Source organism: Tenrec ecaudatus, chromosome 6 (assembly GCF_050624435.1).
Source record: "Tenrec ecaudatus isolate mTenEca1 chromosome 6, mTenEca1.hap1, whole genome shotgun sequence".
NCBI classification, from domain to species: Eukaryota; Metazoa; Chordata; class Mammalia; order Afrosoricida; family Tenrecidae; genus Tenrec; species Tenrec ecaudatus.
In genome coordinates, this window is record NC_134535.1 from 61066941 (window position 1) to 61127888 (window position 60948).

Below are 60948 nucleotides of genomic sequence, written 5' to 3' on the forward strand. Positions count from 1 at the left end.
GCATGTTGTTATGATGCTGGAAGCTGTGCCAACGGTGTTTCAAACAGCAGTGTGGTCATTCATGGTGAACAGGTTTCAGTGGAGCTTCCAGACCAAGAACATTCTAGAAAGAAGGAATAGGCTGTCCACTTTTGATTGGTAAGCCACTGAAAAGCTGTGAATTGCAGTGGACTATTGTCAGATATGATGCCAGAAGCTGAGCTCCTCAGGTTGGAAAACATGCAAGGTATGAGTGGGGGAGAGCTGCTTCCTCAAATGAGTATCGGCCTTAGTGACCTGGATGGAGTAAAGCTTTGGGGGCCTTCGTTTACTCATGGGGCACAATTCAAAATGAGAAGAAAGAGCTGCAAATATAAATTAATAATCAGAATGTGAAATATATATTTTTCATATTCAAAATGGGCAATATCAGTCCATCTCAGGTCATTAATGCCTAAGACATTGATCTTTATGGGTTCCATTTCACTGTTGAAAACTTGCAATTTTCCTAGATTCATACTTCTTCCATATCAAGTTCCAATCATTAATCGATGCCTGCAGCTGTTTCTTCTCATGTCGAGCTGTGCGCCATCAGCCAGTGAAGGTCTCGAAGGCGTTACTCGCGCAGGCTTTACTCCTCCCACTGAGGAAACTCATCCTCAGTCATGTTTGAGTGCCTCCCAAGACGAGGGGCTCATCTTCTGGCACCATAGCTGACCATGCTCTGCTCCTATGCATGAAGTGTTCAGTAACTGATTCTGTTGCTATTGAGTTGATGCTGACTCATGGTGACCCCAGGGGTTAGAGAATAGAGAAATACTTCATAAGTTTTACAGAAGCAGATCACTGGGCCTTGTTCCCTGCTTCTGTGGAACCACTGGATGAGTTTGAATCCTCAACCTTTAGGTTAGCAGCCAAGAGCAAAGAATTTGTGACACCTAGGACCTTCTAGACTTTTCTAGCATGCACTTATAATGACCCACTATATGGTTTCTGAGACTGGACACCTTTATAGGAGCAGCCACGCTCATCTTTCTCCTGTCGAGCGGCGGGAGGGTTTGAACTGTTGACCTTGTATTTAGTAGCCCAATGCTTATCCAACAGCATCACCAGGGATCCTTTGTTGTTAAGTGCCGTCAAATCAGTTCTGACTCATAGCCACCCTATGTACAGCAGAATAAAACACTGCCATGCCCTACGCCATCCTCACGATAGTTGGTGTTTGAGCTCATTGCTGCAGTCCCTGTGTTAATCCATTTATTGATGGTCTTCCTCTTGTTCACGGGCCCTCCATTGTACTAAGATGATGCTTCCTTCCAGGGACTGGTTTCTTCTTACAACATGTCCAAAGTAAGCAAGATGAAGCCTTGCCATTTTCACTTTCAAGGAGCATTCTGCTGTTCTACTTCCAAATAAACAAAATAGATTTGCTTATTCTTCTGGCAGCCCAAGCTATTTTCTAGATTCTTTACCAAGACCATAATTCAAAGGCATCAATGTGCCTTTTGTCTGCCCCTTTCATTGTCCAGCTTCCCCAGGCATAGGAGGTGATGAAAAATACCATCGCTTGTGGTAGGTGCCCTTCAGTCCCCAAAGCGGCATTTTTGTTCTCTAACACTTTACAGAGGTCTCGTGCTGCAGATTTTCTATTGAGCTACATCATTTGATTTCTTAATTGCTGCTTCTAAGAGTGTTGATTGTGGATCTAAGTAAAATGAAATCCTTGGCAACTTCAGTATTTTCTATATTTATCATGATACTGCTTATTGATACAGTTTCGAGGGCTTCTGCTTTCAGTTATGTTGAGGTGTAAACCACATGAAGGGTATAGTCTTTGCCCTTCATCACCAAGTGTTTCAGGCCCTATTTGCTTACAGCAAACAAAGTTGTGTCATCTGTGTATTGCTAGTTGCGAATGAGTCTCCACCAGTCTTCATGCCATATTATTCATATGGTCTAGCTTCTCAGTTTATTTGCTCAGCATGCAAATGATATAAGGATGGTGAAAGAATACAATCCTGATTCACACCATTCCTGATTTTAAATCTTGCAATATCTTCGTCTTTCTTAATGGCTGCCTCTTAGGCTATGTACAAGATCTTCATAAAAACAGTTGAGTGTTCTAAAATTCCCATTCTTCAGTATTTTATCTTTAATCTATTATTATCTACACAATTGAATGCCTTTGCATAGTCAACAGAACACAATGAAATATCTTTATGGTATTCTCTGTGTGGCTGTTGCATACTCTCCTGTCAACTTGAGCAAAGGGGTGGAGTCTGGCCTGTCAATCAGGTCACAAGGTAACACCCACCATGAGGATTCTGGGAACTTATTATTCCTCCCTGGAGGTGGGACATACTCTTCCTCTGCTTCATCTTCCTGTTGACAAGCCACGTGGAGCCTCGCTGATAGCAGCCAGAGCCCTGGAGATGTTTCCACTGCCACTGGATCTACAAGACTTTCCATCCACAGGCCTATGATCTTCCTGCATTCAGCATCATTGCATGTGTTGCATGAATCTAAAGAGGAATTTATAGATTGGTATTGGACATACGGGCTAATATTGGACTTATGGGCTTGATCTGGACTAGACTGGGATGTTTTCTTAATATACAATTGCTCTTGTATATAAATCTCTCTCTTACACACATATGAGTGTCTCTGGATTTCTCTAGTCAACCCAATCTATCACACTCTGTTTTCAGCCAAGATCCATCTTACTTAACAATGATATGCTGGTTCCATTAATGTGTCTTGGATGTTTATATACTGCTACAACTTTTTTTTTTTAACCAGAAACCTGAGGATTTTTTAAAACTTAAAAAAAAAGTTTTATTGACATATCTTACACAATCCAATATATCCATTCATGTACAATTCTGTTGTTTAACTCTATCCAGTAGAGTTATACAATCATCAATGCTATCAGCTACTCATTCTCCTGCCTCTCTTCCCATACCTTCAGGGAACTGTTACTCCTGTTACTGTTTCTGAAGAGTTATCTATCTTGATTTTCATGTTCTGAACAATCTTAAATATGCAAATGAAGAGATCCATCTAATACAATTAATGAGGTAAAACAAATTAAAAACCTTAATAATGAGGGGAGAAATTATTAAAGAACTAGAGGTTATTTATGTGGTTTATCACATGCCAATCCAGGCATTTCAAGGCATTCTGTAGATCAGGGTTTCCCCATCTCAGCAAGTGCCACTTGGGCTAGATAATTCTTGTTTGTGGGGGCAGGTAGGGTATTTAGCCAAAGAAGTGGTTTCTACCTACTAGGTGACATAAGCAACAGCCCTAACCAAAAATGCCTTGAGTCTTTATTTATTTTTTAAATCATGGAATTTTATTTTAAAATTTTAATAAATCACTGTATTGGGGGGCTCCTACAACTTGTTTTGTTTTTTAAATGTAGAATCTTATTGATGTCATCCTTCATTCATCTGAGCTTCAGTCATCAGTGCTTACTTCATTAAATTTACGATTGGGATTGTCTCTGAATTCAGGTTGGATATGCTCGAGGTCAGACTTTGGCTCTCGTGGCCTTGTTTCCATTCTCTTCAGCTTCAACTTGAATGTTCACATGAGCAATTGGTGGTCTGTTTCACAACTGGCCCCTGGCCTGGTCTTAGAGGTGATTTTCAGTTTCTCCCTCATGTCTTCCCGCAGATGTAGTAAATTTAATTCCTGTACACGCAATCCTACGAGATCCGCATGGATAGTCGCCACTGTTGTTATTGACAAAAAGCCTATGTAATGAATGACTAGTTGGTTGGACTTGCAAAATTCTATCATGCAATCTCCACTATATTTCAGCAATTCCAACTACTGATTCCTGTTTTTAACTCTCACATTCTGATCACCAGTAATTATTAATTCATCTTGATTGAATACTTAATCAATTTCAGACGTTGATAAAAAACAATTCATCTCTTCATCTTTGGCATTAGCTGTTGGTGTGTAATTTTTAATAATGTCACATTAACTGTCTTCCTTGTGCGTGTATGGATACCATCCTACCACTGATAGCTTTACACTTCAGGCTAGATTTTTAATGTTATTTTGATGCTATTTTGCTTTGATTTGTGTTTGTTTGCCCAGTTCAAAATGGCTGATGCCAGTCGATTTCAGCTAATGCTTGAGATATTGGTCTTCCAGTGTTTTGTTTCACTTTTAATGTCTATTTTATATTTCATGTATTACAAGTTCTGATCATGAATGGAGGTTTTGGCTCTCTGTTCCCATCTGTTTCATGCCACATCACAAGCGAAGGTCCCGAAATTTACTCTAGCTGTGTCATTAGTGTGGACTACCCTTCCCTGGAATCTTTTGAATGCCTTTCAGCCTAAGAGGCTCATCTCCTGGAACTAACTCAGACAACGTTCTGCCATTATTCATAAGGCTTTCCATGTGCATGTTTGTAGAAGTAGATTGCCAGGTCTCTCTCTGTTGGTCTCCAGGCTCTCCCTACTGTGGGTGATCTTGCTGGCATGCTAGCTTCCAGCCTCCAGCAGCACACAAACCACCATGTACAACAAACTGACAGAAGAGTAGTGGAGCATACTCTATACAATTTAATTATTTCTTATGTTGTTGCTACTTGTCTATCACCAACACTGGAATAGAAGATCCACAAGGTCATGAATTTTCATTTTGCTGACTAATGTATTCCAAGATTCCAAGTTCACAGGATAGTGCCTATCATATAGCAGGAACTCAAGAAATATTTATTGAGTGAATGAGCGGTTAGGAAAATTGGTAAGTATACTTCTCTCTAAAAAGCATTTGTCTCCTTTTTGGGGTGCAAATTCTAAAGGACTAATCTATGAAGTTTCCAGTGAGTGGTTTGGCAATTGTATCAACTACCAGCAGGTCCTCTTAGGTCGATGGACACCTGAGGCTATTTATTTTATTGGTGAAAACTTGGCGTGAGAGCATTTTGGTCGAGTTCACGAAAACAGCAGTGTTCTAACCAGCAGATCCAATAAATCTTACACATTCTTGAACCCATAAGTCCTGGCCTCTTGCCTCTCTACACAGCCATTCATCCAACTAAGAAGGACCTCTTGTTGGAGTACACAGGGCCATTTGACTAGCAGAGCAATGGGAAGGACCATAATCTTCTCCCCTTCTGCCCAGGGGGCAGAGCTTCCGACAGCAGCCTGTGCTTTGCTCAGGACAGAGAATGCAACTAGAAAGACTCCCAAACACACTCTAAAAGACTTGCTCCCTGTCCACCCATAGATAATGCCACACCCTGGGCTAGGGGCTGATATGTTCTCATTACAAGGCAAGTTGTGCTTCTTCTGGGAGTATTAGCTCCTGTAGAACAATCAGCATCTGGCTCTCCCCTATTGCCTCCATCGTAAACTATAGCCCAGCTTTTGAGCATACACTTACATGTGCCCTCCTCAGAAAATCTTCCAAGATGTTTCCTTTTTTTGTTTTTGTGTGTTTGTTTTTCAACAGTGCCCCCATTTATACTTCTTTTCTAGCATTTACAGCCCTGTCCTAAGTATCTGTCTTTTCATCTTGACTGGAAATCCTCAGGGCATAGTGCTCAGAATGCAGAAGCCATTAAAAAGTGTTAATTGCGTGGAAAGCCAATGTAGATGTGTCTTTATCAACTTCAAAGAAATCCCCATTTGTTTAAAGGGTCCCTTGTTGAAGGCTGCTCCTTCAACAGTCTCTTGCTTCTTTTGTCCTCAGCAGATGCCCACAACTTCGTCCAAGAGTTCATAAATGACATTAAATTCAAGCCTGACTCTTATCTCTTTGTTCCTTTCATCTGACAGAAAAGGATGCTTTTTCTCACCTAGGATCTCATGCCTGCCTTGCCCCAGAAGCTTCCATCTTCTCTTTGATACTTGTGCGCAGGATGGTCTTCTCCCCAACGCTGAAGTACCCTTGGGACTAGTTATTCTGGCACTGCCTCACATAATGAAAGAGTAGTCTCTTCATTCCTCCTCTCATGTCATCCACGCCTCTGAACCAAGCCCTTAGAGCAGAATTTGCTAGAATTAGTGGCTCAAAATAACATAGGCTAATGGTGTTTTATCCACAGAGCATTTTAAATTGTGAAATCTCACTAAAAAATAAATATTTTAATCTTCTCCTTTCAGATCAGTGGCTGAGGGCACAGCTGCTCCCTTGGATGGGCCATGTGGTCACCAGCTGGTTCCTTGGGCCTCTATACACTTCTATTACCTGGCACATCCTTGTAAGCACCCAAATTTAGCCATCTGCTCAAGCTTGGGTTTTGTCCATCTTTTGACTAGAAATGCTTGCATCACTGGTGATTTTGAGATGCACAAACCACTGTAAAGAAATGTCTTGAGAACCCACAGAGGCGGTTCTATTCTGTCCTGTAGGCTCTCTATGAGTCAGCATTAGCTCGGTGGCAGGGAGTGTGGTTGGAACACTGAACTGGCTTACAAAGATGAATGAGGCACAGCCTCTGCCTTTAGGGAGTTCTCATTTGAACCAGAGAGAATAACACATAAGCACATGATTGCAAAGCAGGACGAACACAGCAGTCATATATAATAAGTGTCAGGAGGATTGATTAGTGAAGGGTGACTGAAAAGGAGAAAGGATGCCTCAGAGGGGTGAGTTTGAATCTGGCATCAAAGGAAGAATGGCTCGAGTGGTAGGTGGAAGTAATTAGAGTGAAACTTATTGACAACTATGATGACATTAAGAGAGCAAGATTAAAGAATCAACCTACATGTATTTTGGATGACGTAGGTTATTATTTTGTATAAAACCGATAGAAGTTTATCTCACACAGATGGCTTCTACCAAGGCAAGTATGTGGGGGAGGAGGTGCTTTTAAGTAATTCTAGTTCTAGAGTGATAGAAATGAAGTCGGATATTGCATGATAGAATTTTGCAAAACCAAGGACTTGTTCATAGCAAATGCCTTTTTTCAATAACACAAAAGGTGACTCTACACATGGACTTCATCAGATAGAATACACAGAAATCAAACTGACTACATCAGTGGGAAGACACAATGGCGAAGCTCAGTATCAGCAGCTGAAACCAGACCCAGTGTGCTGTGGGAGGACACAAAGAACATCACTCATGAAAAAAGCAAAAGGTCATTAAAAATCTAGGAAAGAAAGGATCAACATGGACGTCAGAAGAGACACTGAAACTTACTCTGAATCGTAGAATAACTAAAGCAATAGAAGAAATGATAAAGTCAAAGAGCTGAACAGAAAATTTCAAAGGGCAGCTGGAGAGGACAAAGCCAAATATCATAATGAAATATGTAAAAACTTAGAATTAGAAAACCATAAAGGAAGAACACGCTCAGCATATCTGAAACTGAAAGAACTTAGGGGAAAAAAACCAAGCCTTGGGTTGCAATCTTGAAAGATTCAATGGGCCAAATATTGAATGATGCAGGAAGCATCCAGCGAATCTGGAAAGAACACACAGAGTCAAAATACCGAAAAGAACCGGCTGACAGCCCACCATTTCAGAAGGTAGCACACGAGCAAGAAGCAGTGGTGCTGAAAGAAGGCCAAGTTGCATCGCATGCATTAGCCAAAACCAAGGCTCCAGGAATGGATGGAATGCCCATTGAAATGTGTCAAGCTGCTGAAGCACTCGGAGCACTCATTTGTCTTTGCCAGGAAAATTGGAAGACAGCTACTTAGCCAACTGACTGGAAGAGATCCATATTTGGACCCATTCCAAAGAAAAGTGACCCAACAGAACGCTCAGATTATGGAACAAGCATCATTGATCCCACATGCAAGTAAATCTTTGCTGAAAGTCATCCAACAATGTTTGTAGCAGTACATTGATAAGGAACTACCAGAGCTTCAGGCTGGATTTAGAAGAAGACTCAGAACAAAGGATAAAATTGCTGATGTCAGATAGAACTTGGTTCAAAACACAGACTATCAGAAAGATGTTTACTTGTGTTTTATTGATTGTGCCAAGGCATTCTACTGTGTAGACCCTAACAAGCTATGAATAACGTTGAGAAGAATGGAAATTCCAGACATTTCATTGTGCTCGTGTGGAATTTGTACATGGGTCAAGAGGCAGTTGAAAACAGAACAAAGGAATATCGCACAGTTTAAAATTAGTAAAGGTGTGCATCAGGGTTGTATCCTCCCACCATAGTTGCTCAATCATCAGAGAAACTGAATTATATGAAGAAGAGTGTAGCATCAGGACTGGAGGAAGGCTTTATTAATAACCTGCAATATGCAAATGACACAACTTTGCTTGCACAAAGTGAAGAGGACATGAAGCACTTGCTGATAAAGATCAAGGCTTGCAGCCTTCTGGATGGATTACAACTCAATGTAAAGAAGACCAACTGAACCACTAGGTAACTTCATGATAAATGGAGAGAATATTTAAGTTGTCAAAGATTTTGTCTTGTTTGGATCCACAATCAATGTTCATGGAAGGAGCAGTCAAACGGTCAAAGGATTTGTTATATTAGGTAAATTTGCTACACAAGACTTCTTTAGAGTATTGAAAAACAAGGATGTTATTTTAAGGACTCTTATGCATGTAAAAGTTATTTTAAGGACTCTTATGCATGAATAAGGAAGACCAAAGAAGAATTGACACATTTGAATTGTGGTGCTGGCAAAAAAAAAAAAAAAAAAGTACAATGGACAGCTAAAAGGACTGCCTGACCTGTGTTAGAAGTCTGGTCAGGGTGTTCCTTGAAGGCAAGGCTAGTGAGGCTTTGTCTCATCTTCTTTGAGAATGTTGTCAGGAGAGACCGTACCTTGGTAAAGTGGAGGGGCAGCACAAACAAGAGGAAGGCCCTCGGGGGGATGAATTGACACAGTGGCTGCAACGACAGGCTCAAACATTGGAACGATTGAGGATGGTGCAGAGCCAGGCAGTGTTTCATTCTGCTGTGCATAAGGTCACTTTGGGTCAGGACCAACTCGATGGCACCTCACAACAACAATTCTAGAGTGTTGTCTGCCACCCACCCTCGAAACCCCTGCCAGGATACACATCACTTTGTAGAGAGCTGAATATTTTAGGCTTTCTACAATAAACAAAACACTGCAAACTCACTGCCACTGAGTCAATTTTGACTCACAGTGACCCTATAAGGTAGAGCAGAACTGCCCCCGTGGGTTTCTGAGACGTAATTGTTCAGGGAGTAGAAAGTCTTATCTTTGTCTTGCAGAGGGCTGGTTGTTTCAAACTGCTGACCATGCAGTTAGCAGCCCAGGTGTAACCCACTGCACCACCTTACATTGTGCCTTACATTGCAGCGGTTCTCAACCTGTGGGTCGCGACCTCGTTTAATGACCTTTTCACAGGGGTTGCCGGAATCATAACAGTAGCAAAATTACAGTGATGAAGTAATGACAAAAATAATTTTATGGGTGGGGGAGGGGTCACCACAACATAAACTGTGTTAGAGGGTCGCAGCATTAGGAAGGTTGAGAACCACTGCATTTAATCATTATAGACATTTTAAATAAAATGAGGTATAGGGTGTTGGCAATCAAGGTGTTTGGTACAGCTCAGAAAAACTAGTGGAAACGTGTTCTATATCTTGCAAGCACAGAATCTTTAGAAGGGACTTCAATTTTGGGATGCTACCACTCCCTCTGAACATGAGTTTACCAGAAGTATCACCTGCCAAAGCTGAAGTCATTGCTAAAATGGCTTACCTAATATAAGACAATCCCCAGAGTCTGTCCCCTTCAGAAGGACCTTTGACTTCATATCTAGAATGCACAACTTTATTTGTCTGGGGCACATTTTAAAAAGCCCAAAACTTTAAATAGAACTTCACTTGATCGTGGTAACTGAAATCTCTCTCCGTGTGAGAAAAGATTTCCTGATCAGCATTTTTTTTAAAGGGATATTTGGCTTCAAAAGCTCTCGCTGCTTTTGTCCTACTGTAACAATATTTTCAGTCCAACCTTTCTGAGGAGGCACGCCACAAAAATGCCAGTGTCCAACCAGGTCCTCCTGGGCCCCTCCAGGACCACGTTTCTGCAATAACAAGTGGCTGCTGTTGCTTTTTCAGAAACATCAATAAATAAACAATTTTAGGAACACAGCACATGAATAGTGAGTGACCAATAAAATTAAACATTTATTCATGTTAAAGATAGCCCTTTAAGACCCTGAAGGATTGCTCTTGGAGGACACAGATAATTAGTATTGAAAAGCACAAGATTTGGAATCATGGGATTTTAGCATCCTGTCCGGATAGCATTGGTGCCTTAGTAAGTGCTCCTCCTTTTTCATTTCACAGAAGCTTCAAAGATATTTATCCAAGAAGATCTTGATTACTTAGCCCTGGCCAAATTGGGTACTGGGCATCCATCTACCAGAAAATGTATTCTTATTATAAAACCCAAGCGTTGGATGCTAATTAGTATTCAAATTTAGTTTCACAGAATCCTTGGAATTTAAACTCCAGACCAGGGGTCCTCAAACTTTTTAAACAGGGGGCCAGTTCATTGTCCCTCAGACCCGTTGGAGGGCCAGACTGTAGTTTTTTGTTTTTTTTTAAAAACAAACTATGAAAAAATTCTTATGCACACTGCACATATTGTATTTTGAAGTAAAAAAACAAATGGAGCCAAAGCACTCAGCGGGCCTCATGTGGCCCGCGGGCCCCAGGTTGAGGACGCCTGCTCCAGACCTGAGAAAGCCAGCCTAGGTCGTCTAGCGGTGGAGGCAAGATACCAGGACACAAACAATGGGCTTCATGGGCCATCCTCTGAACCAAGCCAGTGGAAATCTTTCCTTGTTGTGACAAGTGCCTCCATATACCCAGCTAAAGTACCAATCTTCACCATTTTGATAAGCTTCACGAGGCTACTGAGACTATTATTGTGTTCTCAGTCTTTTTCTGGGGCCAGAGAGCTACTTCGCACCGTGTCTCTTAGACAAACTCTAGTTCCCTAGCAAATAGACAAAACTAGTTCCTTCCAGGTGCTTACAGGGTCTGGTGACCCCAGGTGCTTCAGAGGAGAGCTGCTCCACAGGCTTTCAAGGCCGTGGTCTTTGAGAAATAGACCGCCATGCTTTTCTTCCAAAGTGCCTGGCTGCCTATGGGTGGATGTACACTGTCAACCTTCCATTCAGTAACTAAGCACTTGACCATTTGCCCCACCTAGCGGAGTGGGTTACTAATTGGACTGCCAACTGCAGGGTCAGCTGTTTGAGACCTCCAGCCCCTCCAGTCAAGAGTTAGAGAGAGTTCTACTCTGTCATAAGAGGCTGGAAAAAAGTGCTTTATGGGAATGGACTTTTTGTACCGGTATGCTCCCTGCAACACAGTTTGCAGGTGCGATTTTGTGGTGGGCAGCGGAAACGGAGCGCAGAAGCTGAGACATTGAGCGTTTTCCACCCATTCTTCGCTGAGGTGGGATTGAAGGCCTAGGAGATGCCAGGCCTTGAGGACCCAGCTGCTTCTGGCTTCCAAGGCTGGTGTAATGGCTCTGTTCTCACAGAAGTGCTGACAGAAAATGACAAATAGAAAACAGATGTAAGCAGCTGACCTTCCAAAACATGTCTGTCAAGGCTTCTTATTCTTCATCGAAAGATGCCACCTTCAGGCAGTGATGTTCATGACATTTAAAGAAGGCCTGTTTCTCCTGTGATCCCAGGACAGTTGCCTCAGCCAGTCTCTCCTCCCACCTCTCCTCCTCATTGTCTGTTCAGGCTTCTCCCGGCCCCTCGTCCCCGTCCCCTCCCACCTCAGCCATCTCACAAGTGGTCACTTCCCTGCCCACACTTGTCTTCATGCACAACCTTTGCTTTCAGAAATGTGTCTGCCTTTCACCAAGCCTTGAGGTCATCCTTCCCTGCTTTTGTCCAGTAGACTTGGTGAGTCTGTGTGTGCGGAGTGAAGTGCTGTACTCCATTGGGTTTTCAAGGTAGTGACCTTTCTTTTCTTTTTTTTTTTTAACATTTTATTAGGGGCTCATGCAACTCTTATCACAATCCCCACATATACATACATCAATTGTATAAAGCACATCTGTACATTCTTTGCCCTAATCATTTTCAAAGCACTTGCTCTCCACTTAAGCCCTTGGCATCAGGTCCTCTTTTTTCCCCTCCCTCCCTGCTCCCCCCTTCCTCATGAGCCCTTGATAATTTATAGATTATTATTTTGTCATATCTTGCCCTATCCGGCGTCTCCCTTCACCCCCTTCTCTGTTGTCTGTCCCCCAGGGAGGAGGTAACATGTAGATCCTTGTAATCAGTTCCCCCTTTCCAAACCACTCACCCTCTACTCTCCCAGTATCGCCCCCTCACCCCCTGGTTCTGAAGGTATCATTCACCCTGGATTCCCTGTGCCTCCAGCTCCTGTATGCACCAGTGTACAGACCTTACTTCCCAGGTGACTCTGGGTGGATGTGAGCAACCAACTTTAAGGTTTGTAGTCTGGTATTTAACCATTGCACCACCAGGGACTCCACGCAAAGTTTTGCAATCCTATGATTCATGGTTGTCCATTGCTAGGGAGAGATTGGAGAGAGAGCGAGAGAGAGCGAGAGAGAGCTAGAGAGAGCCAGAGAGAGCCAGAGAGAGCGAGAGCGAGAGCGAGAGCGAGAGCGAGAGAGAGAGAGAGAGAGAGAGAGAGAGAGAGAGAGAGAGAGAGAGCGAGCCTGCAGGCAGAATGAGGGAAAGAGGCCCTGGGGGGAGGTGGGGAGTGGATCTTGGAAGTGGACAGAATATCTCAACAGTCTAGGACAATGGTAATCTTCAGCCTGCAGGTATTAGACCCCTAGGTTAATTCTAAACTTCAAGGTCATCAAACCCAAGACTCTGTGTTAAGGACTGCATGCTGACTTCCCCGTCCATGCCCTGGCAAGACCCAGCTGTGGGGAGAGCAAGACCAGGTTTCTGATTGGACCAGGTTTCTGATTGACCCACAATTGGTCCGTTCATAACCCAGAGGTGTAGATAGGCCAAGGACCCCACACCTGACAACCCCCATCCCCACCCCCAGACACAGTTCATTCTGCAGCAGCTCACTCAAGTTCCCACTGCTGCGTCAGGCCCTGTTCGTTCCTTTCCAAACTGCTTTCTGCTTGCTGTTTGTTGTCCATGAGTCCACCTTCATTTTGTCAGAGCCTCTGGCCGCATCAGCACAGTTGCAACACTAGCTTCCCTCAAGTCGCTTGCTTTGGAACCACTAAGTACTCTGGATCGTGGCCCACTCAGAAACCTCACTTGGACGTACAGGAGCAGAAGGACGAAGGTCAACATGGGAACCCATTTTGGTTTCCTCTCACTACCTCGCTGGCCCCGGCTCCTTGGACAAGTAGCACTGCCTTGGTACTGAAGACCAACGTGGCACCACGCTAGGTTCTGTGGGTGGCCTATGAACGGCTCCTTTTCTGTGTTCTGTGAACACCCAGAGGATCCTTGGTGGTGTGGGTTATGTGTTGGGCTGTTAACTGCAAGATCAGCATTTTGAAATCACCCGCTGCTTCTGGGGAGAAAGATGAAGTTGGCTCCTCCCATGAAGATGTCCAGGCTCGGAAACCCACAGGGCCAGTTCATGCTGCCTTCGAGGGCCGATCCGAGTCAGAAGTGACTGGATAGCAGTGAGCTTGAGGTTTCTTTTTTTGTCTGGTGAGCACCGGTAAAAATTTGGGCGGGACAGCCTATTGTGTTTGCCCTTCCAGAGAGTGCTGTATTAAAGACTTTCTTGTTTGCCAAATTATTGATATACAACTTAGGGCAACTTTTTGGGGATTTGTTTGTTTGTTTTGTTTTGTTTCCTGAGAAAGAAAACCATGCAATTTCAAGGCAGCAGCATACATTCCTTCTCAGTCCACTGATGAGCAATGGACTAAGACTCGCTGGACATTAAGATGTGAAGAGGAACCCCAGGGGTGTGGTGGTTAAAGTGCTTGGCTGCTAAACAAAGCCAGTGGCTTAAGCCCATCAGTCATTCTGTGGGAGAAAGATGTGGCAGTCTGTTTTTGTAAATATTTACAACATCTTGGTAACCATCAAGTGTGGCAAGGCCCCAGAGTTAACTTGATGACACAGGGTTTGGTGTGGTTTTTGTTTAAGTATGAAATTACTTTCTGAAATTCTACAACCATACAATGGGACATGGTCAGCCCAGTCCTTAATGTTGGGGTTCTTGTTGCGTGGCATTGAGAAGACCTCATCTCCTAACAACCCCTGCGACAGAGGAGAATTGCCCCACAGGGTCACCTCCACTGGAATCTGTGTCTTTTTGTGAATTGGAGAGTGATTTACAGAGCACATCATCAGTTTTACATGCAACCATTCATGCACATCTGGCCCCTGTGCTTCCTTTTTCCATTGCTCCTCCTTCCCTAACCCTTCCTTCTTTTGTCCTGTATTGGAACGTACATTCTGAGCACTTGCTTTGCAGAAGGCTATGTCCTGGTGGCATAGTGGTTAAGCTGTGATCTGCAAGGTTCATAGTTTGAAACGACCAGCCACTCTGTGGGAGAAAAATGGGGCTTTCTGCTAGCATAAAGATTTACAGTCTACAGCAAAGATATGGATAGAGGTATAAGCATAGGTGTGTACATATTTTAATACATTAATTCATAAAATAGAGGTATTGGTCCATGTACACATATTTATATGGCAATACACTGAGGTTGTGGATGGACTTCAGGTCTCTGCTCATGCCCTCCCTCCTAAAAACCTGGCATTCTGTGATGCTCACCCTCCCCGCACAATCGCTGAAGACAAAATGGGTGCATAGCAAATGTGGTTAAGAAAGTGGATGGTGCCCGGCTATCAAAAAAATGTAACATCTGGTCATAAAGAACTGAAGTTAAATAAGTGGCTATCTAGCTGTAAACCAACAAAGTCTACATGGAAGAAGCACACCAGCCTATGTGATCATGAGGTGTCACTAGGAATGGGTAATAGGCATCAGAAGACACAAAACAAACAAACGAATAAACCATATTGTTGAGAATGAAGGGGGTTGAAGCAGAGAGACCTAAAACAATGGGACATCCTCTCACAGAAGGGTCACGAAGAAAGGATGAGTCAATCAGGGTGCAGTAAAGCACCAATGAAACACACAATAATCCTCTGGTTCCTTGAGGCTTCCTCACCCCCCCCCACTCCACCCCCCTGCTCCCCACCGCTATCATGACTCCAGTCTTGCCTTTCACTGCAGGCTAGACTGGAGCATTTGCACAGGTACAGATAAGACATAAGAACTCATGACACAAGGAATCCAGGAACAGGAACGGAAGTAGCTATACCAAGAAGGCAGGGGTAAGGTGGGGAAAGGAGGGGAAGAAGGGGGAACCGATCATGATGATTGACACATAACTGCACCCACCCACACCCACCCCTGGGGACAAACAACAGAAACCATGGAGGAAGGGAGAGAGCAGTTGGTGTGAGATATGAAAATAATAATTTAAAATTCATCAAGGGGCCTTGAGGGCGGGGGAGGGGAGGGTGAGGAAGAGGAGCTGACACCCTATTTATTTTCAATAGAAAATAAATGTCTAGAAAATGGCAACATATGTACAAATGTGCTTGATACAATTGATGTTTGGATTGTTCAAGAGCTGTAAGAGCCCTCAAAACAATGTTTAAATTAAAAAAAAGAATTACAGTCTAGGAACCTCACAAGACAGTTCTACCCTGTCCTATAGGGTCACCATGAGTCAGCATTGACTGGATGGCAGGGAGTTTGGCTGTGGTTATGGTTTATTCGGAGAGTCTTTTTTTTAATTTAATAAATATTTTATTGGGGCTCATACAACTCTTACCACAATCCACACATACATCAGTTGAGTAAAGCACCCTTATACATTTGTTGCCCTCGTCATTCTCAAAATTCTCCTTCTACTTGGGTTCCTGGAATCAGCTCGTTTTCCTTTTTTTCCCTCCCCCTCCCTCCCCGCTCCCCGCTGAACCCTTAATAGTTTATAAATTATTATTTTATCTTATCTTATATTGGGAGATTCTTAAATTTTTTAGTTTCTACTTAGATTTAACCTCCATTGAGCTCTTTCTGACCTCTGATCAGCAAGCAATATGAAAACCTTTGTCCTCTGGCAGTGCGTTTGAAAGTGGATTCATGCAACCTATATTTGGCAGTAACGATGGCTGAAGTGTGAAAGGATAACAGTGGCTGTGATAGTTAAGATGATATGCCAAATGAGCTGGGCCATGATTCCCAGTAGTCTGATAGTTAAGTATTGATGTCATTTGGTAGTTGTGTGATGATGCAGTCATCTTCCATTTTGTGAACTGATGTCATCATCCTCCATTTTAGAATAATGCTGATTGTTGCATAATGATCTGATCTTTAGACCCTAAAGTGAGGAGTGGATATAAACAAAGACAAAAACTTTTATATATTTGTGGGTCCTCCCACTCTCCCTCCCAGACCCATTTATTCTATACATTGATCCATGCCTCTCTCTACTCATAGACCACAGTAGTGCAGGGTTGTGTATATAATGGTATTTATCTCTGTTGCCTCTACTCTTCTTCCTGCGTCATATTTTTTTTGGCCAGGACCCTCTTAATGGGTATCACCTTCTCCTTGGCTATAGTCTTTATGAGGGCAGATCACCAGGTCTTCCTTACATGGAGCTGCTGGGGGCTTGGCTCGATGTTCATTGCTCATCTTAGTACATTGATTTGGGTTTGAATGAGGGGGTGCAATTGTTTCTCCTACTCCATGATGCACTTTATTTCCACTGATAGATACTGTAATGAGAGATCCCAGTTTAAAATGCTCCAAAACAAACCTGTAACTGGTATACTTTATATTTATGTAAGTTATATTTTCTGCTTGTTTTTCTAGTTCAGCGGTTCTCAGCCTATGACCCCTTTGGGGGTTGAACAACCCTTTCACAGGAGTAGCCTAAGACCATCGGAAAACACATATTTCTGATGGTCCTAGGAACCGAGACACCGCTCCTCTATATGTCTCCAGGCAGGTCCACCCACATGCAGACATGCCCACATACAAGTACCCGTGATGACATCATCGTGCCAAAACCATCACATACACCCTGTACAAATACAGGTGTAGGGAATCCAGGACAGACGACCCCTTCAGGACCAGTGGTGAGAGTGGTAATGCCTGGAGGGAAGAAAATGTGGGGTGGAAAGAGGGAACCGATGACAAGAATCTATGTATAGCCTCCTCCATGGGGGATGGACAGCAGAGAAGAGAGCAGGGGAGATATTGGACAGTGTAACATATGACAAAATGATAATAATTTATGAATTATGAAGGGTTCATAATTAAAAAAAATAAAATTGCTTCATAAAAAAAACAAATACAGGTATATGTGACAGGGTTAGCACCATAGTATACTTTTGCAGACAGTCACATGTGTAGAGAGCAGCTACTGTGTAGAAAGCAGCTACTCTGTTAAAAGCAACTACTGTGTTCAAAACAGCAGAATTGGAGATAAAACACTTCATGAATTATATTTACTGGGTAAATGTAAAATCATGTACTGTAAAATCATCAGCTACCGCACAAAATAGATATATATCTGTACCATGAGAACTTAATGTAGATGCTGATCAGTCTTTTTATATTCAGCGTGGTTGATGTGAATACTGCCCCCTTGTGATAGTAACAGGTATGTAAAAAACAACAACACAGAGAATGGTAAATCATAGGAAACTTTAATGAACTGTATTGAGAACTATGCTATGTATCATCTTTTGTATTATTAAAGCTATTGTTATATATTATTTTCATTAGCAAACTATCCCATGAAAATGGATCATGTAGAGGACATTAAGAAAAGAAAATATAGTGAGGAAATTTTTACAGCATGGTTTTACCTCAATGATTTCAGCAGGAATTGAGAAACTTCAATGTATTATTTGTTGTGAAGTTCTTTCAGCTGAATCTATGTAGCCAAACCAACTAAAATGCCATTTTGATAGCTAGCATCTGAGCTTTGCCAGCAAGGAGATAACTATTTTAGAAGCAAAGCTGATGGATGCAAGAAAGCCAGACTTGACACTGGTGGCAAGTACCACAAACAAAACGTAGCAGCTGTCGAAGCTTCATATTTGGTGGCACTCAGAATCACCAAAACTATGAAACCGCACACCATTGCTGAGGATTTACTGTTGCCAGCAGCCAAAGACATTGTTTGAGTTATGATCAGAGATGAATTTGTTATGAAATTGAGTGCAATTTCCTTATCTAATGACACTGCCAGCAGAAGAATAGATGACATGTCTGCTGATATTCTAGATCAGGTAATTCAGGACATTAAATCTGCTCCACTTCCAATATTTAGCATTCAGCTTGATGAATCTACAGACGTTGCAAACCATTCACAGTTACTGGTTTATGTGAGGTATGTTAATGATAGAGACTTTAAAGATGAGTTTCATTTTTGCAAACCTCTTGAAACAACAACTACTGCACGTGATGTGCTTGACACAGTTGGTTCATTTCTGAAAGAGCATAGGATCTCTTGGGAAAAGGTTTGTGGTGTTTGCACAGATGGTGCTCCAGCTGTGCTAGGATGTGGATCTGGATTTCAACGTTTGGTGCTGAATGAGTCATCAAAAGTCATTGGAACTTACTGTATGATTCATTGGCAATATGATCAACGAAGACACTACCACAAGAGTTAGAGTTACAAGAAGTAATGAAAAGTATCATTAGTTCTGTCAATTTTGTAAACAGTCAACTGTTTTTGCAACTGTGCAACAAATTAGATGTGCCCACCAATGCTCTATTTCACACTGACGTGAGATGGTTGTCCAGAGGAAAAGCTTAAAACATGTTTTTGACCTTCGTGATGAACTCAAAACGTTTTCTAATCAGAAAGCAAGACCACATTCGAAGCACTTTTCAGCGATAACAGTGAACTGCAGAAAAAAGCTTACTTGGTTGACGTCTTTGCCATCTTAAATGAGTTCAATTCATCACTGCAAGGACCAAATGCAACATGCCTCGATTTGTCTGAAAAGATCTGATTGTTTCAAGTGAAACTTCCACTTGGGCAAAAAAAAAAAAAAGGATGAAAATAAAATGTACATGTTGCCTACCTTATCTGCTTTCTTTCAGGAACATGACATTGACCCAGACAACAGGATGACGATGATAATTTCTGTGAAAGAACACTTGCACATGCTTGCAGATGACATTTCATACTTTCCACATCTACCTGACACCCCATTTGCCCTTGCTAGAAGCCCATTCACAGTCAAAGCTGAAGATGTTCCTGAGACAGCACAAGAGGAGTTCATTGAACTTATTAACAGTGATGCAGTAAAAACTGATTTCTCTACAATGCCAGTTACAAAATTCTGGATCAAATGTTTGCTGTCATATCCTGTTCTGTCTGGGACTATGTTGCATCTTCTTCCATTTCCAGCAACATATCTTTGTGAAACAGGCTTTTCCAGCTTGTTGGTTATCAAGTCTAAATGCAGAAGTAGCTTGTTGTGGAAGATGATCTTCGCCTTGCTCTTGCAAAGACGGCCCCGAGAATTTCTGATCAGGTGAGAAAGAAGCTATCTCAACCTTCACACTGGTATTCCCTTGCTGCACATACTGTCACAAAATGTAGCGATGTAGTTTACTGTTGTTATATTAAGACTGTTATCCATGCTACACCATGCTTCAAGACAAAATTTCATTTATTTGTAATTAGAAATAAATATTTCACAATATAGAATTACATATTGTTTTTGTGATTAATCACTATGATTTAATTATGTTCAATTTGTAATGATGAAAATACATTCTGCATACCAGATATTCACATATGATTCATAACAGTAGCAAAATTACAGTTATGAAGTAGCAACAAAAATAATTTTATGGTTGGGGAGGGTCACCACAACATGAGGAACCGTATGAAAGGGTGGCAGCATTAGGAAGGTTGAGAACCACTGGTCTAGTTCATTCCATATTGCCTCCCACTCCCTGCCCATTCAGAGACTGAATAACAAACAAACAACTCTGCTCAAAGTCAGACTCTGTCATCTCAAGGCCTTTCTTTGTACATACTCTTCCTTTTGCAAGGAACTGTTTTGCCCTCTACCTTTTCCTTTACAAGGAAGTTCTAGCTTCTCCACTCCCTCCGCCTTTCTCTCTTCTGCCTGACTCCAGTATCAGCTTCAATGTCACCTCCTCCGGCCAACCTCTTTGTTCTCCTTCCCATCTCATCCTATTAACTCCCCCCATCACACCTTGCCCTCAGGAGATGCTCTGGATCAGTGCTGGCTACACTTGAACCCTGAGTCTGTCTGATTGTGCAACACTAAACTACTGACTCATCTCAGTATTTTACTTTCCTCATCTCTAAATGGGGATGATATTAGGAGTTCCTTGCCCTTAGGCAGTAGTAAAGATTCACTGTCAGAATATTATTCATGCACTTAGGATACCTCAGCTTACCATGAGCCCTCGCTAAATGCTAACCCGCTAGCTGTTTACGGTAAGGGGGATGGACTGTGATGGACTAGCTCTCTACAACATCCTAGTGCCTCTATTTGTGGGATAAACACGATGCATCTACTGTTCCCAACCTTATCCACCATCATCTCTTGTCTGAAAGCGGCTTCTAGCAGATACCTCTGCACTTTTTCTTTGTTCTCTCCAGTCCAGCGAAAGGGATCTTTGCCAATCCTGGGTCAGATCATGTCACTCTTTGGGTTTCCTGTCTTCCTGGAAGAAAAACTAAATTCCTTGTAATAGAGTCCAAGACACAGCAGGGTTTGGCTCTCTGTTAATCACTCTGACCCCCTCTCCTGCTATGCTCCTCAGCTCACCCACCTTCAGCCAATGGCCTGTTGGCTGTTCTTCAAGCTCACCTGGAATACTTTCCAGAGGGTGGTTGCCTTGCCTGTTTTTTCTGCCTCAAACATTCTTCCTTGAAGTAATTGCTGGCTAAATGCATCACTTCTTTGTTGTCTGGCTCAAGTGTCACTCGGTAAGGCCTGCATCCACCAGTAGATGTGAAGCTGATTCTGCCTCATGGCAACCTCATGTATTGCAGTGGACACTGGTCTCCACAGGGTTCTCATGATTGTGATCGTTCAGACACAGATCAGGTGCTTCTGGGTAGGCTCCATGGTCATAATTTACATTAGAAAAAAACAGACTAGTCTCAAGGAGTTGGAGATTAATGATGTCCCAAATGTCTAACTCTTTCAAGATGCTGTTCTGCTCTATTCACCCCACCTCCCACCCCTGCATTGCCTTGTGCTGTTCAGTCTCAGATCCAAAGTTCAGGGAGAAGCTAGCCAAATGCAGGGCCAGCGTCAGACGCCCCGAATGTCCCAGAATCACAGCAAATCTTCTTGCTTTAATCAAGGTCCCTTCAGGAAACAGAGGTCTGGCTTTCCAGGTGAGGCGATGTGGGAGAAGAACTATACAGTGGTGCCAGTATATATACCCCTCCAAGGAAAACCAAGGGTGTTGTCTTCAGTCCCACCCTCTAGTAAGGTTGAGTTGAAAGATGTCCCCCAGGTAAAGGGGTATGACTGGCTCTCACTCTACTAAGGTCAGGTCTTAACCCCACCCTAATTTTGTCCATTGATTTAGTAGGAAACATCCTCCAAAATGGGATTGTAGCCACGGGTACCGAGTCCACAGTTATAATAAGGAATTCTGGCTAGAAGGGCTGTGTTAAATTATTACAACTCAGTTTTAGACGGACAACCTTTCACTTAGTAGCTGTGGCAGTTAGTTGACTTTATGTCAACCTGAAGATCCATGAAAGTGCAGGGGTGGAACCAAACCTGTCAATCAGGTCATAGCCTAATGATGCTCCCTTGGGGGTGTGGTCTTCTTAGGAGGAAGACCCTGGAACCCTCCTTCTTCCTCTCCCCGTTCACCTTTCTGCTTGTTGGGTTCTGACACTGATCCTGAGAGCTGTCAGCATCTTGCCATGTTTCCAATGACCTTGGATCCAAGTGACTGCACACTCCAGCCTGTGCTCTTCCTGCTTTCTGCATTCTTGCATGTGGCTCTGTGCGCATGAAGAGGCGCTTACGCTCTTGAGTTGGACTGGGCTGGGATGCCTTCTTGATACAAAGCTCTTTCTTATACAGAGATGTGTGTCACTGGATTTGTTTCTCTAGACAATTTGGCCTAACGCAGTAGGTGCTTACCTCTTTGTGTCATCCAGTGTTTTTAATGTCAGAATTGAACACCCAATTTCTTCCTCAACCACACCTACCCCTGTATCTACACTCCCAATGACCTTAAACTGGTATAATTTGCTTGTATTTTCCCATATCATATAACATTTCTAACTTAACCTAGAGTTAAATTATTTATAATATTTATTTTCTGATCTTCCCTTCTATAAGGCTAGTGTCAAAGGGAAGAGACCATGTTTTATTGACTGATATTTCCAATGTGTTAGAACAGTACCTGACTTACACCGTATGCTCCATACATATTGAACTAATGATTATATATGAAATATGCATCAATGCACGTACAAACACTTTTTAGTTTATAATTAGTATGCATTGGGATATTTACCAAAGGGACTGATTCTTCTCAGTGAAAAAAAGGAAGGACTTCTTCATTTGCAATTTGGGCATTTACCTCAGGGAGCGTTCATTTAACCATGTCGTCTCAAGAGAAGGAGTGCTGCGCAGACCCCTTTCTTGGTGCAGCTTCACACGTTCTTTGTGTTTGGCTGCTCTTTGTGTAACCTGTGGCCCAGCACATCGGGTGCTGATGGACTGCCCAGGTTAGTTCTCAGCTGCCCTACCAGCCCTAGGGACTAGGGTGTCAGCTCAGGTTCTTGGACTTCCCTATTCTCTGGCAACAATGACAACACCCCATCCCCCATCCTCTTTCCGTCTCTTCTGTCTCTCTTTTTTCGTACTGATAGCTAAAAAAGAAAACCTTGATTTATAACAGTAGTCATTCTTTTAAATAAAAAAATAGGATGGTAAAGTACATTAATGTTATATAGATTCCAGAATTTGTCATTCTCATAATTTTAAGTGTGCAGCTCAGTGATCTTAATTATTCAGTGTTGTGTAACTATGTGCAACTTCACAATGAACATTTTCCACCACTCAAAAAAAACTCTGGCCTTAATAAGACCCTTCTAGCCTGATTCCCCAGTGTGTGATATATTGTAACTCCTAACCTCTAAACCTATAGCTAGGAACCCTGGTGGCGTAGTGATTACGCATTGGCTGCTAACTACATGATCAGCAGTTTGAAATCCTCGGCGGCTCCAAGGGGGGAAAAAATGGGGTTTTCCACTCCCATAAATAGTTATCGTCTAGGACAGCGGTTCTCAACCTGTGGGTTGGGACCCCTTTGGAGGTCGAATGATCCTTTCACAGAGGACTCCCGATTCACAACAGTAGCAAAATTATAGTTAGGAAGTCGCAATGAAAATAATCTTATGGCTTGAAGATAAACAAGCGGCCATCTAGCTCAGAAGCAACAAAGTCCACATGGAGGAACACACCAGCATGTGTGATTATGTGGTTCTAAAGGGATCAGTTATCAGGCATCAAAGAACAAAAAATCATATCATTGGCTGCACACCTCCATGATACGATCGCCAAGGACAAACGGGTGCATAAGCAAATGTGGCGAAGAAAGCTGATGGTACCTGGCTATCAAAAGAGATAGTGTCTGGGGTCTTAAAAGCTTGAAGGTAAACAAGTGGCCATCTAGCTCAGAAGCAGCAAAGCCCACATGGAAGAAGCACACCAGCCTGTGCGATCACGAGGAGTCGAAGGGATCAGTTATAAGGCATCATCAGAAAAAAAAAATTTACCATAGTGAATGAAGGGGGAAGTGCAGAGTGGAGACCCAAAGCCCATTCATCGGCTGCTGGAGATCCCCTTGCAGAGGGGTCTAGGGGAGGAGAAGAGTCAGTCAGGTTGTGATGTAGCACCGATGAAGAATACAGCTTTCCTCCAGTTCCTAAATGCTTCCCTCCCCCCCCCAACTACCATGATCCGAATTCTATCTTGCAAATCTGGATAGAGCAGAGGATGTATACTGGTGCATATGGGAGCTGGAGGCACAGGGAATCCAGGGCGGATGATCCCTTCAGGACCAGGGGTGTGAGGGGCGATACTGGGAGGGTAGAGGGTGAGTGGGTTGGAAAGAGGGAACCGATTACAAGGATCTACATGCGACCTCCTCCCTGGGGGACGAACAACAGAAAATGGAGTGAAGGGAGACAGCGGACATGGCAATATATAACAAAATAATAATTTTTAAATTATCAAGGGTGCATGAGGGAGGGGGGAGCGGGGAGGGAGGGGAAAAAGAGGACTTAGTGCAAAGGGCTTAAGTGGAGAGCAAATGCTTTGAAAATGATGAGGGCAAAGAATGTACAGATGCGCTTTACACTATTGATATATGTATGGATTGTGATGAGTTGTGTGAGTCCCTAATAAAATGTTAAAAAGAAATTTATGGTTGGGTTGGGAGGGGTAGTCACAACATGAGGAACTGTCTGAAAGGGTCTCGGCATGAGGAAGGTGGCACCTTTCTGGATTAAGAATTACGGCCCTCTTATATATATTTGAAGCTGGAGTATCAGTGGTTAGGGTCTGTGCTTTGAATCTGCCAGCTGCCCCAAGGGAGAAAGATCTATGGTTTGGAAGTGCATGGTGAGGCCACTCTACCCTGCCCCACAGGGTCACTGAGATGAAATCATCTCAGTGGGAATGATTTTGGTTTTCATACAAGGACAAGTTTTCCTTATGACTATTTTTATTGTGGTCCCTTCTCCCCCGCCCAATAGAACAAATCTTACATTAATTTTTTCCCTTTGTTTTTGGGGAAAATTTACTGAACAAACTGACTTTCCAGTTTCCAATTCAAACACATTTGCTTTGGGACACTGATGGCAACCTTCACAATGGAATAGCACTATTCCCATTTTCTCCCTGGGTGTGTGTAACATTTCCAGGCAGCCTAATAGCCTTACACTTTTATGTAGTCCAGCTTACCAAGCTGGGCTCTATGAGTGCTTCTCAAATCAGCTGGCTGCCGTGGAAATGCAAATTCCCAGACCCAGTGATTCCATTTCTGGGGGTGGAAATTTGGACTCTATACTTTTAGAAGTTCCCCAGGGGATATTCGTCCTTTCTCCTGTCCTACCTTCATTCATTCTTCCTTCCTCCTTCCTGAGGAATGGTGTAGAGGCCCCAACTGACCTCCTCTGGCTACACTGGGTGGAGAACCTAATCCTACAACTTCCAGTGCCCAGGATGGTTCCTATGAGGCAGAGTTTGGACATGCCTCCACCCTCCATCCTTTATCTGAGTTGACACCAATTATCCTTCCCACAGCTATCTACCTCTCGGCTGGGTTTGATAATCCATTGCAATGGCCACACACAACTCACTGACAGTACTCATGATTATGGAGTTTAATTGGGACGCTCTCACTGCCACTGAGTCAATTCTGACTTATGGTGACCTACGGGACCAGGTGGGGTTGCCCCTGTGGGTTTCAAAGACTAGACTGTAATTCTTAACCAGAGTCGAGCCCTGTCTTTGGAGTGCCTGGTGGTTTCAAACTGTGGAACTTGAAGATCTAGTTCGAACCCACCAGTAGAACGAGTGGGCTTTTCACCCGTGCCAACAGTTCCAGTCTCAGGACCCACAGGGAATCACCATGGGTCAGCGTTGTTGTTGTGGGAGTTACAGACTACACACATATTTATATATATTTTTACACAGAAGAGCCACACCCAGCAATTCCACTTCACAACACCTCCCTCCCTTCCATCTGTCCGTCCAAATTTTATTACATGTAATGATTATTTTTCAAATTTGCTAAATCTGAGACAATTCCAAGTGATTGGAATTTTCTGAGTGCACTGTGATCAGGAATATGGCTTCTTTATCACTTAACATCATGGGAAATGAAAAGAAATGATCACACTTTCCTTTGTCTGAACCTTAACATTTTTATTCTAAAATAGGATATTCCAGCATATGCACAATCTTGTTTCACCGGGAGTCCATATTTCTCCCATTTCCCAGACTCTGATACAGGATTCCTGACCTTATTCAGATTGAGCACCGGGATTCTATGGCTTCTGGGTTTTCCAGGGTACTTAAAGCTCCTTCCAAATGCGGGAAAATAACACTCCCTCATGTCTGTGTTGTTTTTTCCCTTTCTCCAGCTAGCATCTTATGATCTCACTTTGTTGTTGTGTTGTTGTTTTAATTCCAAGCGATGGAAGTCTCTATTTTAACGACAAGCACAGCAACCAAGAATGGAGCTAGTGGGGTGCAATCCTAGGGAACAAATAGTTGAAATATCTTGTATGAGTTTTCAAATAAGTATTCGTTTAGGACTCTTACCAACAGGAGGTAACATCAGAATTGGTTGTTAATGGCTAGCAAGATTCGTATCTGTGGTGTTTTGCATGCATGCCATTTGATGTTTGTATTTGATACAGTCTTCATTTACTCCAATTAGTCAAGGGGAGGTTTGAGAAGTATTTAGGCCTGAGCAATAGACAGTTTAAAATGCTAACGTTTGAACGCGAGGAGAATTAAGCACTATAGAGGCAGAGAGACCCACAGCTGTAGGTTACTAGTCTGGGTCACTGTTGGTGAGCTCAAGATCAAGTTAGAGTGCCTTAATCTCCTCTGTGTAAAATGTGGGTAACAGTACGAAACACCCACCACATTGGTGAGAAAACCAGATTTAGAAACACTTGGGTCTTCTTTAAAGGGAGCTGCTTAATTAGATGAGTCTCCTCTAATTGCCCTAAGTCCTTATCTCAATTAAAGCATTATTCTGTGGTAGAGAAGATTCTCTTCCACTTGTAGAAGCAAGAACGGGGAAACAGAAGTCAAGACTTGTATAAGATTTCAAAGAACTTTGTAACTTTATTCCAAAGTTGGCACTGAAAGATTTTAAAAATATATTTTTTAATTGAGATAAAATCTACCCTTTTAAATCATTTCACCCAGTGTGCAATTCAGGGCTCTTATAGTACAGTCAGGATAGTTTGCGGCAACTTAAATCTAGAACAATTCCATCACTCCTGAAAACAAGTTCTGGTCCTCTCAATTCTCCCCTCGTTTCACCTCCTGGCTACAATCCATCGACTTTCTTTCTTCAGGTATGAGTCTAGCAGGGTCTGGACATCCTAAATTGGAAGCACACACTAGGTGACCATTTGTGTCTGGATCATTCCATTGACCATGTTTTCACAATGCATCCATGCTCCAGCCATTTACCAGTACTGCATTCATTTTTGATGACTCAACTATCGTATGGTGTTTTTACATTTGTTTATCAGTTCTTCAGTTGATATTTGGCTGGTACTTTTGGGCTACTATGAACAATGGTGTTTGTACATACAAGTTTTTGTACGGACGACATTTTAAGTCTTTTGGGCCTATGTGTAGAAGTGGGATGCTGGGTTATATGGTAACTATTAAGGAACTGCCCACTTCTTCTATAGTGTCTACACCAATCTATATCCTCACCAGTCATGTATGAGAGCTCTATTTGTTCCACACTCATACCAGGTTATTTTCCATTCAGGCAGGAAGTGATCATTTCATTATTTTAATTTGCATTTGTCTAGTGATTAATGATGCTGGGTCTTTTAATGTATTTATTGGCCATTTCTAGATCTACTTTAGAGAAATAGCTATTCAAATATTTTATCCATTTTTAATTGGGTTTTCTTTTTAATTATTGGGTTTAAGAAGTTTATACAGTTGACTCTTGAACATTGTGGAGCTGAGTACCACCCACTCCAAACTACTGCCACTGCCGTCCAATGGATTCTGATACAGAGTGACCGTGCATGGGAAAGGGTACAATTGTACCTTACGGTTTCCAGGACTATCAACCTTTATGGGAAGTCTCATCTTGCTCTCATGGAACAGCTGTTGAGTTTGAATCCAGGCTCTTGTAGTTACCAGTCCAGCAATTAACCCACATCACCGACCAGGTCTCCTACCAACTGACCACACAGTAGAAAACTCGTATAACTTACGGCTCCCCTAAAACTTACCTACAAATAGCCTGCTAACCAGAAGCCTTATTAATAACATAGTTGATTAACAACTACTTTGTGTACTATGTATTATATATGGGACTCACATAAAAGTTGCCTTTGCATTGAAATAAAAAGGTATTTTGCAAAAAGTGCAGATTTTGCATCTGCTGGCACAACTGCAGCGACAGTGTAATCAATTTCTCTCCTCCACCGGTCCCCCAAAGGTCCTTAAACCAGATTCATTTATCTTGAAATGCCAGGCAACCCCAGCTGCAGACCATACAGCTATTCCAACTCTCTGCTTCTTGGGAGCACATCAAGCACCACTTGGGGGAGTGAACACCAGCGCACAGGGTGGTTGTTATACAAGCTGTACAGTAGTGCCCTGAACGCAACACAAAGTATGTGGGAACCAAGAGAGATGACGGTTACTGCTATATACTATTCACTGGAAAGACAAACTGTTTACATAGAGAGGATGAGTATGAACACACACGCAACCATGTATGGTGTACCTGTGTAGCTCACACCTATGCTGTCCAACGATCAACTGTATTACATACTAGACCTTTTTCAGATACATGTTTGGCAAATATTTTCTCCCATTCTGTAGGTTGTTTTTTCACCTTCTTGATAGTGTGCCACTTAAATGTTTCTCTATAGCTCTATTTTATACCAGAGGCAGAAATCTTGCAATGTCAACACATATACAAGTTTAGAACCTTGTCTGCAACACACTTTAGCAAGCAAACAAATCCAAAAAAGTCCCACAAGTCTTACTCTAAAAAACATAGAAGAGTTGAAACAACTTAAGTCTTCCACTTTAAAATCAGACCATAGATTGAGGAGACACCTGAGAGGAATCTACTTTAGCATATTTTCTCAAACCCATTTAGGTCAGGATACAACCTTTGACTACAGAAATGAAGAGTGAATGCAATTTGTGTAGGATACTGAAGGAGAGCATGCTGTTGGGCGCCCCCAGCTGATTTCCTAGTTCATAGTGATCTGTGAGAGTAGAACTGCCCATAGGGTTTTCTGGCTGCAATCTTCATACAAGCAAGCAGACCTTCAGCTTTCTCCCATAGAGTTGACAGCTAGGTTCAAACAGCCAGCCCTTTGGTTAAGTCAAGAGCTTTAACATAAAGTGGTCCTTAAGGAGGTTATAGTCTAATGAAAAACACACTGGACTTTGGATTAAGGAGACTAAATTCTAGTTCTGTTTTCTACTTTAGATAGGGTATATCTTTGTACCTTAGTTTCCTTATCTGTAAAGCGAGCAAGATTAATTCAATTATAAACAAAACTTTCCCTTTGCATTGTATTCATTTTAATCCTATGATATTCTCATAGTAATACAAATACTAAAGAATGAACAACACACAGCCCCTGTAAAGCTGGATATTAAGATTTGTTCTCTAACTAGTCGTCTAAGAACAACACTCAACCATGCAAGGATACTACTTGAGTGTCACATGGACTGCCGTTCCTAAGATCTGATCTGTCCAGGGTGTCTGATCTCCCAGAACAGTGAAATGCCAGAGACCTTGACCCATAGAGAGATAATCAAAGTTCCTAGGGTAGAAAGAGATGTATTATTTTCTGATTGCTGGTTGTGAGGTCCAAGCACTCATAGAACTACCACAGACCATCTTAGCAGGCTCATGGGGAAATTCAAGCTTAAAGTGAACAGAAAATAAGTGACAGAATAAACAGTGGTAGTCTATTTTTAATCCTTATAGCCATCTATGCATAATGCCAGACCTACCTCCACTGACTTCCATTTTACCAGCCAACATATTTGTGGTAGTTAGGTTTATTGTGCCAACTAGACCAATAGGAACATGAGGGTGGAGTTTAATCAGCTTGCAGCTTGATTGGAAGACGACCAGAATAGACATCCAGCATTCCATCTCCTTCTTGCTCCCTGGTGATCTTACAAGTGTGCTGTTGCTTTAGCTAGTTCTCTGCCGCAACCTGTGTGCTACACTACCTGTGGGTCAAGCCAACCAGTGGCTTGTGTTGCTAGAGCTTGAGGCCTGCTTCACCATGCTGCTGGTGCATACATTGCTTGAGCTTGAGGCTTGGTGGATCCTGTCACCATGCTTGAGGTTGAGATTCCATCAGGGGCCTGCTTCACTAAACTTCCAAAATACTGTTGCTGACCCACCCTGCTGCCTGCAGGTAGACTCTGCCTGCCTTGTCTGAGGGAAGACTGGGGTATCTGTTTCCTTGACCTTCGACCTGTCAACCCATGTTGAGTTGAAGGACTTCCAGTACATTAACTGTTCCATGAAAGTGAGTTGAACTGAACCCTCTGTACTGCTGTGTGGACTAATTAGCTGTTATATTCCTTCCCGCTACACACACACACACACACACACACACACACACACACACACACACACACACAATCATAAGTGTCCTGAACCCTCTACTGCTGTGGACTAATTAGCTGTTATATTTCTTCCCGCTACACACACACACACACACACACAGACACACACACACACACACACACACACACAATCATAAGTGTCCTGGTTGTTTCTCTAAAGAACCCTGCCTAAAATAATATTCTTGGGGGCTGAGTAAAAGAATGAACATTATCTCATGTTGTCTTTTCTGACCATTCCCCCAGCCCTACCCTGTGCTATGGGGAATCGCATCCTAATGGGCCTGGCTACTATCAGGATCCTAAGCGGAAGAAAGCTATATGATGCTGAATTAGTTTATTGTGCCAACCTGGCCAATAAACATCTGTGAGATTAATTGAAGGGCGGAGGGATAAATGGCTCAGCAAGCCTCGCCTGTCTAGTTCTCGGGTCTCTTGCTTTGTGATGGTTGCACCAGGTACCTGCAAGACATCCCCAAGGAGAAGCCACATGGACCTACCCCGATGCAGCCTGGGTACTGGAACACCCATGTGGAGACCCCGCCAGCGCTGAGATGTTTACACATTCACTGACTCCGCTTTCCTCCTGCAGTCGGCATCATTGTGTCTGTTTTGTGAGATGGAGGAGGACTTTGTGGATTGGTGTTGGACATATGGGTTAATGTTGGACTTGTGGGCTTGGGCAGCACTGGGTTGGGATGTTTTCTTGATGCACACTTAACCTTTATATAAAAATCTCTTATACATGAATTTCTGTGGATTTATTTCTCTAAAGTACCCAGACTAATACAGATGCCCAGCACAGCTGAAGTGCCACTCCACAGGTCTGACAGAAATTTGAGGGCAGAGATCTTTGCATGACCGCCATGTTTATCAAGGCTACAACTTCAAAAAAGTAAAAATAGCAACCAATCCATCAGGCAGAGAAGACTTTAAAAGCACTGTAAAGTACTAGTGTGGCTAGCTTCCACTACAATGAGAACAAAATTCCTGCATCACACAGCTACTACCACTTTAATGGAACTTTGCAAACGTATATTAACATTACATATTTACATACTGTCCAACCTATTATTGTTTCCAGGTTGTCAAAAGATGGCTCAGCCAATATGCCCGAGTCAACGTTCAAACTACATGTGTCCAAAGGAGAAGGCTCAATATGTGGTTCTGACCAGGAGAGGCTAAGAAGTTAGAGATACAAGGGGCGATGGGTGGCGCCGATTGACATCTACTTCCTATGTGTCTCTGACACATTTCAATTCAGGAAGGATTGAATCATTTTCTATGTGAAGAATGAGGGGCCTGCTATATCAGAACAATTCCCAAGATACTTTCTTTCTTATCAGCTTCTGTGTTCTACAATGAGTGCCCAAAAGAGGTGTGTGGTCACAATACTATGGAAATACATTAAGGGAGCTTCAGAAGTCTTGAAAGAGGAAGAAATACATCAAGAGGCAGAAACAGGACCCATTAACTACATTTATTGCGCACTCATTGGGTACATCAGATGTAAAACAGGCAGGATGGGAACAAAAATAACTTGAAGAAATATACACAACAATTTCAGCTACTGGAGAAGTACAAAAGTTATACACTTTATAAAAATTTGTATGCCTGTCAAAATAATAGTCTAATATAATAAAATAATCAATTTTCAAAATTGTGCTTAGCATCACAGGATTATGATAAAATGGGCTGAGAAACGCCCGCACAGTATCCATTCTAATGACACGCTTCACAACGAAGATGGCTTAAATAAGACAAATACTTTGGCTCATTGTTGAGATATCCATGGTCAACAACTCTATATAGATGCAGTTCCTCAACGTGCATAACACCATTTGCACTATAGGTCCATTTTACCATGAATGCCCACCTTTTTCAGTCTAGCTTTTACTAAGTTCTTTTGAGAACTGTTCATATTTCCTTTGTCTGATCATCTTCTTCAAGTTTCCTGATTTCATTTTTTAAACAATTTATAGTTTCACGACTTGCTTTTAATCTCTCTTTAAGCTCCGCAATTTCAAAGCTTGTTTTTTTCTTGGCAGCTTCTAATTTTTCTCTTGTTTTCACTTCAAGTTCTGCAACTAGGGAAAGCAACACAGTTATTTCACTTTTCTCACGTCTATGTTAATTTTAGAGAGTAATACATATTTTAAGTTTTATTAGCACTTCCACCACATATCATATAATTCAATAGTTCAATCATATCAAGAAGAGTTGTATAATAATTATCACCACATTCAATTCTAGAACATTTTCTTCTTCCTTGTACTGTTATTCATGTAATTATTTTTTCTAATTGTGGCAAAGATATAACACAACAAAACATTCCTTAATTTCACTTCTACATGTATAAGTCAGTGCCACTGATTACACTTTTCATTTTAAAATGTATTTCTTTAGGTATACTTTTGTCCATGAAGAAATGTGGACAACTTGCATACATCTAACAGAAGTAATAACATCTGAATTCCCAGGGTGGAGATAAGGTGTTTTCTAGAACTAAGAGTGAAATTTAAGCCATTAATACCTTAACTCACAGGTGAGATTTTAAGACAATATGTTCATCTTTCTCCATCTAAGTATTATTTTGAAAATAAGGGAACTGGAGGCCCAACACATTCCGCTAACAACAACAACAAAACAAACAAAAACTAAATCTTAAATTCAAGTGTAACAAATGCAAGTATTTTTTCCCAAGAGACTAATCCCTGCTTAGGTTTAAGTATCCGTTCTTTTAGTTAGTGGTTTTGAGACATTGGGTCTCTGCTCATTTCGTCTTAGGTAAAATTCTAGTAGCAAATATTATTTTCTGAGGGTATTTTAAATGAACACTTGAAATACAGAATACTCATAAAAAGTCTATGAACTTATTATGATGATTAATGAATACATACTTATATTTAAAACATTCTTGCTGGCTATATATCATATTAGGAAAGTAAATGCCATTAATAATAAATAGGATACACATGAGAGTATTTCAAAAAGTTCCTGGAAAACAAACAGATAATCAGATTTTCCCGCCAACTTTTTCCAAGCTCGCTCATTTTAAATATTAGACTAGGATCTAACCCAAACCAAAACTCACTGACAAGTCTCATAGTGATCCTACAGGGTAAGGTACAACTGCACCTGTGGATTTCTGAGGCTGTAAATTTTAGCAGAGTTGAAAGCTTCATCTTTATCCCATGGAACAACTGGTGGGTTTGAACAGTTGACCTTGTGTCTAGCAGACCAGTGAGTAACCGACTCCACCACCAGGACTCCTGGTGCCACTAACAAAACCTGATGCTTAGAACAGCCTAATGATTCCTAGGAAGTTGATTCAAAGTGTAAGTTGCTTCACTGCCATCGAGGTGATTCCAACTCAGAGCGACCCTACAGGACAGGGTGGAAGTGCCCTTGTGGCTTTTGAGACTGGAGCTGTTTACAGAAAGAGAAAGTCTCATCTTTCTTCAGCACAGCAGCTGGTGGTTGCAAATGGTTGACTTGTGGTTAATCGGCAGCTGCTAAAGTTTATTGTGCCAGCCTGGCCGATAAACACAAGTAGAATTAACTGAAGGGCAGCGGGATAAATGGCTCGGTGAGCCTCACCTTGGTTGTTCTGTGCCTCAGTTTAAAGGGGTACACGACCTGTGGGATGCCTAGCCTGTGCACTGTGTCGCTGTAAGTTGAGGTCCCTTTAAGCCCACATGATTGGAATGTTCATCTCTGGAGCTGGGGACTGACAGTTGATGACAGCTGGGGACCTGCCTTGCTGTTTGCTGCCTGGGAATATACAGCCCAGCTCTCTCTACAGAAGGGGACTGGCACCTGGCAGCTCTCAAAACTTGAAGGACTGCTAGTGTCTCACTGCTTTATAATTTAACTGTTAATTTCTTGTATTATCTATCTGTATATTATTTAACGGTTTATTTCTCGAATTATATATCTATCTTTATAAATATATTTATAATTACTAGCAATCTGGTTTGTCTCTCTAAAGAACCCTGTCCAATACATTTTGGTACCAGGAGTGCTTCTAGAGAAATAAACTATAAATATGGATTTCTTAAATTGGTTTTCCAACCTATTTAGTCTTGACGGGGATACATCTACTACCCGTACTAATCCATGGTGTGAAATAGCAAAGATAATACCTAAAGTAGCACCTAAAGTAGATGATGTGCTGGATAAAGGAGATGCTCTAGGTAATTTGATATTTTCCAGGAGTTTTGTGATAATGACAAGTATAGGGAAGCTGGTTGGCTGGTCCTTCGTACAATGGAAAGTGTTATTAAGGAGAGGGATGATCTCAGAGCCTCAAAAGCACGCCTCACGTGCAGACTAACAGATTTGAAAACTTCCATCTGTGCTACAAAGGAGAGCCTTCTCTCCTCTAGTAAAAGAGCTGACATTGCTGAGAACCAGATCCAGAGTCTCATTATTCGAGTGGCTGAATTACAACGGCAGCTGAATTGCAGATCTAGAGTAGCGTCTGAAACCAAAGTAAGGGCATTAATTGGGAAAAGTTGGGACCCTGAAACATGGGATGGGAACATATGGGCTGATGATCCAGAAGAGGAGGACATTGAGCCCTTAGAAACACCTGAGCAGATTAGCCAAACTATTCGAGTTGATATGCCAGGTGGGGCTGCATCAGTAGCATTACCTGAGGAAGATGACTCACAAGCTATTGCTGAGAGCACCCAGGAAACACCCTCACCACCCATTATTTCCGCTAGACCTGTCACTAAAATGAAGTCTCAGAAACCTCTTAAAGGTGAGGTTGAGAGGATTATCCAAGAAGCGCACTGCACACATAAAGACCTGCTCGAGTTCTCAAATACGTACAAGCAAAAGCCTGGAGAATACCCCTGGGAATGGTTACTAAGGGTGTGGGATACTGGTGCACGAAATGTACTATTAGACCGGTCTGAGTTTCTGGATATGGGACCCCTAAGCACAGACTTCTTTCAATGTCCAATACAGCAGCCACTGAGTAACCCACTTAGACCATCAGGGCTCCAGTTGGAAATGCAGGACTGAAAGTAGGCGTTTTTCTAAGATTGTAAAGCATTATTCCCCTAGGAAAAGTGCAGCACAATCCTTTTTAAAGACAAGTGTCTGGGTGGGGGCAATGAGGAGCTGATACCAAGGGCTCAGTAGAAAGTAAATGTCTAGAAATGAATGAAGGCAAGGTATGCACAAACATGCCTGATGCAATCAATGTATGGATTGTAACAAGCATTGCACGAGTCCCCAATAAAATGATCTTTTAATAATAAAAAAAGACAAGTGTCTGCTTTCAATCCTACATTTCCATCTAGTGGACAGTTTTGGTAACTGCTGCCAAGGACTATTAGGAAGCAGAGTTGTAGATAATCATTTCTTCAATTCACCCAGGGCTCAGTCTGTGAACACCCTTTTCTATCATATCACGTGATACAACTCAATCACACAATTTATAATTCCATCTATACACTTCTAATCTGGTCTCTGGTCTACATCTCCCCTTGAGTACCAGACTTTAGGGGGCACCCCTTCTCAACATGTCCACTTACTTGCCGTGCAGCATCCACCATTACACTCCTATCTTTCCCCCAAATTCTGTTTCTCCCAGGCTTCTCCATGTCTGTAGAAAATAATGGCTTTTAAAAATTCCATTTTGCAAACCATCAGCACATCCTATTATACCTATCTTCAAAACAGACCCCCCAATCTGACCCCTCCTCACCACATCCATTCTCTACCACTTGTGTCTAAGCCTTCGAACTACCACGTTGTTGTTGTTAGGTACCATCAAACGGACTTCGACTCATAGCAACCCAAAATACAACACAACAAAAACACTCACAGCAGGTCCTGTGGCATCCTCACGACTGATATGTTTGTTATCTATTTTGTTATATCTAGATTCAACTGTTAGTTGATAAAGTCACTCACCCCTGCTCAAAACCCACCAATGAATTCCCATCTCATTCAGTTTAATAATCTAAAGTCTCCATGGGTGCTCACAAGCCCCGATTATAACTTGGTCCCTATTAATTTCTCTGGCCTCCTCTTCTGCTCTTCATTCCCTCATTCATTCAGCCCGTCTCGCTGGCCTCCTTGCTGCTCCTCGGATGTGTCAGATGTGAAAGGCTTAGTTTTTGTCCTTGCCACTCGCTCTATGTGCTTCCTGGCTCACTTCCTTCCTCCTTTCAGTCTACTCAAACGATACAATTTCAAGAACCATTCCCTGACAATGTTTTAAACTTCAACCACCTACATCAAGCAAAGGCATCCTTCCCCTCTTTATTTTTCAGCACCCCAGTCAAAACATCTATTTATTTAATAACAATGTCTTTGCCTCCATTGGCATATACGGTCCACGAGGGCAGGGCTTCGTGTCTATTTTGGACACTGCTCCTATCCCTAGAACTTGGATCAATGCCTGTTATATAACTGGTGCTCAACATGTACTGTAATTAATGAATTTGAAAAATAGCCGCACGATGAGATAAATATCAAAATAAGGATGGCAAACAGGTTTCAGCTCCAGTGCCAACTCCAAGTGTGTGACAGTAGCTGCTGGAGGTGGTGTCAAAGGGAGTCCGAGACGTCAACTCAGAGGGAAGGCGTGTCATGATCCTATCAATGTGGCACTCAAGTATTACCACCATCCTACCTACCATTAACCTGACACTGCAGGTAAAAAGCGAATAAAGTAGCTTACAGTGAACATGTACAGTCATATTCTGTAAGGTTCTTCACAGATTCGGTTAGCAAAGTTTAGTAAGGAGAACGCTGACAGCTTAAAAGAGAGTGGTGAAAAGCTACGACAAATTAGTTTTTCAGAGACCCTAAGAGCCCATCTTTCAACTTCTGGAAGCAGGTCTACTTCGGGAACAACTGAAAACATTTTTCTTCCACGGTCTACAGTGTTACATACTTTAATTTGTATAAAATTTACCTAGAAGGATTACAAAAACTGAAATGGGCACCCATCACACATTTGCTCCACCAACAAAGATAGATCACCTGTTAGCACATGGCACTTACATTCTGTCTCGTGCTTATAGGCTCCTAAAGTAAGCTGACGAGATGTTGTTAGCAGTTGTTGCATCATTGCTGTTGGGTCTTGAAATATCTGAGGGAACAGAATGGAAAGGAGTTCAATGACCCCCAAGCTTTCCGCATAAAATGCTTGGGAAAGCTCTCATTGAGAAATCTTACCATTTCATCATAAAACTCTGAAACCACTGTCTTTTTCCCCAGCATTGCATTGGTGTCCGACTGAAAGAGCTTTAATAAATGATACAGGGTTACCTGTGAAATGAAAACACATGTCACATCTGCCCAATAATTCTCGTCACCACCATCATGAGGCAACTTGTGTGTAATTGAATTAAAGCCAGAAACTGGTAAACAGAACAAATGTGAGATGTTTTGACTGCAACTCCCAATAGCAAATCACCCTAACTCTTGTTTTTCAGTTTATTATTAGATGCCACCATCCATCCACAGCTACTTAACGTACATATTTCAAATATACAGGGTAATTCGGTATGTACTCAATCTTGTTTACAGAGTGATTCTAAGTACAATCAACACAAGATACAGTTATGGAAGTTAAACAGAAAAATCACAAATGAATTCCTTTACTCGCACAAGAATTAATTAGACTCACTTTTAACAGTTGTTAACATTACATATTTACCCTTGGGAAAAAGGGTCTAAGACTTTCAAAAAGAATAACCAATCACGGGAGGGAGCATCTACATTTCAGAAAAGTCACTGATATTTCTGTGGGTGTGTAAATGGTGAGGAACACCTTACATCCCTTAAATGGGAAGGGATGCTAAATAATAATTGTATGGAACCTAAAGGGAGAATAAACTTGCTTCTACAGTCCTGGGTAGACGCTTCAAAAACATTTCTACCCAACCCTCGGTGAACTGTGCCACTGACTAAGCACTCTGATGACTTTAGATGCTGGCAACATGGTGCCCCCACGGGCCACACCACAAGGACGCAATGTAGACATCCAACTGGGTTCTACCTCAAAACGACCTTCGCCTTGGCCTTCAGACTGAAATACCCTGAGGGGAGAGGAAGCAAAGAATGGCCCCCCAAGACTGTGGCCATGGCCGTCACTGGCCTTGCATCAGACCCCTGGCTAAGTGGGTGGCCGTGGTAGTTATATATAAACTCATGTCAACTTGAGACACAAGTGTAGGTGCGCAGTCTAGCCTGTCCATCAGGTCACAGACTGATGATGCCTCCTTGTGGGTGTGGTCTTCTTCCGAGGATTCTGGAAACTTCCTCTCTTTCTTCTTCCTGTTGACAAGCTAAGGGGAGACTTGCTAAGACTTGCAAGAGCTCTCTCTCTCTGCTTCAACTTCCTGTTGAAGAACCACACTCAGAGCGTTGGAGGAGCCATGTGGAGACCAGGACCAGGGATGAGTTGTTTCCATTACCATTGGATCCACAAGAGTTTGTAGCGAGGCCTGTGATCTTCCTGTATTTTGAATCAGTGCATGTGACTGTGTGAGTGTGAAGGATTTTTGGACTTATGGACTAATAACAGACTTATTGACTGGGCTGGGTGTTGTCTTAATATACAATTACCCTTTGATATAAAGCTCTTTCTTATACATATGAGTGTCCCTGGATTTGTTTCTATAGTCAACCCAGCATATCACAGTGTCAATGAAAGGTTTAGGCCCAGAACCACCATATATTTAGTGCCTCAACGCTCCCCCTGCTTTAATATGACAGGTTTTAATCTGATGGGCAAGGATCTGCACTTTTAAGAAATGAGACAGGAAAATTTCCACTAGCACCAATCCATATACACAATGTAAACAGAGCTCAATCTTTGAACAAATCAATCTGTACAAAGCAACAACTCATGGATTGTAGCTTGGAGTAGGACTATACTCAAACTCCTCATATATCAACAGTACCATAAATTCTAGGCCATTAGACAAATTATTGATGTTATCAATGTAATCACCTTATACTCTAGGGGGATGATTGGCAAGATTTTGTTTTTTGTTTGCTTGAGGGTTTTTGTTTGTTGGTGTTTTGTTTTTTTTCTTAATACAAACTGCCAAAGTAATCCTTAATCATTCATAACCTGGGGACAAGCAGATGGATTCTAGGCTCCCCCTAATTCTAGCCCAATTAAAGAAGAGTTAGTTCTTATAACATGGCCCTGATCAATACGCGCCTTCATAAAGAGATCACTGAAGATAAGGGTGCTACAGCAAAGTGTGGTGAAGCATGCAGATCGTGCCTGGTTATCAGTTGGAATAGTGTCTGGGGTCTTCAAACAAGCAGCCATCTAAGTGAAGTATCAACTAAGTCCATATCAAAGAAGCACACAGCCTGTGTGATCCAAAGATGACAACAATAAAATCCAAATATGATGAAGGGAAAAGTATCAGAGCTTAAACTATGAACACTCAATTTGGAGAAGGTTATGGACAGTAGGAGCCCAAAATCCATCTGCAGAGTGGCTAGTCAAATTAAGCCTCTGGCAAATCCCCTTTGACCAGACGAGGGACTCGAACAGTTATACTATCAGACAGAAATGATTGTAAACTTGTCTAGAGTGGACTGAACCATAGTATATCACACTCGGTCAGTTGACCTCCCCCTTGACCCAACCTGAATCTGTTCTAAGCTCAAATTTTTCTCACTTGATGCATAATGACAATTTCTTCTCTGCTTTTTAAATATTGTTGGTAGCCTTTCCTTTTTTAATCTTTATTTTAATTTTTATATTATTATTGTTGTTGTTTTCTTCTGGTTTCATTTTGTTTTGCTATCGTTTCTGTTGGGTCTCCCAGTTTATGGAGCACAGAAGGAGTGGATGCACAGAGACAATAACTGACGCAGTGGTTTATCTGCAATGGGGATGGGAAAGGTAAGGGGAATTGGGTGCTATCAATGAACGTGGGAGGGATGTATGGACTGTGATGAGTTGTATGAGCCCCTAATTAAATGATTAGAAAATAAAAAGAGAATGGGAGGGAGCATTAGAACTGATTGTGATGATGTATACACAACTCTTTTTTTTTTTTAACAATTTATTGGGGCTGATACAATTCTTTTCACAGTTCATACATATACATACATCAATTGTATAAAGCACATCTGTACAGTCTTTGCCCTAATCATTTTTTTCTCTTTTCTTCTTTTACATTTTATTAGGGACTCAAACAACTCTTACCACAATCCATACATATACATACATCAATTGTATAAAGCACATCCATACATTCCCTGCCCCAATCATTCTCAAGGCATTTGCTCTCCACTTAAGCCCCTTGCATCAGGTCCTCTCACAACTCTTTTTAAAGGCAATTTAACTGTGGACGTGAAGAGTTTTACTTAGCGGGCACTGAGTTACATTAATGGTGGTGGAACAATTTGGAGAGCAATGTCAATGGTTGTACAACAAAGAGTATAATTGATGGTACTGAATTATACATGTAGAAGTTGAGAATGTTTTGTTGTGTATATTTTTGCCACAATTGAAAAATAATATTACTTGAATAACAAACAAGTACAAGAAAGAAGAAAATGTTCTAGAACTGATTGTACTAATGTTTTTTAAAACTCTTCTTGATATGATTGAACTTTGGAATTGTACGACATATGGATGAAGTGCCAATAAAACTGTAATAAAAAAATCACCGATAGAAAAAGCTCTTTGAAGATCTAAAAGATTACACGAATTACATGTAATAAACAAGCTAGTCAATGATAATTCATTTTGGCAAAAGCAACATGTCTTTTAAATACTTAAAAACAGATCCAATAAGACATCAAAGGGAGAACTTTGTAGTATAATAATATGGAATTACTTTAGGAATACATAATAAAAATATCAGCATAGAAGTAAAAGTTATACAAACCAACTAAGGCATCTGAAACAATTTTTTCAAAGAGCAAAATCATTACATTAATCCTCAACTTGCAATATTCTATTTTTGATGAACTGCAGCTATGACTGTGTTTCTTTTTACATATTACTAGTTAGTATTATATGTACTCTATACAATGTTGCAATGTACTATTCACTGATGTATCTTTTTCAGACATTCAAAGGTATGACTTACTAATCAAAACACCTGGTCTATAATGGAATTGACATGTGTGGGGTCATGGATAACAGGAATCATAATAGATAAAAAGTTGGGCAGTGTTCAATTCTTAAGGACCTAAGACAAATGAACTTCACACACGCTCAAAAGCTGGTACTTGACATTGCCTCAGGATATGCTCCTGATCCTGTAATGATTGAATCAAGAAGTGAAAGTGCTGTCTCTCCCAACACAATACCTATGATTAACCCTTTGGATCAAGGTGTACTCACCACCTCTAAGTCATGCTACCTATAGAGTATATTTGCTCAGGCAATAGCCAGAGCAGCTGGAAGGAGCCATTACACCAATGCTTAAGGGTTATACAATTGTTCACTGTGTTCGAGACACTGCATCGTCCCTGGAGGAAGTTACCAGAAAATACATGCAAGAGACTGGGGAACATGCACCAAGCACTGAAACAGGATAATACGACGGACTGATGGGAAAAGTATCCATATGGCAAGAACGCTGAACTTAGAATTTATCACTGATGTGGAATAGGACATAGATCATGATGACGGGGAATTGATTAATCAGGATTTGATGGCTTTTGAAGCGGAAAGAAATTCTGAACAAGAAATAATGAACAACATCCATTTCAGAGTGTGCTCTAAGTCTGAAAAGGAAGAACATTTACCAGATTATCCAACCATCAAGAGAATTACTACAGCTGAGGTTTTTTCCAGTATTTAAAACAAGCGATACAAAGATATCTAGACGATAACAAAAAGATATAGAGATGGAAACAAATTCTAAATATGAGGAAGGGGAAAGTATCAGCGCTTACACTGTGAACACTCAGTTTATAGAAGTCCGTGGAGGCAGTGGGAGTTCCAAATTCATCTGCAGAGGATCTAGTCAGATTAAGCCTTGGGCAGATCCGCTCTAGTCACAGGCAAGGGGCTCCAACAGCTATACTACCACATAGAGATTATAGTAAACTAGATTATGGAGGGAACCATGACATGGCACGTGGTCAGCTGACTTCCCTCTTGACTCAACTTGAATTTGCGCTAGGCTCACACATTTCTCACTTGCTCCAGGACAGACATTTCTTCTCTGGTTTTTAAAATATTGATGTTTTTTTCTTTCTTAGTCTTGATTTAAAAAATTTTAATATTATTATTTCTTCTTGTTTTGTTTTTATTGTTTCTGTTGGAGTTCCCAGTTTTGAAGCACAAAAGGAGTGGATCCACAGAGACAATAACTGATATAATGGTTTATCATTGGGGATGTGGTGGGGGAAAAGGGTGAGGGAGGGGAGCTGGGGATTAAACTGAGTGGGGGAGGAGGGAGGGAACACTAGAACGTATTGTGATGATGTTTATACAACTCTTTTATTCATTATTTATATATAATCATTTTATTGGGGCTGATACAACTCATCACAATCCACACATGCATCAATTGTGTAAAGCACACTTATACATTTGTTGCCCTCATCATTCTCAAAACACTCACTTTCCGCTTGGGCTCCTGGAATCAGTTCCTCATTTTCTTTTTACAACTCTTTTTAAAAGCGATTTTACTATGGAAGTGTATGATATGTGAATACAAACTATGAAATAAAAAAGAAAGAAACCGAACTTGACCAATGGTTACCATGGGTAAAGGGGAAAGAGTTGTTGTTAAGGGGGCACTGATTTTATGTTAATGGTGGTTGACTAATTTGGAAAAGGCTATCAGTAATGGTTGTACAACATGAAGAGTATAATCAATGACACTGAGCTATACATGTAGAAGTTGTGAAACTGGAGAATGTTTTGGTGTGTATATTTTTGCCACAATAAGCCAAATACATAATTGCATGAAAAACAATGAGTACAGGGAAAAGAAAATGTTCTAGAATTGAATATGGTAATAATTGTATAACTCTCTTGATATGAATGAATTATTATATTGTATGACATGTCGAGGAAGTGCCAACAAAACTGTTTTAAAAAAAGAGCATGGTCAAACGAGAACAGAAACAGACAGAATTCCGTTGAAGTAACACTAGACAATCTGAGAATTAAAGAGAACATGGCCTGTATTTCATGGTTAGAGCATTCTGACAGAATTTCTGGACCAGACAAATGAGAGCAAATGACACTGATGGATTAGTCAGAACTGAGACAGCTTCAACCTGAAAGCATGCGGAACACAACAGCACTGGAGTCCGGAGTCTGCTCCATGGAGAGCTGCCCCATGTCAGCATCAAGACGACCTCTCCGCCACACAAATATAGGCAACAGAGTCCCCCCTGAAACCTAGAATTTTACACCCAACAATTCATTACTATGAAGATAAGGACATTTTTCAGATAGGCAATGATTCAGAAAGTCTATTTCAGAGACAACATTCCTGAAATGTTTCATCAAGCAAAATGAAAAACAAATGGAAGAAAATGGACCATCAGTCACCACTGGGAGCTAACGGACACTAATTTTAGAACCCCAACACTGGGTGCAGGAAGGGTAATTTCCAAAGGAAATGAAAGCAGTAATTTAGAGCTGTGATATCAGAACACAAACAGCAGCAGAGCCAAGAGCCAGAGGATGAGAATTCAGGTCCAAGGAGCGAATAAAGCTGAGTGCCTTAAAACAGGAGACTCACTTGCAGAGTGGGGTACCTCCAGGCATTTCAGTGGGGAGCCTGGTTTGCAGACCCACAGATCTAGTGCTGAGTGCCTTTTTTGCTAAGACTTATGATGGAGTGGTGTGCGCTGTAGGCATTTATTGATAGCACTAAAAGGCTACTTTCTGATGCTTGGCCTCTTGGCCAACACTCTGCCGTGCTTGAATGTCTAACAGTCAATGAGTTCACACAGCAAGCAGTACAGAGGCCTCAGTTCAACACACTTTCATGGAAGAGTTAATATACTGGAAGTCTTTCAACTCATGTGGGCTACCAGGTCCAAGGTGAAGGAAGCAGACGGCAGTGTGGATCAGCAGCAGTCAGTATTTAGGGAGCTCAGTGAAGCAGGCCCTGATGGAATCTTGAACCCAAGCATGATGACAGGATCCACCAGCCTCGAGCTCAAGAAATGTACGTACCAGCAGTGAGACAAAGCAGGTCTCGAAGGAGCCTCAAGTCTTAGCGACACAATCCATGGGTTGGCTTGGCCCACAGGTAGTATAAAACACAGGTTGAGGCAAAGAACTAGCTAAAGCAGCAGCATGGTTCAGTACACTTCGATTACCAGAAAGCAAGAGAGAGGGGGTGGGCCTTGCACAGCTATTTATCTCTTTGCCCCCCAAACTGTGACCTGATTAATCCCACATGTTCCTATTGGCCTAGATGGCACTCACAACTGAAGCCAATTAGTTAGTATCTTCTCCCACTTTCTCTTTCCAAGACCATTTAGGAAAAGATTGGTGGGAAATACGGAGGCCATGCCTACAGACTCATAGTCATTAATTCACTGCACTATCCATGTTAAATTTCTCGAATAAAACCTATAACCATTAAGTTTTGTCGGTAAGTTCTGTGCAGCCATTGTAACAGATATTGAGCCTGTAGAAAAAATGAGAGTGCTGTGGGGAAGGATGATTGGTACCACAATTGGTAAAAAGGCTGGTGGGTGGAGGCATGACTGACCCCTGCGCCTCAATGAACTGGTTGGGGCTGAGTAGTTCCATTCTCTTCTTCCACCTGTGTAGTCAGGGCAGTCAGACACTATATCCATTTGCCTGTTTTACAAGTTGGTACCAAAACTGTGCATCAATCTACCTGAGGGGCTGGCTCCATGATACTCAATAACTGAATTAGATTCTCCATGGTTTGTGATCTAGGAATTTGAATTTTATAAAAGCATCACAGGTATTTTTTATGTACCCAGTTAAGAACCAGTTTTCTGAATCATTAGTCTAGTTTATACACTTTAAAAGCACTCACACAATTAAAAAACAGAAACATATAATCTGATAATTAAAGTATAAATGTATGATGTTAAAGGAAAAAGCTGTCAAAATGAAAATGAATGGGGATAAATGTGAAAGACCTAAGACTAGTTACACTTGGTCACAGAAATATGGAATGAGGCATAATTGAGCTGTGATTTGATATATTAAAAACAGCTTGACAGTTTTTTTATACATCATTTAATTAGGGCTCATACAACTCTTATCACAATCCATACATATATCAATTGAGCCAAGCACCTTTATACTCTCATTGCCCTTATCATTCTCAAAATTCGCCCTCCACTTGGGTTCCTGGAACCAGCTCATTTCCCATTTTTTCCCTCCCCCTCCCACCCCGCTCCCCCCTCCTTCATGAATCCTTAATAATTTATAAATTATTATTTTATCTTATTTATACTGCCTGGTGTCTCTCGTCACCCATCTTCCTGTTGCCCATCCCCCAGAGAGGAGGTTATATGTAGATCCCTGAGATCGGTTCCCCCTTTCTACACCCACTTCCCTCCTGGTATCGCCACTCTCACCGTTGGTCCTGAGGGGTTCATCTGACCTAGATTCCCTGTGTTTCCAGATCCCATCTGTACCGTTGTGTATCCTCTGGTCTAACCAGGTTTGCAAGGTAGAATTGGGATCATGACAATTGGGGGAGAGGAAGCGTTTAAGAACTAGAGGAAGGTTTTGAGTTTCATTGTTGCTACACTGAACCCTGAGTGACTCATCTCCCCACTACCCCTCTGCAAGGGATGTCCAGTTGTCTACAGATGGGCATTGGGTCGTCCCCATCACGCACTCCCCTCATTCATGATGATATGATTCCCCACCTCCCGCCTTTGTTGCCTGAAACCTGGTCCCCTCGGCCCTTCATGATCACACATGTTGGTGTGCTGCTTCCATGTGGGCTTTGCTGCTTCTGGGCTAGATGGCCGCTTGTTTACTTTCAAGCCTTTAAGTTCCCAGACGCTATGTCTCTCAATAGCCGAGCACCATCAGTCTTCTTCACCACACTTGCTTATGCACACATTCATCTTCAGAGTTTATGTGGGGAAGCTGATCACACAATGATGGTGTTTGTTCTTTGGTGTCTGCTACCCGATCCCTTCAACACCTCGTGTTCACTTAGGCTTGTGCACTTCTTCTCTGTGGGCTTTGTTACTTCCGAGCTAGATGGCCACTTGTTTGCCTTCAAGCCTTTAAGACCCCCAGATGCTATGTCTTTTTGATAGCTGGGCACCATCAGCTTTCTTCACAGTTGCTTATGCACGTTTGTCTTCAGCGATCATGTTGGGAAGGTGAGTATCATGGAATGACTGTTTAGCTGAGCAAGGTGCTATTTATACTGAAGGGGTGTGCGCAAGGAGGCCCAATGTCCACCTGCTACCTTACTACTAAACCTATAAAGATATGCACATAGGTCTATTTCTCCCATAATCATAAATATATTTACATATGTCCATGTCTGTATTTAGGCTTCTATGTATGCCCTTTGCCTCCTACTCCTGCTCCTTTCCTCTATTTCCTTATGCTTTCCTCCTGTCCCACTACCATGTTCAGCCTTCATTCTGATTTCAGTAATTCCTCTCAGTTACCTTGCCCTTGGTCACTCGCTACCAGTCCTTCCATCCCCTCCCCTCCACTGGTTTTGAACCACTCGTTGTTCTCTTGTCCCTGGGTTGGCCAAGATAAGATATGCTGAACAAACAATGTGAGAAGAAAGTAACGGGACCAACGGTCCAGGAGGGACATGAGCGTGTGGGAGGTAGGGGAAAGGAGGAGGTGTTGGCCAGCTTGATGTTTTAAGTCAAAAGAACGAGTACTGAAAAGAGGATGAGGTATGACTGTGAAAACCTGAGTCAAAAACTAGCTCCTCTACAGTAAGTGTTCCTTAGCACGTGACTTGACCTTGGCATCCTCATCTATAATGTGAAGGTACTACCAATGTCACAAAGTTGCTGAGTTATAAAAGCAAAATTTGGGGGGATTTTTGACAATATCAAATGGCAATCTATTAAGTGATCAAATGATGCTTAAGCCAGTGGTTATAAATAAGAATTCATAAGGTAAAGTAAAGGTGCTACTACTGATGTCTGCGTGGAAAAGCAAATTGCGTACTTCTATGGCTATTATGAAAATAGAGCCCTGGTGGTTTTCTGGGTAGTAATGTGCTGGCTGTTAACTGCGAAGTCAGCAGTTCAAAATCACCAGTCCCTCCATGGGAGAAAGATGAGGATTTCTACTCTCATAATGAGTTACAGTCTTGGGAATCTACAGGGGCAGTTCTATTATTACCTATGGCATCACTATGAGCTGGCACTGACTTGATGGCAGTGGTTTGGTTTTAGTTATTATTATTAATAAAAGTTCCCATTCCAGACAGCATATCATCTTGTGATAGGTAGGTTTATTGTGCAAACCTGGCCAATAGCAACATGTGGGATTAATCAGGTTGCAGTTTGATTGGAGGGCATAGAGATAAATGGCTCAGCAAGTCCTCTTGCTCTCATGATTGGACCTGCATGCTGCAGCTGCTTTAGCTAGTTCTCTGCCTCAACTTGTGAGCTACATTACCTGTGGAACAGCCAACCGCCAACCTGTGGATCCTTCGCTAGGGTTTGAGGTTCCTTTAAGACCTGCTTCACCATGCTGCGGGTGTGTATCGCTTGTGCTTGAGGCTAGTAAATACCGTCATCTTGCATTGTTTGAGTTCATTACTTCATCCAGACCTACTTTACTAAGTTCCTGAGTTGCTGCTCACTGTTGGTGACCCATCCTGCTGTTTGCTGCCTGCACTGGCCGAGGGAAGACTCAGCCGGCTACTTCCTTGACCTTAGATCTAGCAGCCCTCATGAATTGAAGGACTTATAGTATATTAATTGTTTCACAGAAGTGAATTGAACTGAGAGCCCTCTGTACTGCTGTGTGGATTAATTAGTTGTTATATTCCTTGGTGCTGTATAAATCTATCTATATCTATGTATCTATAGATATAGATATGGATCTCAACTTGCTTATCCATAATATCCAAATGATACCAATGAATAAAAAATTTTTTTTGCTGTTATAATCATGCTACTTGTCATGTTATCTTTCCAATAAATATTCAGATTATATCTTATTTTTTACTTCAAAACTAAAAGGGGGTAGAGAGTAATTTTGAAAAGGATTTCACTTAAAACTGAAAATCTTAACTCATGTCAAGAAATTCCATGCTTACATAAAATACATCTAGAAGAATACATCACCATATAACCAATTACTCACAAGGTAAAATATATTTCCGCAATTAATAAAATCATTTATATTTGTAAAGAATAACCTTACTCACAGGTCTTTCATTAGGATCAATGAAAAATATTTTGATGATTATTTCAAATTCACCCCATCCTGTTTCTGTAATTTCATATGGAGGCTTAGTAACAACTGGAAAGAGAGAGGGGGAAAAAGTTACTGATTTACTGTTGCTTCCTTTTAAATTTATGTATTATTGAATTAAAAACTATAACAAAAGTGTACTTTACCTCTTAAGGGATTGCCATAACTTTCATGTAATTTAAACTGGATTTTCTTCACATATGCTGACATATCCTAAAATATAATTAGAGAAAATTATTTTGCTATCTATAATAAAAACTAGGAGAGAAAAATACTATGCATGAGTCGTTTTATACATTTCTCAATTTTATAATACCTAAATTTCTAAAAAATATGAATTATACCTGGGAAATACAGTTTGTGCTGACTTCATTAATTATGAATTAATTTTAATTATACAATAGGAACAAAGGTTTGTAAAACAGTATACTAAGCTTTTGCAAAAACTTACGTAACCCATGGTTGCAAAAAATATACTTGACTTAGTTTCGTTAGGGTGCCTTCAAAGAAGGTCAATCAAAACAGTGGCTTCCGAAGGGCTGTACTGGGCCAGTTCAATTTAAGGTATAAAGGTCAGCTCAGGTTACTGTAACCATTTTTTGGGACCTCAAAGGAGTTATCTTGATAGACTTCCTTGTAGGACACAGGGTGATCACAGGGGTTTATTAGCAAAGTGTCTTAAGAAAATGAAAAAGCTGCATTGGTGAGAAAAGGCAAGGAAACTTACACAAATGAATTTTCCCCCCACCATTGCCGTGCTCATTCTCCAAGGGCAATGACGGCTTTCCTATTGGGAAGGAGGAACCGACTACAAGGATCTACATGTGACCTCCTGGGGGACGGACAACAGAAAAGTGGATGAAGGGAGACATCAGACAGGCCAAGATATGACAAAATAATAATTTTTAAGCTATCAAGGGCTCCTGAGGGAGGGGGAGCGGGATGGAGGGGAAAAAGAAGAGGACCTGATGCAAAGAACTTCAATGGAGAGCAAATGCTTTGAAAACGATGAGGGTAAAGAATGTACAAATGTGCTTTTACACAATTGATGCATGTATGGATTGTGATAAGAGTTGTAAGAGCCTCTAATAAAACGATTAAAACATAAAAAAAAGAATTCTGTCGAAAACATTACACCCAATTGACCCTGCAGCCTTGGTCCTGCCCTTTGAGAATTCTTTCTGTTCCCCCAAAGAACTACAAAAAGGAACATGGTTTGAATCCTCTGAGGATGTCCACACTGCTGTTCTTATGAGGTATAAATCAAAGTGTGCAGGATTCTTTGAAAGAAGGGTTAGAGATGGAAACCTTCCAGAAGGTAAAGACCATGATGGATATGAGCAGAAAATACAGCTTCAGATTTTTATATTTTGGTTTTAATAAAGGTTTCTAAAATTTTGTGGCAAAACTTAAAAAAAATGTTTTATTGGTATATACTCCACATATCACACAATAGTTCAATCACATTAAGATATGTACAATTATTACAAGTAATTCAGAACATTTTCTTCTTGTACTCATTGTAGTTAGCTGCCCATTTCCCCCATCTTCCCCGGTCAAGCCCCTAGGAAATTATTAATAGTTACTGTTTCTAAAGATTGACCTATTTTGGATTTCATATACAGAAAATCATTCAAAACAAAATCTAAGAAAGCAAACAAAACAATGACTAGAAAAAAACTAGAAAAGCCTCACTTAGAGAGCAGAAAATATTTAGAACTGAAGCAACTTTAAAATGGGTAAAGAGAGCAAATGATAAGCTTTTACAAACATACTACATCTGCCATAATCCAGTTTATAATGGTCCCTGACTGATAACAAAGCTATTCGCATTGCTGGCTGATGTTCAAAAGGGATTCACCCGAGGCTTACTCCATGCGTGGACCCGCAAATGAGTTTTGGCTTCCACTATTATCCATAGCCTTCTGCAAACTGTGGTACTACTTCCCCCCGCCCCCCATTTGATTGGCACATAATCCAAATATCATACAACTCAGTAGTTCAGTCTTATCAAGGAGAACTGTACAATCGCCACCACATCGATTTTAGAGCATTCTGCCCCCCACGCCAAGGTTAAACGTCCTTTAAAACGAGTTGTGCACTCACAATCCATTCTAGTGCTCCCTTCCCCTTCTCCCTTCATTACTTACTCCCGAAATCCCCTTTCCCTCCCTATCGCCTACCCCCATCCCTGCACTCCCTATACCCCCTTATATTAGTTATTCTCATTATGCATCCACTCCTCTTGCGCTTCACAGCTAGGAAGACCAACAGAAAACAATAACAAACAAAATCACACTAAGGTAAGGAGTGTGGCAGTACTCACATTTGCTCCTAGTCTGTTTTGCAAATCTTTATTTTTTGATAGTTTTACAGACAATACTCTCAATTGATTTTATTATTGTGGTAAAAATAAGTGTAACAAAAACGTGTGCAATTTCAATTTTAAAAATATACATTTCAGTGAAATCAATTATACTACAATGTCTTGCAAATACCACGACTTGCCGTTTCCAAATCTTTCCACCACCCTTAACAAAAGCTAATACTCTAAGCAATGCCTCTCCTTTATATCCCGTCTCTCTTAGCCCTGTTGTTAGGTGGCAAGTTGTCCCCAACCCAAAGGGACCCTCTGTGCAACAGAATAAAGCACTGTTCAGTTTGTGCTATCCTCACAATTGTTATATTTGAGCCCGTTCTTGCAATCACCATGCCAATTCATCTGGTTGGTGGTCTTCCTCTTTCATGGTCTTTCTACTTTACTGAGTATGTCCTTCCCTTTCAAAGGGCTGATCTTTCCTAATAAAATGTCCAAAGTACTTCAGATGATGTCTCACCATCTTCACTTCTAAAAAGCGTCCTGGCTGTACTTCTCCCAAGACAGATTTGTTTGTTCTTTTGGAAGTTCATGGGACCTTTTAATATTCCTTGCCAGCACCAAAACTCAGACATATTATTTGGTCTTCCTTATTTAATGTCCAACTTTCCCATGCATAGGAGGCGATAAATAATATCATGGCTGGCGTGAGGCATGCATGTCAGATAAACACAATACAACATGTTTATTTCTTGACTGCTGCTTCAATGAGCACTGAGTGTGGATTCAAGCAAGATCCTTGACAATTAAATTTTAATTTTTCCTCTGTTTGTCATGGCTGTTGGTTCAGTTGCAAGGATTCTGGCTTTCTTCACATTGAGTTGTAAGGAGCCCTGGTGATGCAAAGGTTATGCGTTGGGCTGCACACTGCGAGCTCTGAGGGAGAAAGACAAGGCTTTCTACCCCTACATAGTTATAATTTTGGAAACCCATGGGGGCAGTTCTACTCTGTCCTATAGGGCCACTATGAGTCAGTATTGAATTGATGGCAGTGAGCTTGGTTTTTGTTACATGGAGCTGTGATCCACACTGAAGGTTGTAGTACTTGATCATCACCAGCTGGTACCTTCAAGTCCTTCTCTGTTCTAGCAAGCAAGGTATGTTATCTGCCCGTCATAGGTTAGTGAGACTGCCACCAAGTCTAAAGCCGTGTTTTCATGGAATCCAGCTGCTCAGATTTGTTCAGCATACAAATTGAATAAATGTAGCAAAAGGATACAACTCTGATGTACAATTTTCCTGAACCATGAATTCCAACAATTCCGTTGTTCTGTTCAAATGACTGCCTCTTGGTCCATATACAGGTTCTACACAAGCATAATTAAGTGTTCTGGAAATTACATTCTTAATATTAGCCACCGTTTATTATGATCCACACAAATGCCTTTACAGGAGCAATAAAACAGAAGGAACTATCTTTCTGGTATTCTCTACATCCACCTGATGTCAGCAACGATATCCCTGTGGCACAGTCTCGTCTGAAGCCGGCTTAAATTTCTGGCAGCTCCCTGTCAATGTACTGCTACAACCATTGTTGAATGAGCTTCACCAAAATTTTACTTGTATGTGATATTTATAAAATTGAGAACCCCCACATTCTTTCGGGTCACATTTCTTCAGAGTGGGTACAAATATATCTCTACCAGTCAGTTGGCCAGGAAGTCATCTTCCAACTTTCTTAGTTAGACGAGTGCTTCATCAGTTTATTAAAACAGTTTAATCGGCAGTGCAGCTAGGGGCACTGGTGGTGTAGGTGCTACATATTGGGCTGTGATCACAAAGTCCAACATTCAAAACCATCGGCAGTTCCATGGAGAAAGATGGGTCTTTCTACTCTCATAAACATTTGCAGTCTCAGAAACCCACAGCAGCAGTTCTACTCTGTTCTTACAGGGTTGCTGTGTCAGCATTGACTCGAAGGCAGTGAGTTTGAGTTTGAGTTAGTACAGCTTGACCCTCCTTCATTATGGTTGGTGTTTGCTCATATGCTACTTCTTGAAATGGTTGAATATCAACTAGTTCATTTTGATACAGTGACTCGGTGTATTCGTTTTATCTTCGTTGGTGATTCCTACTTTGTTCACTATTTTGCTTAGACAGCCTTTTTTTAAAAAGACATTCTTTCAATATTACAACTCAAGTCTTTAATTTTCTTCTTCTGTTCCTTAAGGCTGAGATATACTGGGCATGTTCTTCCTATTTTGCTATCTCATTCCAGATCATTGCACATTTTATTATACTTTACTTTGTCTCCAACTGTTCTTTGAAATTTTCTGTTCATCTCTTTGACTTCATAATTTCTTCCATTTGCTTAACTACATTTGAAAGCAAATTTCAAAGTCTCTTTTGATTTCCACTTTGATCTTCTTTTATTTATTTAATCGTTTTATTAGGGGCTCATACAACTCTTATCGCAATCCATAATTACATCAATTGTGTAAAGCATATCTGTATATTCACTGCCTTCATCATTCTCAAAGCATTTGCTCTCCACTTAAGCCCTTGGCATCAGGTCCTAATTTTTCCTCTTCCTCCTCACCCTCCCCTCCCTGATGAGTCCTTAATAATTTATAAATTATTATTTTATCGTATCTTACCCTGTCCGACGTCTCCCTTCACCTACTTTTCTGTTGTCCGTCCCCCAGGGAGGAGGTCACATGTAGATCCTTGTAATCGGTTCCCTCTTTCCAACTCACTCTCCCTCTACCCTCACAGTATCACCCCTCACACCCCTGGGCCTAAAGGTATCATCCACCCTGGATTCCCTGTGCCTCCAGCTCCATCTGCACCAGTGTACAACCTCTGGTCTAGCCAGACTTGCAAGGTAGAATTGGGATCATGATAGTGGCAGGGATGGGGGTGGGGTGGGGGGTGGGAGCGCAGGAAGGAAGCATTTAGGAACTAGAGGAAAGTTGTATTTTTCATCGGTGCTACATCACACCTAGACCTGCTCGTCTCCTCCCCTAGACCCCTCTGCAAGGGATCTCCAGTGGTAGACAAATGGGCTTTGGGTCTCCACTCCCCCTTCATTCACTATGTTAAGATTTTTTTTGTTCTGATGATGCCTTATACCTGATCCCTTCGACACCTGGTGATCGCACTGGCTGGTGTGCTTCTTCCATGTGGGCTTTGTTGTTTCTGAGTTAGATGGCCGCTTGTTTACCTTCAAGCCTTTAAGATCCCAGATGCTATACCTTTTGATAGCCGAGAACCATCAGCTTTCTTTGCCACATTTGCTTATGCACCCATTTGTCCTCAGCGATCGTATCATGGAGGTGAGCACACAATGATGATTTTTTTGTTCTTAGATGCCTGATAACTGATCCCTTCGGCACCTCGTGATCACACAGGCTGGTGTGTTCTTCCATGTGGACTTTGTTGCTTCTGAGCTAGATGGCCGCTTGTTTACCGATTTTCTTCTTCTTCTAATGACCCTTTGCTCTCTTCATTTACCCAACAATTCATCAGGTCTTCTGTTATCAGTGATGAACTAATCAAATCTGTTCTGTTCTTAAGATTCTCAAAATTCAGGCTGTATATACTCAAGGTGGTATTCAGCTCTTGTGGACTTTTCATTTTCTTCAACTTCAACCTGAGCTTACATATGAGCAATTGATGGTCTGTTCAACAGGCAACCCTTGGCCTCACTCTGACTGCTGATATTGAGCTTCTCTATAGTTCTTACCTACAGATGCAGTTACTTTGATTCCTGGTATTCCATCTGTCAAAGTCCATGCAAATAGTCATCATTTATGTTTTTGAGGATATTTATAATGGAGTCATTGATCTTGCAAAATTCCATCATGTGGTCTCCAGCTCTATTTCTTAACCAAGGCTGTACCTTCCCACTACCATCCCCTTCCTGTTTGCTTCCAATTTTTGTATTCTAATTGCCAATTATCAATGCATCTTGAATGCATGTTAGATCAATGTCACATTATAGAAGGCAGTATTCTTCAATTTCTTCATCACTAGCTTTAGTGGTGAATGCAGAAGTTCGAACAATAGTTTTATTACTTTGATTTTCTTGTATGAGTATAGACATACGCATATGTCTTTTATACTTCAAGCAGATCTTGTAATATTCCTTTGACAATGAATGCCATGGCACTCATCTTGGATTTGCCACTCTCCAGCATAGTTAGCCATATGACTGACAGATTCAAATGGCCAGTATCAGTCCACTTCAGCTCACAAATGCCTGGAGACTGATCCGTAGGTGTTCCGTTTCTTTTTTGGTGACTTCCAATTTTCCTGTAGTCATACTTTACACATTCCACATTTTAATTATTAATTATTAATAGATGGTGACAGATGGTTTTCAAGTTGGGTTGCTAACCCCAAGTTCAGTGTATCAAAACCAAACAACTACTCTGTAGGAGAAAAAGTCTTTCTGCCCCATAACTATTTACAGCCTTGTCAACTGACTGGGGTGGTTCAATTGTGTCTAACAAGGTCACTATGAGTCAGAATGAACCTGACAGCACTGTTTTGTTTTGCAGCTTCTTCTCTCATCTTCCCCCTACCCTCATGATATCTCTACTCCCATTACTGTTCCTGAGAGGTTTATTTGTCCTGAATTCCATGTGTCGAGAGCTCTCATCTGTACCAGTGTACATGCTCCGGTCCAGCCGGATTTGAGGTAGAACATATTTTTATTTTTATGACGTAAAATTTACCTTTTCTTTTCTGGCTTCTACGTGTTTCCAATCAGACATTTCTAAAGCTCTAGGGTTTCTTCTATTAATTTTATTTCTTTCACTTAAATATTTGATCATTTGCAATTTATTCTGGTATAGGCATAAATAGAATTTAATTTTTTTATCTTAATAATTCCCAGTTCTAATACTTAAATAACTTTCATGGCTACAGTTAAGCTATTCACTTAAGCTATAAGTCTACATATATTCATATGTAGATTTATATGTATAGCCTAGAAGGAAAACAAATCATTAAAAACATTCGTGAAAATTCAGACTTTAATAATTCATTCCATTTGGGGGGGGACGACAAGATTTCTACATTAGGCTAATTTGATGATCCGAAAGTTACTATACAAGAATGTTGTATTCTTTTAAGTCAAACAAATTGTAGCTTTGAAAAGTTACAGGGGGAAAAAGCCTACCTCATTTCTATATGGTTTTACATACACTGTCCACTGATGAGTATGTCCATCTTCCTCTCTTTTCTTTCCAAAGTATCGAGCAACATTCCCATAAACTATTGGTTTAACAATAGTAACTCCCTAAAAGAAAAATAATGTAAAAGTCAACAAATATCATGCTATTACCTAAAATAAACACAGGATGAGAGCTGTGAAAGTATGTTTTGGAATGGGTTACACGAGTGGCGAACAACCTAGTTTGGCTAAAAAATAATTTTCAAATATCTAACCAGACTGTGCTGGAAATGCAAACAGAAACAAGAAACTTCTATTGAAAATATAAAATGTTGCATGTGACCCAGAGATAACTTGTTCAAGAGTAGGAATGTATCTGAAAGACCAAGAATGTTATACCACACATGTAAAGGGATGTGCCACTGTAATGCACAGTAAGAAATAAGGAAAAAGAGTTTTACAAAATGTAAACATTTCATTGTGCCTGGATAATCAGCAACTGCATTGAATGCAAGGGAAATTAATAATACCAGATGCATCTTGGCTCAGAGCAGAGATTACCAGAAAGGTGTTTACTGGTATTGTATTGACTCTACCAAGCATTAGACTGTGTGGGAAATGAGGTCTGTATGGCCTTGAGAAGAATGGGAATTTAAGAGCACTTTATTGTGCTCATATGGACCTTGTACATGGATTAAGAGGCAGTTGTGTGAATGGAGCAGAACAAAAACTGCATGTTTTAAAACCAGGAAAGGTGTGTCAGGGTCGTATCCTCTCACAGTAATTGTTCAATCTATATGCTGAGGAAATCAGAAAAGTTGGTTTATATGACGAATGATGCAGCATCAGGATTGGAGGAAAGCTGATTAACAACCTACAATATGCAGATGACACAACCTTGCTTGGTCAAAGTGAGGATTGAAGCACTTGCTGATGATGGATTACAGTCTTCAGTGTGGATTGCAAATTAATGTAAAGACCCAAATCCTCACAACTGGACAGTAGCTAACTTATAATAAATGGGGCAAAGGTCAAGGTTGTCAAGGATTTCATCTTGCTTGGATTCACAACGCTCATGGAAACACAGTCACGCGATCAAGGCACGCTGCAGTAGGTAAAGCTGCTGCACAAGACCTCTTTAAAGAACTGAAAAGCAAAGGAGTTACTTTAAGGACCAAGGCGCACCTGACACAACCCATGTTACTCTCCATTGCCTCACATGCATGTGAAAGTTGGGCACTGAATAAGGAAGATCTAAGAATTGATGCATTTGAATTTTGGTGCTAGAGAATAATATTGAAAATACCATAGACTGCTAAAAGGACAAACGAATCTGTCCTGGAAGAATTAGTCAGAGTGTTGTCTCTTAGAGGCAAGGATGGTGACACTTTGTCTTAAGTACTTTGGAAATGCTATCAAGAAAGACTCGTCCTTGGAGAAGGACATCATGCCTGGTAAGTGGAGGGGCAGCAAAGAGGAAGACCCTCAATGAGATGGACTGACACAATGGGCTCGGCAAGGCACAGTTGCGAGGATGGTGCGGGACTATGCGGCCTTTCACTATGTTGTGCATAGGGCTGGACCCGACTCCATGGTGTCTAACAACATATCTAATACCTTGAGCCTGAAGTTAATTCAGATGAAGACAAATTGCACGAGAACTTAAATAGTCATGGCATGAGCTGTAATAAGACTTTTGGGGCACCAGAGACAGGGCTTCAGGTTAAAGGACTGAGTGAAGTACAAGAAGTGCTGATGTGGTGTGTGCATAAGCTTCCAGAGCTGCTATGTTGTTACTAAGCAGTGCAGAGTTCCCCTATGGGCGAATTTATGTATGCTAGAACAATGTGACTGAAAGAACACAACAAACAGGAAGGGGAGTTGAACGTGTAGTTCTCATGCTAACTCACACCCGTTTCTGGTGGAGAAGCATTTGTAGATTGCCAGCTTAATCTCATTTTGGACTTGCACTTACAGATCTTTAGAACAGTGGTTCTCAACCTTCCTAATGCCGCGGCCCTTTAATACAGTTTCTCATGTTGTGGTGACCCCCCAACCATAAAATTATTTTTGTTGTTACTTCATCACTGCAATTTTGCTACTGTTATGAATCAGGCAACCGCTGTGAAAGGGTCGTTTGACCCCTCAAAGGCGTCAATACCCACAGGATGAGAACGGCTGCTTTGGAACCTAAGCTGAGAAATATGTCATTCTTTCCCCAAAACGCAAAATTACATTTAACCCATGGTTCTGTGGCAGTCCTTGGCAAAAATGTAGGTATTTACAGTTTCTAATAATAAGAACTTTTACCTGTATCTCTTCCCCATTCCATTTCAGTTGCTTTTTAAATTTTAGAAATATTCTCTTTCCAGGTGATATTAAAGCATATCTTCAGATAGGTGTGCATGTAAAATATGACGTCAATAAGATTTAAGGTGCCAATAGAACAGATTAAGAGTAGATGATTTTTAAAAGGCATTTTCCTTTTTAAACTTAGTGCTATGGAGTCAATTCCGACTCACAAAGACCTTATAAGACAGGGTAGAACTGCCCCTATGAGTTTCCAAGACTGCTAACTCTTCACAGGAGTAAAAAGCCTGTCTTTTTCTCAGAGTGGCTGGTAGTTTCAAACTTCTGACCTTGCGGTTAACAGCCCAATGTGTAGCCACTAAGCCACCACGGTTCCTTTCCTTTCTATAATAAATAAAAACCTCCCTCGGTTGGCCCTACTTTAAAAATTAGTTAATATGCCAAGGTCTGTAGCATAGTGGGTTATGCCTTATGCTAGTACCACAAGGTCAGCAGCTCGAAACTACTACCCCCCTCACAGGAAAAAGAGGAGTTTTCTACTCTCCTATAGTTAGTCTCGGAGACCCACAAGAACAGTTTTACAGAGTTGCCATGAGTCGGAATCGACTCAATGGCAGTGAGAGGTTTTTTTGGGTTTGAGAAACAAAGGGAGGGAGCCAGGATGAGCTTTGGGCTGGTTGGATCGCTAACCACAAGTTCAATTCCACCAGCCCTTGCTCTGGAGAAAGATGAGGCCATCTGCTCCAGTAGTCAAGACTGACAGCCTCAGAAACCCTGAGTAGGGTCATAAATTGACTGGATGGCCAAGTGGAAATATGTGTTACATGTTAGGCTATATGATTACCCTCTAAAAACTGCAGGTTCACATTTACTGGCTGTTCTTTCTGTGTCAGGCAGTGGTTCGTCCTAGCACACCTTCATTAATCCTGGACAGGCGCTTTGGGAACACCATAAACTCAGTAGGCTATGTGTGGGGACTCATACTGACTTGGTAGTGTGGTCCAAATAACCCTTCGAACTATCTGTCATGCTGTGTCAATGCTGACTCAGCGACACCTCCCCCCCCCCAGACTGTAACTGTTTAAAAGGAGTAGAAAGTCCAGTCTTTGTCCCACGAAGCTGCTGCTGGTTTCAAAATGCCCACGATGCGGATCGCAGTCCAACGTGTAACCACATCATCAGGTTAGGATTAAATCTGAGCCACAGGGAGTGTTTAGCTAAGTAGTTGCTAGTCAAACATCTGCTGCAGGTGTCACTATCTTCAGGAGCTACCCCTGACGGCGTAGTGTTACACGTTGGGCTAATTGCAAAATCACAGTTCGAATGCACCAGCTGCTCCGCGGGAGAAAGGGCTTTTTACAGTCTCGGGAACCCACAGGGGGCAATTCTACCCAGTCTACAGAGGGTGGCGACGAGTCGGCATGGGGCGATGGCAATTCGCTTGCCTTTGGTCACTGTCTTCACAGCCAAGCGGTGGCATCCCGTTGGTTGGCGACCTGCCCGCAGCGGATCACCAAGCCAGGATTCCCCAGCCTTCCCGGCTTCCGGTTCCCTCGACAACGTCGCCCAGCCCCAACCCGGTCGCTTCCGGGTTGGTTTATTGTGTGGCGGGGAGGGGTGACGCGAAAGAAGGGGCCCAATGAGCGCCGAGCTTCCGCTTGCGGGGGGGAGCGGGATGGGGGAGGCAGGGGGAGCAAGGCTCTGACTCGCCGCCCGCCCCGAAAGCTAGGTTCAACCCCGACATGGGAAGGCGGGAAAGGGCGACCTGTGGGCCTACTCCGGAGGGAGTCGCGGGCTGGCACTGACCTTCACTCTCCCGCCGGAGTCAGGCCCAAATTCGGCCATTCTCTTGAACATATTGTCCCACGGAAGACGCCGCCGCCTCTGCCAGGGAAAGAGACCGGGGCCGGCGGGGTCGCCGCTCCCCTCAGAGGCCCCGTTCCTCCCGCGCGGGCCCAGGAGAAGGCTGTCCGGCCGAAGGAGGGCGGGTCGCCGGTCCTGGCCGCACAGAGTAACCGCTAACTCCTCGCGTCCCCGAAGCCCATTCAGCCCCGCGGGGGAGGAGAGCGGAAGCGGAGCTGCGCGACAGTGACGCTGTGCGCAGGCGCAACGGGCTCGCGGGGCGGGGCGGGGCCTGCGCAGAGGGCGGGGCCTGCGCAGAGGGCGGGACCGCGGGCGTCCGACGTCGCTGCGCTGCCGACGCCGAACCGTGCACCCACCGGGAGAGTCCTTCCTGGAAACAATATCTTCTCATTGACCAACTGTGTCACATTCCAAAGTCTTGCCGAGACAAAGGTCTCCCTTAGCTTTGTTGTCTCCATCCAGACCTCCGCCCAAGACCCGGCTAAGCCATCCGCCCTCCCTTTGCCAAGTTACTCAGGTTAGATT

The 60948-nt window shown here is 41.9% G+C and overlaps 1 protein-coding gene across 4 annotated transcripts; it reads right to left on the bottom strand.

The window, feature by feature from the left end:
* Positions 1-31826: 31826 nt before the first annotated feature.
* Positions 31827-60650, bottom strand: YEATS4 (YEATS domain containing 4). Of its 4 annotated transcripts, XM_075551299.1 has the most exons (8): positions 60367-60650; positions 56257-56376; positions 48901-48967; positions 48708-48802; positions 37561-37653; positions 37387-37474; positions 35907-35977; positions 32291-32444 (listed from the first exon to the last, which is right to left on the bottom strand). In XM_075551299.1, exons 1-8 carry the CDS (start codon positions 60415-60417, stop codon positions 32427-32429), a joined length of 603 nt encoding a protein of 200 aa, XP_075407414.1. In that variant the 5' UTR covers positions 60418-60650; the 3' UTR covers positions 32291-32426. The 4 variants fall into 4 exon arrangements, with proteins under 4 accessions (XP_075407412.1, XP_075407416.1, XP_075407415.1 ...); XM_075551297.1 differs by lacking the exon at positions 35907-35977 and having other exon boundaries at positions 31827-32444; XM_075551301.1 differs by lacking the exons at positions 35907-35977; positions 56257-56376 and having other exon boundaries at positions 31827-32444.
* Between the last annotated feature and the right edge of the window lie 298 nt (positions 60651-60948).

Coding starts and splice junctions, on each gene's coding strand:
- YEATS4 (XM_075551297.1), bottom strand. CDS start 60,417: ATGTTCAAGAGAATGGCCGAATTTGGGCCTGACTCCGGCGGGAGAGTG. Junction 37,654..48,707: donor TTGATCCTAATGAAAGACCT/GTGAGTAAGGTT, acceptor TTCATTTCACAG/GTAACCCTGTATCATTTATT. Junction 37,475..37,560: donor CAGAGTTTTATGATGAAATG/GTAAGATTTCTC, acceptor CTGTTCCCTCAG/ATATTTCAAGACCCAACAGC.